Source organism: Amblyomma americanum, chromosome 5 (genome assembly GCF_052857255.1).
Source record: "Amblyomma americanum isolate KBUSLIRL-KWMA chromosome 5, ASM5285725v1, whole genome shotgun sequence".
Lineage (NCBI taxonomy): Eukaryota > Metazoa > Arthropoda > Arachnida > Ixodida > Ixodidae > Amblyomma > Amblyomma americanum.
In genome coordinates this window covers 125,202,158-125,274,246 of record NC_135501.1, presented here as the reverse complement: position 1 = coordinate 125,274,246, position 72,089 = coordinate 125,202,158, and positions in this window count along the sequence as shown.

Sequence of the window (72,089 nt, the reverse complement as noted above, 5' to 3'; positions counted from 1 at the left end):
GAGCCCTCTTAAGCAACCTGTGGGATCAAGACTGCCAGAACCGAGACCCTCGTTAAGCTATTAGCAGACAAGGGAAAGTAAATGAGGGGCCCGTTTGACAAACTTAGGAAGGGAGCCAACAGTCACCAAAACCAAGGTGCATAGGGGAAAGTTATTTTTTTTTAATGTGCTGAGCTTATCTGTGGGCTTATATTACTAAGATTAATGAATCGGTTAAATAAAATTACTTATAAAGCAGCAGAAAAAACAACCATGCCGCTGGTGGGATACGGACCCACAACCTACGAATATCGCGTCCGGTGCTCTTACTAACTGAGCTATGGCAACGGTTGCCCAATCTGCTGCTCTCGTGTGTATTTGTTTATTTGGTGTACGCGAACATTGAGAGTGTTCACCAGCGCCACCCTCGACTATAGCGGCGGACGTAGCACGTCCTGTAATACCGCGAGCGTGACGTGGAACGTCATCTAACGGTGAGGGCGGAAACTGTGCGTGAGCCCTCTTAAGCCGCTGTGGCATTATGACTGCCAGAACCGAGGCCCTCTTTAAGCTATTAGCAGACTAGGTAAAGCAAATAAGGGGCCCGATTGACAAACTTATGAAGGGAGCCAACAGTCACCAAAACCAAGGTGCAAAAGGGAACGTTATTTTTTTTTAATGTGCTGTGCTTATCTGTTGGATAATATTACTTAGATTAATAAATCGCTTAAAGAAAATTACTTATAAAGCAGCAGAAAAAAACATCCATGCCGCCGGTGGGATCCGCACCCACGACCTCCGAACATCGCGTCCGGTATTCAAGCTCCAGGTTCGCGTGCACTAAATAAACATAAATACCCACGAGAGCTGCAGATTGAAAAACCGTCGCCGTAGCTCAGTTGGTAAGAGCACGGCATAGAGGAAGCAATAGAACATCCCTTGGAAAGCTGGGATTATATTCAGTTAGAACTACTCATTAGTACAAAAATAAAAAGTAAAGAGAGTAAACCGCTGGAGAAAAAAGAAGCCACGGAGTTGCTCGAATAAGGAAATTAGGGAGGCCATTGAACAAGGACGGTCGGTATCTTGGGAACACAGAGAAGCAAAGAGGGCGCAGTTATCTGAAGAGGAAAAAGGCCAAAAATATAAATCTTATCGACAAAAGAAACAACACGTGCAGGTCCTTGTCCAGGGTAAAACGAAGCAGCCTCTGATTGCTGGCTGGCTGAAGATCGCGATGCAACTAAAGGATATCAAGAATATTCTGGAAGCATATAAGCTGACTGGATAAATTGAATCACAGAATGCAGGAATAGATTTAGGATGCCGAGGTAAAATGTTTAGTGGGAGATGATCTGTGAACTACATTTGCGTCAGTTATAGCTGAGCTATTTATAAAAGACGATAGGGCAATCGCCACAAATGAGGTAGGTACACAGGATAGCGCAATAGAAAACAGCTTACAACCGACCGATTTTACCTGGAAAAAGTCGGAAGGAAATATTCCAAAATGCACGTCCGCAGTGATAGTCGAAATTTCAATCAAGTTAATTTATGAACTTGGCCCAAGAGGCAAGAAAAGGCTGATAAAAGCATTGAATGCAGTCATAAAAAATAAACAATTTCCGCACAGCTGGGAAGAGAGATAAATTTGGTTTATAAAGCCGAATGCGAAAAGACGAAAATAAAATCCTTCCGACCGATTACGATAACATCAGTTATATACAGGCTGGCGATGCAGGCGGAAAAATTAAAAAATGTAGTCATTGATAGAAAGTAATAGAATACTCGGAGAACTTCAGAACGGGTTCAGAAGTAGTAGGCGCTTAGATGATAGCTTGTTCGTGCTTACCCAATGCGTAGAAATAGCTAAAGAGGAAAACAGATCTCTGTATTTAGCCTTCCTGGACATAAGCGGTGCATACGACAACGTGAACAGGAAACTCCTGTGGAACATAATAAAAGATGAAGGTATCGGTCATGAGGTAATTGATTTTCTGCAGGGAATATATCGAGGAAATAAAGTGGAAATAACATGGGAACTAATTATGAGTACGACAACTGTCGAGGTACACTAACGGTTAAAGCAAGGTTATCCTGTATCACAGCTGCTGTTCATGCTTTATATGATAAGTGTGGAAAGAAGGCTACAAGGAAGCAATCTAGGTTATAATCTGTCATGGAGATTAGGCGGAAAGGTTGTTGAGCAACGACTACCGGGTTTAGTTTATGCGCAGAATATTGTACGGTTAGTAGAGAGCCAGGATGATTTGAAAACTCTGGTTAATTGCTGCGGAGATGAAGAAGACAGTTTAGATTTCAGTTTTAGCACAGCTAAGTCCGGTGTGATGACTTTCGATGAAACAACTGATCAAGAGCTTACAATACAAGGCCATTAAATACCCAGAGTTGCTTAATGCAAATATCTGGGGGTATGGATAAAATGGGAGATGTACACAGAAAAACAAGAGCAGTCTCTCATACCAAAGCGGAAGAGATTCCAGGATAATGAAACATGGGGCATTGCGGGGATACAGCAGGCACGAAGTACTGAGAGGTATTTCGAAAAGAATAATGGTGCCGGGTTTTGCTTTTGAGAATTCTGTTATGTGCTTAAGGGCAGAATTCAGTCGAGATTAGAAGTGAACCAGAGATCTGTTTGAAGACAAGCACTAGGTGTCCACGTGAAAACCACAGACGAGGCTGTACAGGGGGATATGGACTGGTCATCGTTCAAAGCCCGGGATGCTCAGAATAAAATACTACACGAAGAACGCCTGAGGAAATTGGACGATAACAGGTGAGCAGCTTAGGTATTTAAATACCTATACAGAAAGAGCGTTGACTCACAATGTGGGAAATGAACTAGGAAGCTAAGGAGTTGGCATGCCGGACAAGAGGCCGAAGAAAGACAGAGCATTAAACGACAGGTTAAAAACGCGCAAGGTGAAAATTGGCTAAATTCAATGAAACATAAGCATAGTGTAGAACTATATCAATACTGAAAACAGCAGATTAGGAAGGAAGCATTTTATGATAATGCAAGAGGCAGTGCCCTATTCTTTGGTGCGAGTTCACGATGTCTTAGAACGCGCAGCTGTAAAAATAAATTTAAAGAAGATGAAGTATGTGCTGTGTGTGGTAAATATGTAGAAACAATGGAACACCTCATACTAAAAGGTGATGCTATTCATCCCGATGTCGATGCTGGCGCAGTAGCTTATCCTTAGGCCCTAGGGTTTAGAGATAACAATAGTCATGCAAATAAATTTCAGGTGGAAATTAGCAAAAAGCGATTGGATAATTGGCGGCTCAAAAGAGGAGAAGTGAAATAAGATTAAAAGGCACGGGTATGGGAGAACCTGGAATCAAGAGCAGGGGGCACTTCTTCAATACAGCCGAGGCATTCGCCGCGAAGAACAGACGATGAGCAAGAAAAAGGGCTGGCGACATATATGGCGCGGTGGCCGTCGGAAATCGTGAGAACGGCGACAGGAAGCAGTAGATGGTGATGGCGGATGGCGGCTGTTGTGGGTGTGAAAAGAACAGAACTTTTGAGGGAAGAGTCAGGTCGGAGCGGAACGAGAACAGAAGAGAAGGGAGGTGTCGGCACCTACAAGACGCTTAGCGGAGCGCACAGGCAGGTCACACACTGAAACATTACACACGGAAGAATGCTAAATTTCAGCACGGGCACAATCAATCACTGCGCAGTGGGTCGAGAGGAAGTCGCAGCCTCGGATGACATCGTGAGAGCAGGCGCTGAGCGCTACAAACTCGATGGTATAGGCCACGGCGTTGATGGAAACGCGGACCGTGCATGCTGCGGTGGAATAGATGCGCTGAGAGGTGGCAGTACCTAGTGAAAAGTAAGACAGCGGCGTTGTCACCTTACGAAGTTTGTGGCGAAGTGCGTCACTAATCACTGACATGGCATCACCTGTGTGGACGAGCGCGATGACGGGGACGCCTTCAACGGACACTTCAATCACGTTAGTATAAGGAAGCGGAGGACATAAGGAGTTAGCAAAACGTGCAGTTCTGACCTCCGGGACTGCGCCATTCAGATTTCCTCTGGTGGTGGTACAGGCGGCGGATCATCGGAGAGATGAAACCTGGGCGAGGTGAAGGCGAGCGCAGAGTAGAGTACTGGTGTATAAGCTAGATGAGCCAAAAGAGACAGTTTAGCTAAGGGCGGCTCGGAGTCATAGTGGGATGTGCGCAGGGTATCCCCAGAACGAAGGAATTGCTGACAGCAAAGGCGTGCGGCATGGCCCAGAAGACCGCAAGCACATCGGCCGATTGTCGTCGGTACACCAAGGGTTGGTAGGGTGTCGGCGGGGTTCATGATATGGGGCCGGTGGCGGTAGAGCATAAAAGGCTGGGCTACTACGGTAGGCGGCAGAGGTGGGAGAGCGCTGTCTACTGGCAACTGTCAGCATAGGTGAGCGGGGTGCTGCCACAGGGGGTGGGGGGGAGGACGGTTTATGGTACAACTGCAGCGACCTGCTCGTAAACAGCCCGGCGGATAGCCTGCGCGAGGGATGGCGCCAAATCATGAGTACGGCAGACGGGACTGGGAATGTGATGCAGCAGATAAAGCTGGCGAGCGAGTTTTTTGCGGACGAAGGTTTTGACGTGCTGCATGAAATAGGACTGCTCCCAAGACGAGTCACCAAGAACCAATCCAGCATGACCCTCTGCAATCACTCCGGACTGCTACATAGATGCGCATAGATGCGGTTTTGGCACATCTGGATGACGAGCGACCGATCTTGTGTTTCGTCAAGAGCTTCTAAAAAGCGTCATCGGCGATATTTTTAAGGATGTGATTTACATTATCAATTTCGATCATAGACGAGTTTTCACGCTTGCGTGAAAAAACCAATCTCCACAGTACAACTAGTCAAGGTGACTGCTGGGAGCTCAGCTCGGGCATGAAGACGCTAGGCGCGGTTTCAGGACGGCAGGGCGGTTGGAAACATCACCGAAGGTCTTAAAGGAGGACAAGGTGGGAATGTTTGGCTTCATGGTTGCGAAACCATAGGTTGGCAACGTGTCTGAGGTAGAAGAGGACGTTGCTCAATTTAACGGAATCTTTCCACGGATTGTAAGTGCTGACGCCCTCGTAGGAGGCCAGCCAATCGTCGACGTCCTGGTTGTCGGTGCCACTGCCTCTTCGCTGCGCTGATTCAAATCCTGCCGTCCAATTACAATATATATATTGCCACGTGCTGCGCATGGGCTCTGAGGAATAAAGAAGACGTGCGGCGGCTGGAAGTAGAAGAGGAAGTCAAGGATCCTGCCACCGGCGCACCAGGCTCCTCTCGACCTGCCTTGTAAATATTATTTGTAAATAGAACCTGTAACAGTGTGGTGGAGGTGCTGAGTCGATCACCACGGATCCCTCTCACAACCGCTGCAGCCGAAGAATCGCCGGATTGCCACCGTTGCCCGTGCAAATGCCCAAGGAAGCCGACGCACGACCGACCGGCGCCGCAACGCCCGCTTGGCACCACTACCGTGAGCCGCGGACGTTTTCCGGGAAGGCTGGCGAATACGTGGATGATTGGCTCACCAATTACAAGCGGGTGAGCAAATACAATGGCTGGGATGCCACTCTTCAGCTGGCCAATGTCGTCTTCTTTCTCAATGGCACCGCGCTAACTTGGTTCGAAAACCATGAGGCATCAATAACAAGTTGGAACCGCTTCATGGAAGAGCTCCGCAGCTGCTTCGGGGATACTGTTGCCAAACGAAAATGCGCTGAGCAGTCTTTGCTTCAGAGAGCGCAAGTGCCTGGAGAGGCCTGCACGACTTCCTCACGACTTTCCTCACGACTTCCGCACGACTTTCCTCAACTATGTCATCTCTCCCCAATCAACGCAAGGACGCCGCTCAAGGACAACCCAGGTCGTGCATGTCGCACGGCTGAAGCCATTCCACTCTCGGGACCCCAATTGATTGACTGGCCCAGAGGGCTTCGTCTGCGAACGGGCAAATGTCACGTGCTGCGCATGGGCTCTGAGGAATAAAGAAGACGTGCGGCGGCTGGAAGTAGAAGAGGAAGCCAAGGATCCTGCCGCCGGCGCACCAGGCTCCTCTCGACCTGCCTTGTAAATATTATTTGTAAATAGAACCTGTAACAATATATATATATATATATATATATATATATATATATATATATATATATATATATATATATATATATATATATATATATATATATACGCTACGTCAATTGTACGTACTGCATGGAGTACATTAATTTGTGATGACGTAATGTGATTGGCACGAAGGCCTATTTATAAGATAAAAGCGAGATTGGAGGTTAAACCATAGATAATAGTTGCTTTGGCCCCTGCAGCTGTTGTACGTTTTTTGTGGTTTCTCTTGTGAGCTATTGCATAAAAGGCTCTTCAATGCTAGTCATGCGATCCTTTTTGCGTTTTTCTGTGCGTTTGGTTCCAGTGGAAACTTTTGCCATTTACTTTTCTGCGACGATTTCTGGATTTCCCGGCGTAGTCGGCCGTCTGGATGGGTGTTACGTAAAATTTCAACGTTTCAGTAAGAAGGTAGCAGCAGCCTACTGCAACAGGCACCGTCGGTTATCGCTGACGCGGCAGGCGGTCTGCGGGAACAAAAGACGGTTTTATGACTCTTTCGTAGGTTGATCGAGCAAGATCCATGGCTCAAGGGTGTTCAGATAATCTTCGCTGCTCAGAAAGCTGCCGGCAGTATGTCAAGCGTGCAAGTATCATGTTTTGGGATAGGCAGCATACCCGTTACGTCAGTACTTGCTGACACCATTCCGGGATTATAGGGGACTTTCGAAGCAGCACAGTGATTTTAACATCAAATTTTTTCGCAAAGAGAATTCAAATTGAAAACGCTTTCGGAATTCTCAAAAAAAATTCCGACAATTATTTGTCTTGAGCTTCGCACTGTCAGCTGGCTGGAAAAAATTATTACGGCACCCTGCCTTTTCCATAACTTGTGGATTGACTAGGGAGGCATACTGCCAGGTAAGCCGGAAGGCTTGCACGCAGATGTGTAGCGAATGAGCGCATCAGAGGATGTTGACAGTGACTAGGATTTGCTGTAGGAACCGCAATTTCGGATTACTTAAGCGCGAGGGAGGTACTCGAAGAAATAATGAGAGGCAGAAAGTGATGCGCTGCATGCCGACAACAAAAAGATGTCCTGACTTGGCCCACACGCCAAGAAAAACCTGACAGATATGTATAAAAGTGCAGTTATTGCAGTTTTCCATTTTTTAGTGTAACAGCATTTTATACGCCAATTAAATGTTTTCATTCTTCATCCTGATCTCCAAGCACGTGTTTCAGTAATGCCATTTTTTCTTCATGGCGCTGCGCTCCTTCTTCAAAGGCTTTTTTCTCTTCCAGCTGTCGCCTATTTTTTCTTTCTCCTTTTCTGCTCCTTTTCTCGATTAAACCTTCAATTTGCTCAAGAAATGCTTTCATCTCTAGCATCGTGGTACGGCTTGCTCTCAGTGTAGCAACTTTTTTTTCTCTTCCTTCGGCTGTAGATGCGCCCGCTGCGGAGCAATCATCATCTTGGTCAGGGTTAAGGAGTGCCTCTCGGGAGCTACTACCTTAGGTGATGCTGTCTTGGGTGCTGCTGTCTTCAATGCTGCTGCATTGGGTGCGGCTTCCTTGGGTGCTGGCAGGGTCGCTTGGTTTAGGTTTTTTTTAGAAAAATTCTGTAGTCTCTATTTTCTTCTGCCTCTAAGCTACAATCAGCGAATATAATTTTCGCGAGCTCATCATCGAGAGGAACGGTGGAGGGAGAGTCTCCGTGTTTTTGGTTCTGCTGGCTGATCACACACTTTTTCTTTTTAGGATGGTTTTGTATCGGCTGCAGCACTGTTATCCAGTCCAAATTATGCCTGTCTCAGAAATCATATATCCGATGGCAGAAAGCATGCATTTTTGTTTTTGAATTTTTTCATAGGTGAGATTTGAGGGAAGTACTGTTCATAATAGTCCAACATGAAGCCGCCGCGGTGGCTGAGTGGTTATGGCGCTCGGCTGTTGGCCCGAAAGACGCGGGTTCGATCCCGGCCACGGCGGTCGAATTTCGATGGAGGCGAAATTCTATATGCTCGTGTACTGTGTGGTGTCAGTGCACGTTAAACAACCTCAGGCGGTCGAAATTTCCGGAGCAATTCACTACGGCGTCTCTCATAGCCTGAGTCACTTTGGGACGTTAAACCCCCATAAACAAAACCAAACCAGTCCCACATCAATCTTGTCTCGCCGCTTGTCCACTCGTAGTCTTGAGATGGAATGTAAGAAATACATGCAAAAAACTGCGATATGTGAGAGGCGTTGGAACAGGCAGAAGCGGAAACAGGGAGTATGCGCGACGGTTCTTGGAAGAGACTGCAACCAATTATACGGTCATCAAAAGGGCAAGAACAAATGAAACAAAAATTTGGCGGTGATTAGGCACTGGTTCAACTTAGAGTGACGCGATTGCTACAGTTGGCCGAGCGGAACTTATTCACGTGACCAACTACGTGACGAGCCACGTGATCAGCCACGGCACAGCACAGCTGGAATCTGCTCCGTACCACGTGTCCATGCATGAGACAGCGTGGCAGCGCAGCCACTCTGAAGGCGCGAAATGCTACCGTAATGTAGCTATGGCTACAAAAGGCGGACATCCACGCCAAGCAGAGGGTGCAAGAAGGGCGCGCCCTTGTCCTAAAAGCGCTCTCGCTTCACCCCAGTCAGGCGTTTGCGGTTTCTTTGACAATGTGCTCGGGACTCCCCATCTCCACCGTCCCAATCGCTTTGCAAGAGAGCTAGAAAACTCCCCCCAGAAAAACAGATACAAAAAACAGGATGTATCCCGACTTCTCGCCTGCGAGACGGCGCGTTAATGAGTTGTCTTGATTGCCATTTCTCTCTGTCATCCCACGCAGTGACTGAGTGCCTCCGCCGATGTGCTACTTATCCGAAAGTCGCGAACTCTATCCAAGCCTTTCATTCCGACGGAGGAGAAATGCAAAACCGCCTTTGTGCTGTACGGTGTCAGCGCATGTTGAAGAACCTCAAGTGGTCTAAATTAATTCGGAGCACTGAACTACGCGTCCGTCGCAGCCTATGTGTGGCTCAGGGCCGGAATAGCGCACCTCCCAGTTATTTTTACAGTTGAATATGTACAGTTTTATTAGGTATAAATTACGCTGATTAAAAAATTTAGTAAAGTTCGTGCGTAGACTTCCCCAGCTCGAACCCGACCGCGGCAGCTGCGTTTTTATGGAGGCAAGGCGCTAAGGCACCCATGTGCTGTGCGGTCTATGTGCACGTTAAATGTCTCCAGTGGTCGAAACTATTCCGGAGCCCACCACTACGGCACCTCTTTCTGGCTTTCTTCTTTCACTCCATCCTTTATCCACTTCTTTACGGCGCCGTTCAGGTCTCAAACGATATATGAGACAGATACTGTGCCATTTACTTTCCCCCAAAACCAATTATTATTGTTGGTATTATATTTTCATTTACAGCAGAGAAACGATTCCCCTTTGTAAGAACACTGCACGGAAAAAGCGCGGCTTAACCTCAAGAGACCCGCCACGGTGAATCAGTGGTTAGGGCGCTCGACTACTGATCCGGAGTTCCCAGGTTCGAACCCGACCGCGGCGGCTGCGTTTTTATGGAGGCGAAACGCTGAGGCGCCCGTGTGCTGTTCGGCGTCAGTGCACGTTAAAGATACCCAGGTGGTCGAAATTATTTCGGAGCCCTCCACTACGCCACCAATTTCTTCCTTTCTTCTCCCACTCCCTCCTTTAACCCTTCCTTTGCGGCGCGGTTCAGGTTTCCAACGATATACGAGACAGATACTGCGCTATTTCCTTTCTCCCTCCCCCCCCAAAAAAAACAATTATTAACCTCAAGAACATGGAAAAAAATGCAAGCTAAACAATAAGAAGGTAGTAAGGAAAAGTGGCTGGTGGTGGTAGTGGTTCTATTAAAAATAATAGTAAAAAGGAAGGAAAAGATTTTTGCTAGCCCCGACATCTGCCATCGATACTGAAGCACCTGAGCTGGGGCAGCGGAAATAAAGGATATCAGGCAGAATGGAGAAATGAAATGAAGGAGGTGAGGGGACAGGAAGAGAGGATAGGGGGAGAAGTAATATGTACAAACTATTTACACAATCAGAAATGTGTCCAGGTTTTGCGCGTGATTAGTTCATTTTAGAGGAAATAAATCACACACGCGCGCAGCGCTGTGTTGGTACAACTGGAGTGGGCCGTCCAGTTACTAATCGTTCAAGGTAGAACTCGCGGAGCGTTCGGTCACTGCGTGTAACTACCTGACGGAGAACAGACGGGACATCAAGCCTGTGTGTTCGAGGAATGCACAGAGGCTCACCAAAGTTCGCTCACGAATGCGCGCAATGCCCTGCGGCCAGAATAGCGTCTTGATGGAGACTGGTAGTATGCCCTGCGCCCTATAGGCGGCGAGAATATCGCGACGAGCATCGGCGAAAGCGGCACAGTGAGGGAGCAGGTGTTCTAGTGTATCCACTGCACCGCATCCGTCACACACATTACTCGTCGCGATTCCGTGACGCACCCGTCATTCCCCGGGCCACACGCAGCCAATGCGCACGCGGAGGATCATTGCACGTTGTGACCGTGTAAGTGTGCGACAGCCGATGACACTGTCGATGCGCTCACCTCCCGCGATGCTTGGGTTGGGGTGCTGCTTTCGGAGATGGTCGTGGATGGCCGCACGCACGTTCTCCAGCACAAGGGGCAGATCGCTGGCAGGTAGTTGGTGTGCAGCGGTCGCGAGGTCGTCAGCTTCTTCGTTGCCGGCAATGCCGCAGTGACCGGGCACCCACTATGCGCGCACGGCACAACCTCTCTGCGCGAGGCGTTCGATGGAGGAGCCCAGGAAGGCTGCGTGATGCTGGCTGTGAAGTCGCACGGCGAGGATGGTGGCCGCCGCAGCAAGGGAGCAGCTGTCGCGGGCCACTGAGCCGTCGGTGTACACGAGGAGATTGTCCTGGAGCTCCTCGTGTATAACAGCTCCGGCCAGCTGCTGCTCAGCACAGAGGGGTGTGCTCTGCGTTCCCGCAATGCCGACGATCTCTCGCTGCACCTCTGAGGCAGCAGGCCAGGGCGCGCAGGAGCCGTGGGGGGTGGGCCTTTGGGTAAATTGCTCATACTCGAGGAGCGCCGCGCGCATTCGTGAGCGCGGATGCGAGCGAATACGCTGCAGCAGCGAGCCGCCGTCCGGTGCGCGGTGAAGCCGGTCGATGTGATTCAATACGCTCCTGCCTCGGCCAACGTTGCGGCGCACTGCGAGTTTTTTGGCAGGCCTAGGCACACGCGCAGAGACTTGCGGTGCTGAATCTCGAGTTTCTTCCAGCACGGCTTGCGCACCGTGACGAGCGGCAGCGCATAGAGCACCGCCCCCAAAGCTGCGGCATTGTATAGCCGCAGCGCGGCTTGCTGAGAGATGCCCTGGCCTCGAGCGGTGAGCGTGTGCACGGCGGCGGTGATCCTCCTCATCTGCAGACAGGCCTTGGTCGCCGCGGGGCGGAAGGAAAGGCGCCAGTCGATGTCCAGGCCAAGGTGCCTCACCGATTTACGCCAAGGAATCGGAGTCCCGTCCAGTGACAGTGGCGCAAGTTGCGCGCGCGAGCGCGAAACGCAGGCCATGGCCACCGATTTGTCCACGCTCAGCGACAGATCAAGGCCGCGCAAGCTGGCATCGATTGCGGTCAGGGCTTCCTGAAGGCACTCCGCACGCGGAACGCCTCGCCCGATGGCCCCCGGCACCACAGAGCTATGTCGTCTGCATATATGATCATGTACACATGGTGTCGGCCGCTCGTGGGAAGGGAGGCCGGCCCCACCGACATGGCCACATTAAACAAAAATGCTGATAGGACAAAGCCCTGCGGCACGCCCATGTCCACCGGGCAAGGCTTGGAGAGCTTACCCCTACTCGTGCCATGAACGTATCGCAAAAGGCGCCCGCTCACACCAGCCCCCTCAAGCACCGCGAGAATTGGTGCGCGGTGAACGCTGTTAAAAGCGCCCGAGGCGTCCAGTAGTAGCAGCAGCGCAACCTGGCCTGCCGCCCTGGCATGCTCCAGCGCTGTAATAACGTCCGATATAGAATAAGCCGTGCACCGCATCCCACGGAAACCCGTCTGCCGCTCGTCAAACAAATCAGCCTCCGCAGCCCGCTCGTTAAGACGCTGCAACGCCATATGCAAAATGACCTTACCTGCCGCAGATGTTAATGCCACTGGATGGTATCCGCTCAGCTCCGTAGGTGGGCGCCCTGCCTTTCGGATGGGAGCAACGACCGTGGTTCGCCAATTCTCCGGTAGCTCCCCGCGTTCCCTCACCAGGTTGATCTGCTGCAGGAAGATCTGTCGTTGCTGCGCATCCAGGTTTCGCAGCATCTGGTATGTCCCCCCCTGCGGTTCGGGCGGCCGACTGTCGGGCGGAAAAGTGGCTCCAGGATATATATTTTTTGAATCTTTCCTTCAAGAACAGAATCGGCTTCGAAGGACGGGTTCGAAGGGTAAATAGGAAACGCTTTGTAGCCTTTTCTTTTCATGCAAGATAAGGGGCATACTCATCGCGATTACTATTATTTTTACTTCTGCCAGCCGCTTCGGTAACGAATTCAATGCACGTATATTCCGCATGCAAAGCAAGTCAGTGCTTGTAAACTTAACTGTATATATTGTTTTATTGATTAGAAAAAGCGCGCCAAAATTGTTTTGAATGGCAAGTCCTTCTCTTTTGTCGCCCTCACTACAGCTGCTTCTGTGAGCTGAAATTTACAAAGCGATTTTCATAAAGCAGTAGTGCGACTTCCTGATACAAAAGATGTAGCGGACTGAATGGCGACGTGTAAACTACACACGAAAACATGCCATGTGCATCGATATTATCAAAAAATCAAAGTAGTAAAGTTACAGCTCTCCTCAGAAAGACTGAAAATGGTGAACCGCGGCTGTTTTGCACAATAAAAGTGTTAAAAAACTGTTACCGTGCGTTTCCGCGCTCGGATGTGCAAATATGGCTGATAGCACTGCGTAAACTTCAGGCGTAACCTCCATCTCAAAAGGCAGTGGGATTAAGCTTTCCCTATTGCAGCTACGCTCCAAAAGTAGACGACGCGCGCGCGAAAAGTGTGGGCCAAAATGAATGACGGGTACTTGTTCCAGCAGTACGCGAGCGCCACCAGCATGCTCTGGCCAGATAAAATGTAATAATAATATTAATTGGTTTTTTGGCGAAAGGAAATGGCGCAGTATCTGTCTCATATATCTTAGGACACCTGAACCGCGCCGTAAGGGAAAGGATAAAGGAGGAAGTGAAAGAAGAATGGAAGAATAGGTGCCGTAGTGGAGGGCTCCGGAATAATTTCGACCACCTGGGGATCTTTAACGTGCACTGACATCGCACAGCACACGGGCGCCTTGGCGTTTTTCCTCCATAAAAACGCAGCCGCCGCGGTCGATTTCGAATCCGGAGGAGGAGGAGGAAAACATTTATTCAGAGCACAAAAACTGGGTGGGTTCAGTACGAGAACCCATTGGTCGTCATCATAATCCGGCCCCTCTCAACCAGCGATTTCTGGTCGAGTGGGCTTTGACTATGAAGGGTTGCCTCCCAGCGCTCATGAGTAGGATCGGGATTGCTGTCCAAGTCTGGGTTTTCTTGACATTTCCAAATCGCGTGAAAGAGTGTGCCAACTGCTCCACAGAAGGGGCAGAACGAATGGTAGGTTTCTGGGTACCATTTACTCATTAGGTAAGGATTGGGCAGAGTATTAGTTTGTAAGTCGCCTGATTATGTGCTCTTCATATTTAATTAGGGTTTTGTGAGGAAGAGGATATTTCCTTCTTGTGTTCTTATAGTACTCCGTAATTTCTGCGTAGCGTAGTAAGGGTGAGGGGTTGTCAACTATGTCAAAGGCCGCGTGCCAGATGCTCGGAGGAGGAGAGCTCGAGCAGCTGTGTTGCCCGCCTCATTGCCCGTCGTTGAGAGGTGCCCTGGCGTCCAGAAGATCTGATTGTTGGAAGGATTAGACCTTTCCAAAATTTCCCAACACGGAGCGCGGGAACTCCGGATCAGTAGTCGAGCGTCCTTACCACTGAGCCACCGCGGTGGGGTGGGTCTCTGTACGCCAAGGCGTTCCTCTCTCTGTTTGGGCGTCTCCGCTGCTCTATTCGCCTTCTGACGCTCATTGTCTGTTTGTTGAGCAGCCCACTGCCAGGCGACAACCTGAGGATCAGAAGTGTTATTGTTCTCTTGTCCATATCACTGCTTAGCATCGGCTGGGCTCTCTTTCTGTGCATCCATTTCATGCGTTTCGATACAGCCGCCGATTACATCGCTTTCTATACACAGTGCTGCGCATGCGACGACGCGCGGTTCGGGTGATAGAAAAGCGTGAGGCGAGGCGGTGGTGACGAATGGGGCGCCGTTGTGGGGTCTTTCTGGTTACGATAGTATTAGCGCATGCGCACAACTGCTCATGTGAGTGACGTCACATTCAGCTTCGATGGTGGTGCGGGCGCACTGCCGCTGCGTCGCGAAGACGAAGCGCGCGGTGCACCCACTGCTCCTCTGCGGTTGCCATGCTAACGGCGCATGCGCGCAACTGGCCTCTCGCATGTATCGCAAATGTACGTCTGGTAGTCTAATGTAGCTCCCGCTACAAAATAAAGTTCGGCTGAGGCTTAGCTAATGTGTTAGGCCTGGATATCTCGAAGCGAAAGCTTCGTGGCGATGCTTGTGGTTTAGGTTAAGGTTTTATACATAGGGTTACAGTTTAGATATACCTTTCTAGATTTCCCATAATGTGTTGTCTTGGGTACACAAAGCTTGTACAATCGTTATACAAGGCAATTAAAATCTCCAACTCCCACGCTACCACTTCTGGGTCTTTTCCGCCTTCCATGGCGAAGGTTAGACGACCGAGGTAGCGCGCGACGGCGACGACGGCTGCGGCAGCAGCGGCCACCTGCGCTCCGCGTGACGTCACTCGGTTTCGCGCTTGCACAGTTGTGGCAAATGTGTAGTGTGGCTCACGCGAAGCCCGGTGCTGACGAGCCTAGCGAAGCTTTTCGCTTCAAAACAGGTATTCTATGAGCCTGTTTGACACCCTGCGGCGCATTACCGAACCACAAGCAAACCGTCAACCGCTGGCCGCCCTCGCAATCTCCAGCGGGCTCAGCTTTGTAGAATTGGCAGAGCGGTTTGAAGATCGATTCGCGCCGCGCAGCCCCGCAAACGCCGCTAACATAGCTGCTCCTGAGAGCCCCAGACTCGACGCCCGTCGCCACGGAAGGTCCATGTGACGCGCCGTTCACGGCGGCGGAACTGAACAATGCGCTGCAGCGCTGCCGCCGCCACTCGGCGCCCGGACCGGACGGGGTGACATACCAGATGCTGCGAAACCTGGATGCGCAGCAACGACAGATCCTTCTGCAGCAGAACAACCTGGTGTGGGGACGCGGGGAGCTACCGGAGGATTGCCGAACCGCTGTCGTTTGTCCCATCCGAAAGGCTGGGCACCCACCTACGGAGCTGAGCGGATACCAGCCTGTGCCATTAACATCGGCGGCAGGTAAGCTAACGGCGCATATGGCGTTGCAGCGTCTGAACGAGCGGGCTGCGGAGGCTGATTTGTTTGACGAGCGGCAGACGGGTTTCCATGGGGATGCGGTGCACGGCTGATTTCATATCGGACGTTGTTACAGCGCTGGAGCATGCCAGGGCGGCAGGCCAGGTTGCGCTGATGCTACTACTGGACGTCTCGGGCGCTTTTGACAAAGTTCACCGCGCACCAATTCTCGCGGTGCTTGAGGGGGCTGGTGTGAGCGGGCGTCTTTTGCGATACGTTCATGGCTTCCTGAGCGGTCGCACCATGCGCGTACGAGTAGGGGGTAAGCTCTCCAAGCCTCACCCGGTGAAAATGGGTGTGCCGCAGGGCTCTGTCCTATCACCATTTCTGTTTAAAGTGGCCATGTCGGTGCTGCCGGCCTCCCACCCCATGAGCGGCCGACACCATGTGTACATGTCCATATATCCAGACGACATAGCTCTGTGGTGCCGAGGACCACCGGGCGAGGCGTTCCGCGTGTGGGGTTGCCTTCAGGGAGCCCTGACCGCAATCGATGGCAGCTTGCGCGGCCTTGGTCTGTCGCTGAGCGCGGACAAATCGGTGGCCATGGCCGGTGTTTCGCGCTCACGCGCGCACCTTCCGCCACTGCCACTGGACGGGACTCCGATTCCTTGGCGTAAATTTGTGCGGTACCGTGGCCTGGCCATCGACTGGCGCCTTTCCTTCCGCCCCGCGGCGACGAAGGCCTGTCTGCAGATGAAGAGGATCGCCGCCGCAGTGCACAAGCTCACCGCTCGAGGCCAGGGCATCTCCCAGCAAGCCGCGCTGCGTCTATAAAATGCCGCAGCTTTGAGGACGGTGCTCTATGCGCTGCCGCTCGTCACGGTGCGCAAGCCGTGCTGGAAGAAACTCGAGATTCAGCACCGCAAGTCCCTGCGCGTGTGCCTAGGCCTGCCCAAAAACTCGCACTGCGCCGCAACGTTGGCCGAGGCAGGAGCGTGGCCACTTGAGCTCCAAGCAGCGCGCAGGGCATTGAATCACATCGACCGACTTCACCGCGCACCGGACGGCGGCACGCTGCTGAAGCGTACGCGCTCGCACGCGCGCTCACGAATGGGCGCTTTGCTGCTCGAGTATGAGCAATTGAAGCAAGGCCCACCGCCTTACGGCTCCTGCGCGCCCTGGCCTGCTGCCTTGGAGGTACAGCGAGAGATCGTCGGCATTGCGGGAAAGCGGAGCATACCCCTCTGTACTGGGCAGCAGCTGGCCAGAGCCGTCATACACGATGAGCCCCAGGACCATCTCCTCGTGTACACCGTCGGCTCAGTGGCCCGCGACAGCTGCTGCCTTGCTGCGTCGGCCACCATCCCCGCCCTGCGACTGCACAGCCAGCAACACGCAGCCTTCCTGGGCTCCTCCACCACGGCGGAGTTGATGGGGATCCGGCTCGGGCTGGACCTGCTGCTCACCCTCGGCCCTCCGCCACCCAGGAGTGCTCTGCTTTGCGACTCCCGCGCCGCCTTCAGCCGCCTGCAATCTAACGGCCGCGGCACCCTACTAGTGCGGGAAATTCGCTCGCGCATCGAGCGCCTCGCGCAGAGAGGCTGTGCCGTGCTTGCACAGCGGGTGCCCGGTCACTGCGGCATCGCCGGCAACGAAGAAGCTGACGACCTCACGACCGCTGCACAACAAACTACCTGCCTAGTGATCTGCCTCTTGCGCTGGAGGACGTGCGTTCGGCCATCCACGACCATCTCCGAAAGCAGCACCCCGACCCACGCATCACGGAAGGTGAGCGCATCGACAGTGCCACCGCCTGTCGCGCACTTACACGGTTACAACGTGATATGATCCTGCGCGCGCGCATTGGCTGCGTATGGCCCGGGGAACGACGGGTGCGTCCTGGAATCGCGACAATTGATGTGTGTGACGGATGCAGTGCAGTGGAAACACTAGAACACCTGCTCCTTCACTGCGCCGCGTTCGTCGATGCTCGTCGCGATATGCTCGCGGTCTGTAGGGCGCAGGGCATACTACCAGACTCCATGAAGACGCTATTGTGGCCGCAGGGCAGTGCGCGCACTCGTGAGCGAACTTTGGTGAGCCTCTGTGCATTCCTCGAACACACGGGCTTGACGTCCCGTCTGTTCTCCGTCAGGTAGTTACACGCAGTGACCGAACGCTCCGCGAGTTCTACCTTGAACGAATAATAACTGGACGCCCCACTCCAGTTGTAACCAACACAGCGCTGTGCGCGTGTGTGATTTAATTCCTCTAAAATGAATAATCACACGCTGAACCTGGACGCATTTCTTTTTGTGTAAATAGTTTGTACATATTACTTCTCCCCCTATCCTCTCTTCCTGTCCCCTCACCTCTTTCATTTCATTTCTCCATTCTGCCTGCTATCCTTTATTTCCGCTGCCCCAGCTCAGGTGCCTCAGTATCGATGGCAGATGCCGGGGCTAGCAAAAATATTTTCTTTGCTTTTTACTGTTATTTTTAATAAAACCACTACCACAACCACCACCTATGAGGCATAAAAGATTTGGGGACAAAAAATCCTTAGCTCGTCGAATTTATACAAGTTACCTCCACCACGGTCCCTCTTTCTTACGCCTTTATATTATTCCCCTCTTAATCCCGGCCCTTACGGTTGTGGTTCGGGTGTCCATCGATATACGGGAGACAGTACCTGAGCCATTAATTTTCCTCAAAACAGATTTTCAATAGGTATACTACGCAGACGTAGCAGAATCATCGCCCAAGGAATTTAAACTGCTCCTGTAGCTCCTCAGGTAACACAGGTTGAAGGGCTCTGCATTCGGGCTCTCAATTTCACCCAGGCTGAGGAGGCAGCCATTGCGCTAGTCTCTGTAGATCGCAACTCCAGAGCAATCATTACAGATCGCGTCACACATGTATCGGTTACCTGGCAGCAGAGATATCACCCTTGGCCTTCCCCACCAGAAGCGAGCAGTCGCAGATAGTGACCCCAGCCTCAAACGCAGCATCTTAGCACCTGGTCACCACAGTTTCAGAGATAACGAGGCCGCTGGTGAGGCCTCCCGAACGTTTACCCGCAGCCCGCCTAACATCAGCCCTTCTGGTTCAGAGCTTGTTAGGTAAAAGCATCTGCCGTTTTCAGAAATCTATAATGACTACTGCCAACGTCCTCGTTTGCTTCTGGTTCGAGCAAAGTGGCTCAGCAAGGCTCACTGAGCAGAGTGCAGACGAGTACTCTAATGTGTCCAGCAATCGCCAAACACCTTTAACCTGAGTTCGAGAGGCTGTGCTCAAACGGAGAAGTTTACGATAACTTTCACATGGTTCGCCCATATCAGAAAAATCCTTCGCTCCCCTTTCCCCTTAACCCGCTAGAGGTATATGGATGGCCGCCCTATCCAATTACTCAGAGCTGGAGTTTCATTGGGCTCTATTCAACGCATGCGAGTGGCGGTTTCGTCCTGCGGCGTCCCGGTCCAGGAATGTCTCTGATGTGAAGGGCTAGTTTCAGCTCCCAAACTCTCAAAATTGAATGCCACCTACCCATTTGGCGCACTTCAGGAGTACAGGGAGAAGTGAGACTGCTACTGTTCTTTTTCTTTCCTCAGAATGAATTTTCCAAGACTTATTTGCCCCGCCGCGGTGGCTCAGTGGTTAGGGCGCTCGACCACTGATCTGGAGTTCCCGGGTTCGAACCCGACCGCGACGGCTGCGTTTTTATGGTGGAAAAACGCTAAGGCGCCCGTGTGCTGTGCGATGTCAGTGCACGTTAAAGATCCCCAGGTGGTCGAAATTATTCCGGAGCCCTCCACTACGGCACCTCTTCCTTTCTTCTTTCACTCCCTCCTTTATCCCTTCCCTTACGGCGCGGTTCAGGTGTCCAACGATATATGAGGCAGATACCGCGCCATTTACTTTCCCTAAAAACCTATTATTATTATTATTATTATTATTATTATTATTATTATTATTATTATTATTATTATTATTATTATTATTATTATTATTATAAGACTTATTTTTTGCAGCCTTTGGGGCGGAGCTCTATGCGCTGCCGCTGGTCACGGTGCGCAAGCCGTGCTGGAAGATACTCGAGCTCCAGCACCGCAAGTCCCTGGGCGTATGCCTAGCCCTGCCCAAAAACTCGCACTGCGCCGCAAAGTTGGCCGATGCAGGAGCGTGGCCACTTGAGCTCCAAGCAGCGCGCAGGGCACTGAATCACAACGACTAGCTTCACCGTGCACTGGACGCGGCTCGCTGCTGCAGCGTATGCGTTCCTACCCGCGCTCACGTATGGGTGAGGGGCTGCACGAGTATGAGCAATTGACACAAGGCCAACCCACCTACGGCTCTTGCGCGCCATGGCCTGCTGCCTCGAGGGTACAGCAAGAGATCGTCAGCGTTGCTGGAAATTGGAGCACACCCCTCTGTGCTGTGCAGCAGCTGGCCAGAGCCGTCATACGCGAGGAGCTCGAGGATCATCTCCTCGTGTATACCGACGGCTCAGTGGCCCGCGACAGCTGCTCCCTTGCAGCGGCGGCTACCATCCCCTCCCTGCGACTGACTGCACAGCCAGCAACACGCAACCTTCCTGGGCACCTCCGCCACGGCAGAGGTGATTGGGATCCGGCTCGGGCTGGACCTGCTGCTCACCCTCGACCCTCCGCCGCCCAGGAGTGCTCTGCTGTGCGAATTCCGCACCGCACTCAGCCGCCTGCAATCTAACGGCCGCGGTACCACACTAGTGCGAGAAATTCACTCGCGCATCGAGAGCCTCGCGCAGAGAGGCTGCGCGCACAGTGGGTGCCCGGTCACTCTGGCATCGCCGGCAGCGAAGAAGTTGACGACCTCGCGACCGCTACACACCAACTACCTGCCAGCGATCTGCCCCTTGCGCTGGAGGACGTGCGTGCGGCCATCCGCGACCATCTCCGAGAGCAGCACCCCGACCCACGCATCGCAGGAGGTGAGCGCATCGGCAGTATTACCGGCTGTCGCGCACTTACATGGTCACAATGCGCAATGATCCTCAGTGCGCGGATTGGCTGCGTGTGGCCTGGGGAAAGACGGCAGCATCACGGAATCGCGGCGTGTGATGTGTGTGACGGATGCGGTTCAGTGGAAACAATAGAATACCTGCTCGTTCACTGTGCCGTGTTCGCCGATACTCGTCGCGATATGCTTGCGACCTATAGGGCGAAGGCCATACTACCAGACTCCATCAAAACGCAATTGTGGCTCCAGTGTAGTGCGCGCATTCGTGAGCGAACTTTGATGAGCCTCTGTGCATTCCTTGAACACGCGCCATTGACTTCCCGTCTGTTTTTCGTCAGCTAGTTACACGCAGTGACCGAACCCTCCGAGAGTTCTACCTTGAACGCTTAATAACTGGACGCCCCACTGCAGTTGTAGCCAAGACAGTGCTGTGCGCGTGTGTTTTTATTCCTCCAACATGAACTCATTACGCGCACAACCTGGACACATTTATTATTGTGTAAATAGTTTCTGTATATTACTTCTCCCGCTATCCTCTCTTCCTGTTCCTTCACCTCTATCATTTCATTTCTTCATTCTGCCTCCTATCCTTTATTTCCGCTGCCCCAGCTGAGGCGCTTCATTATCGATGGAAGATGCCGGCGCTAGCAAAAATATTTTCCTTCCTTGTTACTATTATTTTAATAAAAACCACTACACAATCAACAAGGCTTATTTTCACTGGAACCGTGTGAAAAGCATTTATTTCGCCACATATATAGACAGGTGGTCGGAGAAAGTTCCGTAGTGGGTACCGCCCCTTACAATGCAAGGCGGAGTTCATTCCGGGACCCCGTTTGTCCTGTCCGCTGCGCCGGCCCGCCGAAGAAGAGCCTGTTGAGGCGATAGTTCCTGGAAGCCGAGCAGAGCCGCTTTCTAGTCCTCTCGGGTAGGGTTTGGGGAGATGGGGCAGAAAGATGTTTTGCCTGCATGCCCAAAACATGCGAAAGGTGTCGACAACCTTCCCACACAATGAGCAGCGGCCATCAAAAGAAGACTCAAAGTGCTTGAGAACCGCCGGACACAGCAGGGTGTTTTTAAACAACCTAAGGTAGTTAGTTGGCCAGCTTTACCCAGTCCCTTCATAGAAACAGGGTGGCGCCCGTGTTTGGCACTTTAGTGCTCAGTAATATCTTTAAAAGAAAGAGGGCTGTGACCTGGCTTAAGGTTCTCCCAAGGAACGCCTGGCGCCCGGTAATTGAGTGCGCGGGTTGCCACATGGGTTGCTTCGTAACCTGGCGTGCCTTGGTGGCCGAGGACGCATATGACTGAGCGATGAGCTGGATCGCAGTCGCGAGTACTGTGGTGAAAAATTTCATGAGCAATTGGAGTGACCCAACCGAACTCCAAGTTACGACTGGCGCTGCGAGAGTCGGTGAGGATGAATTTAGTCGGGATGGGAGGCTGCGAGGGCGATCGCTACCTCTTCCACATGAGTTGAGCTGGGCTCTCTGAACGAGAGGCCGCCCACTTGTTTTTCCTCTTGTATGACGGCAGCCGTGTACAATTCCCTTCTGGAGTGGCAGGGGACTGCAATGTCGACGTAGGAGACGTGTTTCTTTGAGCTATAGTGGCGGTTCAGGCCCTCCGCCCACGTCTGGCACCGGTCATTATGGTCCTCCTTGTTGATCTTAGTCGCAAGGAGCGAATGTAGAGGGGGCGTCTCCACAGTTCGGGTTCTCGAACCCGTTCCATCCCATGGTCATTATACTTGATATGTAACCGGTCCAGGAGGCGGCCAAAGGACATGGTCAAAGTCAAAGTCAAAGTCAAATTTATTTTTCTCCGAGAGGAAGAATAAGGGCAACGGAAAAAAGCTGCACATGCGCAGCTTGACGAAGCCCGGCCCCCTTGGGTACAGTTCAGCAGCAATTCAAGAAAAATAAACAAAGGACGCTCAATGACAAGCATTGTACAAGATATATACATATGGACGACAATGTCAGGGTTTTATACGTGAGATGCAAAAAGTAAGCGGCTGACATAATACAATGCACGTGGTACAGGGCGTAGTTGCAGCAATATGTAAGCAAAAATGTCGTTAGCTGCACGATATAAAGAAAAAAGGAAGGGATGTAAAATCATACAGGTGGGCAATAGTGCAGCGGAGGATAAGAAATGAAGCCAGAGACAATGGTGAGGGTATTAACAGAAAGCGGATGCATTACGATCTAATTTTTTGAAAAGTGAGCGTGCAGATTCTGTATTTGTATCAACACCAACGCGACTGAGTGCGTTCAAGAGGACGGCGATGTGGTACGATAAAGATGTGATTGCCATATGTTGTGCGGCAGAAACGTTCGACCCATGAATTATTGTGTCTGGTGTTATGACTATGAGTGCGCGTGTCAAGGTTGAATAGCTGAAGAAAATACTGATTATTGGTGCGAACAGCAGTCTTGTACTGGCAAAGAAGGCGGAACGAATACATGGTTTCGGCGAGACGCCTGTATTGGTTAACGACATGCGCCTCGCGAAGTTCCCGATAGGTGATCACCACACCCAACGCGAGCAGTCGCGCGGTGGAAGTGGAGACTGGGAGACCGAGGGCTCTCTTGAAAATTTTGTAGAGTACAACCACCAAGCAAAGATTTGTTATGTGTCCGTAAGGGGAGATAAGGAGTCGAGTATTGTACTCGACTAGTTACGAAGGCTTGGGCGAGCCGCACCACATCCTTACTTCGCAACTCTCCTCGCGTGTTGGAAACGCGGCGAACCATTCGGCCCACCTGGACGCCGACTTCGCGGAGCTCGACAATGGTTGTGTCTGCCTTACAATGCTGATTATTGAAGAAACCGAGTATTCCGAGCTCCTGCACTTCACGGATGGGGCCACTGGTCAGAGAAAGCTTAACGGAGATTTCGCATTTAGATGAAATTTGCAGAGGGGCGGCGCCCGGGAGGGGTTAGGTCACAATCAAACTGTCAGCAAACCTTCCCGATCGGGAGTACGAAACCCTACTTGAATATATCAATGCCATTTCGACCGGGGACTCTTCGTTCCCACCAGAGTGCAAGACATCGTTGGCAATCTATCCCGAAGGCGGGAAAACCGGTAAACACAGACAACATTCGGGTCATCTCCCTCACTTCAGGCGTAGGTAAAATTGATTGAAATGATGGTCCGTGATACGAGTACGGCGGCTGTTTCGTTGAAGGCGAAACGCAAAACTTGGCCGTGTTCTGCGTGGTGTCAGTGTGTCATGGATCTCCCCGGAGAAAACTCGGACCGAAAGAACGGACTAGGCGACGGGTGTACCCACACAAACGCACATTTAATACAGCCTATGTGACACACACATTATAACAAAAAATTAACAAAACTAACAGAAAACACAAATACACAAACACAAATAAATACACACGACCCGGGCACAGTGCTATCAGCGTCTACAACTAGCGTTCTACTATTAGCGGTTGGCGTTCGTGCTCACGGTTGGTTCGGTGCGGCTGCGGAGTTGTATGGATCCCGTAGCCGACGTCGAGGCGGCGCTCGGCGTGCTTGGGCTGGCGTTGCAGGCGGCGTTCGACGTGCTTGGGCTGGCGTCGCTGGCTGTGTCGTACAAGCTCCCGGTCTAAGCGCCCGTGGAGGTGATGCCAGTGTTGTTGGCGTTGGGGGCACCAACCGGATGGGTGGCAACAGCGCTGGAGACACCCCTGGCCGTAGCAGGTGCTAGCGTCCTCCGTTGACTCCCCGGAACGGGCTCAGGCACGATAGGTAGTTCACGATGCGATGTCGTAGAACGCGAGCTCACAGGAGCAGTAGCCGGCGTCACTCTCTTCCAGCCGATGTGTCCCTGACCCGCCGGAGCCTCCGCTTCTCTGTTGTTCCCCCTGTACCTCGCTCTCACTCGCCCTTTAATAGCCTTTGTGTTAGTCCACGTAAGCCTTGTCGTCGTCTTCTTCTCTTCTCCACCAATCATCTCTCTCCACCTCACTGAATGCTTCTCCACCAATCACCTCTCTCCACCTCAACGAATGCTTCCTCTTCCTCTTTTTTATTCTTAGGTTAATTCGCGTCGTCTTCTTCACACCTTTTTGCTTTAAAATTTAATTTAGGCTACTTAATATATATGAAAAGGGCCCCCTCTCTCAAGAGTTTTTCCATGAAAAACTGCTCACGTCCCCCTCATCTCCAAGCCATCCAGCCAACCGACTATGTTCTGTGGCGAATCTGAACCCAGCACACACCACACTGCAGAGGTCCAGCACACACCAAACGCACACCACAAACACAGCACACCAAATTGTGTTTTCAGAACAGTAACACACCAGTGCCGCTGTCCGTACAGAGTCCTTAATAAACATGTTCGTGTTGAAAACACACTCCCTTGTATAATCACATAACACCAACAGCAGCAACAACAACAGGATAAATCCCAGAGATACATTAACACAACAACAACAAGATACATCCCAGAGATAACTAGAGCTGTTCAGTTGGCTCTACTCATGAAGTCCGCTTCAACGTTATCTCTGCATTTAACATATTCCACTTGAAATGATTATTCTTGCAAGGTCAAGCCCCATCTCATAACTTTATTACTGTTCATTTTGGCCTTGGTTAAGTATTCAAGCGGCTGAGGATCTGTTTGAATCCTGAAATGTCTCCCATAAAGATAAATGTGGAATTTCTTTACCGCCCACACCACCGCCAAACATTCCTTTTCAACAGTGGAGTAGTTACGTTCACTAGCCGATAATCTCTTGCTTGCAAAAAATGCCGGATGTAGCACGCGATTCTCTTCTTGCAAGAGTAGGCTCCTAAAGCTAGGTCTGATGCATCAGTGCGAAGCACAAACTCTTTACCCAGATTCGGAGCAAGCAGAACGGGCGGTTTTGACATATACCCTTTAAACATCACGAATGCATTTTGATGTTCAGCAGTCCAATTCAGCTTATTGCTTGCCCCCTTCTTAGAGAGTTCGACAAGCGGGTCGGCTATGTGGGCGTATTGGGGAATAAAGTCCCTGTAGTATCCTGTTAACCCCAGGTACGACTCTACCTCCTTCTTGGTCGTCGGTGTCTGGGCCAGCTGTATTTTGTCCAAGATGTCGTCTTTCGTCGCGATGCGGCCCATCCCCAGCTTGTGTCCGAAAAAAGAAAGGGCTTCAAAGCCCACCTCACATTTTGCCGGTTTTATAGTCAACCTGGCTTGCTAATTTCTACCGAATATTTTTTCCAGCGTAATTACGTGCTCATCCCACGTATCTGTTGCCACCAGGATGTCATCAATAAAGTGTTCTACATTTTGGATAAAAATCCAAAACCTTCCTCATGAGCTTCGTGAATAATGCAGATGCTGTCTTCAAACCAAAAGGCATGAATTTAAACTGGAATAAACCTGCCGAGCACGAAAAGGCAGTCTTCTCTTTACACGAATCTTCTATTGGTATTTGCCAATACCCTTTAGCTAAGTCAAATTTAGAAAGAAACCTTTTGTGAGCCACCTTAGCGAACACCACGTCCGCTTTTGGCATGGGTTCTGAATCGGGTACTATGATGTCATTTAGCCGACGAAAATCTACACACAGCCGGTTAGTACCATAGGGTTTTTTGACAACCACGAGAGGCGCATTGTATGCTGACCACGACCTCTCAATCGCACCAAGCTATAACATATCCCGCACCTCCTTTTCTATTGATTCTTAAACTGCTAAAGGTAGTGGGCATTGCTTCACGCTGATTGGTCTGTCTGTAGAGAGATCTAGTCTGCAGCATATGACATTCGTTTTGGTCGGCACATCCAAAAATACATCCCCTTAGCTTTGGAGTAGGGCCTTTATCTGTGAGCTTCGGGCTTCATTCAAATTGGGGTTTATTAGCACCTTATCCCAACCTATAGTTTTCTTCCCACTGCATGTGGGCATCTCGACAACATCAACTGTCTCCTCGGCTACTTCCGAGCATACTACGTTGGGGGCGCACTGGATGAAAACTCTTTCTTCATACTTTTTCAATATGTTTGCATGGAAAACCTTCTTGGTGTTATTTATCAATAACTCATATTCCATGTCATTTTTCTTCTGCGTCACAAGGTAAGGGTCCTTCCAATGCATCAGTAACTTATTATGATCAGTGGGTAGCAGGAACAGAACCTTGTCCCCCGGATTCAAATTCCTGTGAGTGGCATTCTTTTTCATAGCAGCCCTTATAGCGTTCATGCGCCCTTTCTAGGCCTTGATGTGCAAGCCTGCATGTTTCTTCCATCTTGTCCCGCAACTCAAGAATGTATGTGTATGTTTTTTTGAGATCAGATGCAATCTCCTTATTAGCCCACAGCCCCTTGAGTATTGTAAGTTGACCTCTAACGGTTCTTCTATACAACATCTCAAAGGGCGAGAAACCGAAACTCGTTTGTGGTAATTTGCGGTAAACGGACAAAAGAGCTGGGAGATATCTATCCCAATCAATAGGTATCTCCTGGCGCCTTTTCTTGATCATATTTTTGAGGGTGCCGTTGAACCGCTCTACAAGCCCATTGCACATGGGATGGTAAGGTGTCGTCAGTAACTGTCTTACTGACAAAAGGCGGTCAACCTCCTTGATTAGCTCCGATGTGAAGTCCGAGCCCCGGTCACTCAAAAATTCCCTCGGGAACCCATAACGAAAAAGCATATCCAAGAGACCCTCCGCACTTGGATACTGTCAATAGTTCTCAGTGGAATAGCGTCTGGATAACGAGTGGCCACGTCAACCAGAGTAAGTGCATATCTATTGAATTTGGCGGATACTGGAGAGATTGGCCCCACAATATCAATAGCCACTCGCTGAAACGGTAGGTCGATGGCTGGCATCTTGCCCAGAGGTACAGGACCAACTCTTCCCTCCGGAACTGTACGCTGGCACACGTCTCATGAGCGAACAAAGCGCTTAACGTCGCTCTGATCACCCGGCCAAAAGAACTCCTCGGTGATCCTGGTGACCGTTTTTTGAACACCCTGGTGTCCGGCCATAATGGCGTCATGTCCTAAGCGCAGCACGGTCTCTCGCATATCTCTCGGTAACACCAGCTTTTGCACCCGCCTTCTTGAACTAAATATGCATTCCCTGTGCAAAAGACCATTTACCAACTGACACTCGAAAGACGTCACTCTTCTTTCTTTTCACCTTTTCCTCGACTCATTAGAAGCAGGTCTTCAGGCTTGGGTTTTATTTTTGCCTAATTGCAACTTCGCCCGGTGTTACGCTCAGTCACATCGTAACAGGAGTGGAGAGCGGACGCTACGTTGCTCGGGCTGTCGCTTGATCTCTTGACTCCACTGCCGACGAGAAACTGACTGCACCCGTCTGAGCTGTCGCGGGCCTTTCCTCCTTTGGATACTCTTCAACAACGAGCATCCTCCGCTCGGGATCGGTGTCTCCGACACTTCTTGCACCCGTAATGTTCCTCAAGATGAGATCCTAAATGGGTTGGTCTACGCATTTTGCCACTACCTGTCCAGTATAATATGGCGTGGACACTAAAGTCCTGGCTTCACGAAGGTACCTTACTGTGCTGTATACCAGAGTGACAACCGATGCTTCCCCTGTAAGATCTTCCTCCTTCACCAGGCTTCTACGAACCAAAACTGTGTTAGGTCCGCTGTCTCTAAGCACCAATATAGGACGGTCCACTATTTGCCCAACCACCACTGGCATTGCTGCTTTCGACTAGGGTGTTTCAATCATTGCCTCATTTTCCAGCCTGTGTGTGTGTGTGAAAAACTATTTCAGGGAGGAAGCTTGAGGTAGTCGGAGCAACCTCTCGCAATCTCTAGGTGGGCTCCTCATTACAGGAGCCCATTGGCGACCGCCGCGACTCGGGCTCGGTGGACCAGGGCCTTCTGGCTTGCTAGGTCCGAGCAGCCGAGCAGGGCTGCCTCCCAGTCCTCCCGGGTGGGGTTGGGTTTGGGGGCGAGGTTCGGGGTTGACTGGCATGCCCACACCATTTGAAAGATGTCCGAAGACTTCTCCGCACAGTGTGGGCATTCTCCTGTACAGGCAGGATCAAAGTGTTTTAAAACTGCCGGGCACAGGAGCGTTTTGGTGTAAAGGCGGCGGAGTGTGCGTTCCTCCACCTTTGTGAGGCCCTTTCAAGGCTTGTGATAAATTGCATGGCGGAATTGGAATTATTCAGTAATTTCTCGAAAAGTGAGGGCCGGATTGGGTTCGGGATCCGTATCCAAAGGGTCTGAAGGCGTTGCCCGGAGAGTGAGCGCGCGGGCGGCGGCGCCTGCCGTTTCATTGCCTTCGAGGCCCATATGAGCTGGAGCCCATACAATCGTTCGAGACGCGGGGGCCCCGAGGTAGTTACTGTTTTGAAGGATGCGATGCGCAAAGAGAGGAATGTACCCCTGTTTAATATTTCTCGATGACGGCCACTCGCGACTCCTGGTCTGCGGCGGCTAACGCGATGGCAACTTCTTCCGCATGTGTTATGTCTTGAGCTCGGAACGTTAGGCCATTCACCACGATTTTTTGGTGGACGACTGCGGCCGTGTACCACCCCCAAGAAGAGGGCCTGAGGCGTCCGCGTAGAAGATGCCATGTTTGTTCCCATAGTGACGGGCCAGTGCCTCCGCCCGCGCAAGGCGCCTGCCACTGTGGTCGTCACGTGTCATGTTGGCCGGAAGAGGGCGTACGTGCAGGGCGTATCTCCAGATTTCAGGAATGCGTACGCGCTCTTCCGTAAGTGTTGGGTGGTGGATGTGTAGTCGGGCTAATAGGCGGCGACCCGACGGCGTTTTTGAAAGCCTCGTGTATTGATTTGTCAAGTGCGCCTCCCGGTGCTCCGCGAATGTGTAACCATCCCCAGGCCCATGAGACGCTGGTTGGATGTGGTGATCGGGAGATCGAGGGCACGCTTGTACAGCTTTCTGAGAATCACTTCGAGGGCGTTCTAATCAAACTTCCGCAGGTGGAGGTAAGGAGTCGAGTAGAGGACTCGACTGGTCACGAATGCATGCGCCAGCCGCAAAGCGTCTCTTCACAGTAACCCCCCGCGTTTGTTGGAAACCCGGCGGACCATCCGGCCCACCTGGTCCCCCACCTTGCGCAGTTTTGCTAGTGTGGTATCAGCCCGTCGATGTTTGTGGATAAGGAGACCAAGTACTCTAATCTCATCGTGTTCGGGTATCGGGCCGCTGGCCATAGATAGTTCCATTTTGGTGGCGCACTGAAGCGACGGGCGAATGTGCACAAAGTCGGATTTGGACGGTGAGCACTGAAGGCCGCAGCGGCGGGCGTAAGCGTCCACGATCTCCGCCGCTTGCTGCAGGTTGGCCTCAATGTCTCCAACCGATCCGTGTTTGGCCCAGATGGTTACGTCGTCGGCGTACAGCGCGTGCTGGATGTCTTCGACCTTCGCCAGCTGAGCCGGGAGTTTCATCATGGCTAGATTGAAAAGTAATGGCGAGAGGACCGCACCCTGTGGGGTTCCTCTCGTTCCCAGTTTATATGGGCCGTGTTCTCCGTCTTGTATTCGGATGAAACTTCGTCGATCCGAGAGAAATTGCTTGATGTACTGAAACGTGTTATGTCCACAGTTCGTTTGGGAGAGATTTTGCAGGATGATTTCGTGTGTGACATTGTCGAAAGCCCCCTTCAAGTCAAGGGCGAGTACTGCCTTATCGTTGAAGGGATATTCGACAGGGTTGAGAATTTCTCGGTCGAGTTGAAGCAGAACATCTTGAGCGGACCTCTGCGGGCGGAAACCGAACATGGTGTCTGCGAATGTATGTTCACTTTCCAGAAATCCAGACAGCCTATCCCGCACCATGGTCTCCATCAGCTTTCCCGCGCAAGACGTGAGGAAGATGGGGCGGAGGTTGTCTGTGTTTATGGCTTTGCCGGCTTTCGGAATGAATGTTACCAGGGCGGACTTCCATTCAATTGGTAGAGGTGCCTCACCAAGCCAGATCGAGTTGATGAAAGCGAGGAGGGTTTCGTAGTGGGGATCGGGAAGATTAGCAAGCATTTTCACAGTTATCTTGTCCCTGCCCGGTGCCGGTCCTCGTTTCATTTTAGCTAGGGCCGCCTTGAGGTCATGCAACTGGAACGGTTGAGCCAGATTCGCGTTCTCTGAACCTGCATACGAGAACGCGGGTCCTCCGGGGTCCTGCTTAGTCCAAAGATACTGGTCGCGCAGTTTGCATGCTAATTTTGATGTGTTTCCATCGAAGCTATGAATAGTTCGTTGGAGATGTTTTTGTGTCTCGGCGCGGGTTTGAGACGGGTCAATTAGGGCGCGGAAAAGGCGCCACGTGCTCCGGCTCGACTTTTGTCTGGCCGCCGTGTTGCAGCCGTCTACCCAGTTCGAGTCGGCGAGTTGGGCCGCGTACTCAGCCGCTCGCTGGGTGAGCTCGGCGATACGAATTTTGAGCTTTCTGTTACGTTTTTGGCGGCGCCATCTGCGGACGAGGCTGTGCCGCGCCTCCCAGAGGTGCAGAAGGTGGTTGTCCACCTCCGGAGTGGCCTCCGAGAGCTGAATTTGTGTTTCCACCGAACGAAGGTGTGTAACCAATCCTTGTGCCCATGCGTGGTAGCCTTGTTCGTGGATAGACGCCGAATTGATGTAGTTTTGCCGGAACTTATTCCAGTCTGGAAGCCGAGCTTGTGCGTGGGGTCTTGCCAATGGTTTAGTCCTTACGGTGGTATTGATAAGGCAGTGGTCACTACCGAGGGTTTCCTCGGTGTTGATCCATTCTGCGTGTACAATGTTTTTGGTAAAGGTGAGATCCGGACATGTATCCCGGGTCACGGAATCACCCAGCCGCGTTGGATATGCAGGGTCAGTGTGAAGAGTCAGGCCCAGCGTGGACGCGAGTTCCGCTAGCTTGCGTCCCCGCTTCTCTTCACGCACGTATCCACATAGTGTACTGTGGGCGTTGAAATCGCCCACAATCACGAGGGGGTCCCTGCCCAGAGCCTTTAGAGCGCGCCTAAAGAGTGCTGCGAACGTTACATTTTTGAGTTTGGGGGAACAGTATATGTTGAGTACGTGGAGTGGTGCATCTTGTTTCTTGAGCGGAAGTAGTGTCACCATCACATAGGAATATTCTGTGTAAAGTTCCAAGTCAACTAGATTAGCCGTATAATTTTTATGCACGCAGACGCAGGAAGAGGGGTCCTGCTGAAAGGGGATGTAATTTGTGAGGATGACGCCACTCCCTGGCTCCTGGAGGGCAACCACCGCGGGAAGAGAATCGAAAGTTGAAAGGTAAAGTCGGAGATCCGCCCTCTTTGCACGAGAACGGAAGCCCCGACAGTTTCACTGGACAATTTGGACGGGGGTTGCCGAATTGGTTCTTGGGGAGCGCCTGATCTTAGGGCTGCTCGCCATGGTCATTTAGATTGAGGAGGGGTTGTACTGACACTGCTCCGGAGCCAGCACTCACAGGAAGGGGGGTATCCTCCATACCAGAGAGTGAGCAGTTGTCGTCGTCGGCTACCTCGGGGGTGCGTCTAGAAGTTTTGTGAGGGCAGCCGGGTAAGGATCGCCAGGCCTGCGCGAGGAGCGCAAGGAATTCGCAATTTGTTGGGCAATCATCGCGGGGATTGTGTCTTGCAATTTGGAGATGGCATTTACCATCATTGAAATTTGATTTTCTATAGCGGCGAATCGGGCCTCTGTGGCCCCGAGGCGGGCCTGGAATGCGGCCTCCAAACTTGTTACCGGCTTCGGTACCACGAGCTCACTCTCCATTACCTCAGCCGCGGGAGGCGAGGGGGGAGAAGAAGACTGGTTGATTTTAGATTCCAATTCGTTAATTTTCTTTAGCAGCATCTCATTTTGGGCCCTGAGTGCTGCTATTTGATCTTGCTCGGCGCTATGCGCCCTTGGAAAGGGAGAGGAAAGGGGGAGAGAGAAGCAGCCGCACCCGAACCGCTCACCTGGTGGCCATTTTTGACTGCGTTGACCCAGGCCCTGGCATCACCGCGCGTTTCTGTCGACTGTTTCGCCAGTCCGCCGTGTGGTGGCGACACCTTGGATGGTTGTTTTGCAGCACCTTCGGTAGGTGGGTTCTCGGTGTTGGAGATTTCCTGGCCATGCTGATTGCCGGCAGGCCCAAGATAGCGGCTTTTCTTCTTGGACGCCGTTTTTTTCTTTTTCTTCTTGGGTGTGCGGAATTTTGCTGCACAGTCACGAGAGTTGGTGGCATGGGAGCCACCGCACAGAGAACACCGGGGAACACAGTTGTGAGTAGCCCGCACCCCCTCCACTAGCGGAGCTTGGAATCCGCAGAGTCCACAGGTGTTCGATCGCAGGTTTGGACACGCATCAGCGCGATGCCCGACGACCCCACACTGGCCGCACGCCGGGTTAGTTTTGTAGCAGTTTCTCACAGAGACGACCATGTTGTCATAATGTACGTAACGGGGCTTCTCCTTACCCGCGAAAGGGATGCGTGCTTTGTTGGATGTCCCGAACTTCCGGATTTCCAGGATGGTGCCGGCGCGCCAGCTGACTCGGTCTTTAAGAGTTTCCGTGGTGTCCGAGTTACGGACCACGATCAGGCCATGGCACATGTTGCCGCCGTCTTGTCTTAGGTATCCCCGAAGGGGGATCGACCCATTGTCGGAATTTACTGCGAAGTCCCCGATAGGCTGGTCGGCCGCCTCGATGTCCGGGGTATGCACAATGATGAGGTTTTGCTCTCGTGAGGGTAGAACGGAGATGGCGCGGGCCCGTTTCAACCCGATGTACGCTGAAATGGCAGTGCCGTAGCCGGTTTCTGTGAACACCTCGTGAAGAGAAACGCTTTCCCTGGGCTTTATAACTATGACGTAGTCTTCAGGTGTCGGTTTGGGCATTGGATGCGGCTTCCACTTCGAGAACGCCTTGTCTTTGCTTCCCGTGGCGCGCGTCGCGGGAGCGTACACATTTCCGACCGACGAACCGGCGGCCGGGGCGGCGCCGAACGCCGCCATCTGGGCTTTGTCTTGGGAGCGGCGTGCAGCCGCTTGAAGCAAAGCTTGACTTCGAATTTTGGGAGTAACCGTCGAATTTGAATCTCCGGTGGTGGGCATCGAGGTCCACAACATCGCCTCAGGGTCGTAGCCGCGCACTTCTTGCGCGGAAGTCGCCATCTTGTCCTCGGAGGGCCAATTCCACCAGGCCAGGCGCTGCCGACGCCGTTAGGCTTAACTACGGCGCCGACGTGGTCGGTAGAAAAACGGCCGTAAATTTAAAGAAAATCGACCTACCTGGACGAATTTGGAGTCCAGGTGTTCCGCTTCGTTTTCCGGCTCGTTTGACGCCAGTTTTGCCGGGGTAGAATGATTTGGGACGTGGCTCCAGCCGAAAATCGGCGGAGTCGAAGAGACACACGGCTGCTCACGTCGCGCGCTCGCAGCGCCCCCCTCTTTTCCAGCGGCGTTAGCTCTCCTTTCAGCTGTGGAACTTCGGGTGGCGTGAAAAGTTCTACGCTAGAGTCGACAACGCATGCATCTGGGTCGTGCGTTATGTATCAGCAATCATTCAGAGTTTGACCCCTCCTCTTACAACCTTGACAAACAACCTTGTGGTTTTTGGGCAGCGCTACTAGTCCGACAGTCGGCTGCACGGTGTCCCTCTTGCCACAGAGAAAACACCTTACTGGCGCCTTAGATGCAGAGCCATATGATCTTGGTGTTGCCGCATCTTTCTCTATGATTTTTTGGGTTTCCTCCTTTGCCTTACTAAAATTTCTTAACCCTTGAGCCTCGAGGAATTGGTCTGCAGTGTCGGCGAACTCTTCCAACGAACATAACTTTCTTTCAGGAATAGCGCCAGCTCTGAGCTGCAACACGCTAAAAATTGCTCTGTGACCAGCTCGTCACGCATACCTTCAAAACTCTTTTCTGTGTTTGACATATCAAGCCACCCATCAAAATAGTTGGATAGGCTGCAGGAAAACTGCTTAGTGGTTTCCGAATCCTCAGGTTTCGCGGTGCGAAATCTCTCACGAAAACCCTGTGGCGTAAGCATGAATATTTGGTGGAGCGCCTTTTTGACTTTCTCGTAGTCCATGGAATCAGCAGCGGGCATCCTTCGAAACACATTACGCGCCTCTCCGAGTAAACACATGCTTAATGCTGTGGCCCATTCTCTGCGCTCCCAGCCTTTCCCCAAAGCTATCCGCTCGAATCTTTGCAGATATGCGTCCAGATCATATCTTTTGTCATCGAAAGGAGCCATCAGCTTCCATGGACAAATCCCGTGGCCGGTCTAGGAGATTCTGTACCCGCTAACGAACGGTGATTATTGTCCATGATCTCATCATATCCGCCAGCGACATGCGCCTTTTTCTACAAAATAAACTCTTCTCCCGTTCTATCCTTCTTTTCTCCTATTCTTCTGCGACCCTCCGCGGTGGCTGAGTGGTTAGGGCGCTCGACTACTGATCCGGAGTTCCCGGGTTCGGACCCGACAGTGGCGGCTGCGTTTTTTTGGAGGAAAAACGCTAAGGCACCCGTGTGCTGTGCGATGTCAGAGCACGCTAAAGATCCCCAAGTGGTCGAAATTATTTCGGAGCCCTCCACTACGGCACCTCTTCCTTTCTTCTTTCACTCCCTCCTTTATCCCTTCCCTTACGGCGTGGTTCAGGTGTCCAACGATATATAAGAGAGATACTGCGCCTTTCCTTTCCCCCCAAAACCAATTAATATTGTTATGTTCTGCCTTGCGAGCTCTTTCTGCCTCGCAAGCTTTTTTTTCTCGCTTTTCCGCCTCGCGTCCTTGTGCTTCACGAGCGTCTGCGCGTGCTTGCGAGTTTTCCTCTCTCTGCCTTTTTGCCTCTTCCTCATAGAGATGCATCGCCTTTTCCTTGCTTAACCCTAGCTTGAGCACCAGTTCTAACGTTTTTGCCAAGTCCATACTTTCTGCAGTCGAGAGATCGGAAAAATCCCAAAGCAAAAAAGCAAAAGGAAATGTATCCTGGCACAGCCTCGCCACTTATCTTTGTCACGGATCTCCCCGGAGAACACTCGGACCGAAAGAACGGACTAGGCGACGGGTGTACTCTCACAAACGCACATTTAATGCAGCCATGTGACACACACACTATAACACAAAACTTACAAAACTAACAAAACACAAATACTATGAATACACACGACCCGGGCACACTGCTATCAGTGTCTACTATTAGCGTGCTACTATTAGCGGTCGGCGTTCGTGCTCACGGTTGGTTCGGTGCGGCTGCGGCGTTGTATGGATCCCGGAGCCGATGTCGAGGCGGCGTTCGGCGTGCTTGGGCTGGCCTTGCTGGCGGCGTTCGACGTGCTTGGGCTGGCGTCACTGGCGGCCTCGCTGGCTGTGTCGTACAAGCTCCCGGTACAAGCGCCCGTGAAGGTAATGCCGGTTTTGTTGGCGTTGGCGGCACCACCCGGTTGGGAGGCAACAGCGCTGGAGACACCCCTGGCCGTAGCAGGTGGTAGCGTCCTCTGTTTAATCCCCGGAACGGGCTCAGGCACGGCAGGAGGTCCACGATGCGATGTCGTAGAACGCGAGCTCACCGGAGCAGTAGCCGGCGTCGCTCTCTTCCAGCCGATGTGTCCCTGACCCACCGTAGCCTCCACTTCTCTGCTGTTGCTCCTGTACCTCGCTCTCACTCGCCATTTTATAGCCTCGGTGTTAGTCCACGTAAGCCCTGTTGTCTTCTCTTCTCCACCAATAATCTCTCTCCACCTCACCCAATGCTTCTCCACCAATCGCCTCCACCTCATCAAATGCTTCTTCATCTTCTTTATTCTTCGGTTAATTCGCGTCGTGTTCTTCACACCTTTTCCTTTACAATTTAATTTAGGCTCCTTAATATATTTGACACAGTGCACTTAAATATCTTCATGTGGTCTAAATTATTCCGGAGCTTTCCACTGTAACTCCTCTTCCTATCTTCTTTCCCTCTCTCTTTATCTCTTTCCTAAATGGGCGGTTCGGGTGTTCACCGAGATAGGAGAAAGTTACTGCAACATTTCCTTTCCCCCTAAACCAATCAATATTTACATTGATAATTTGGACACCTACTGCGCGTTTGTTGTCCAATCTGTAGGTTTGAACATTTAAATATTTTGCTAACATTCTTAATGGGCTCTTGCAGTTGAAACATTAAATTAGCAGTGAATGGAAATGGAAATGTGCTGAATTTTTTTACGCAGCACATAGTCAAGCAGTTAAAATTTAACTACACTCGCTCAAAGTGCCGGCACACCTTCGAGCGTTTCGTGCAGTGGCGTAGACTACGGTTGGAATAAGCTGATGGCTCATTTTGCAGTGGGTTGACTCTGTTACCTGGGGATTTGTATATATTTGTCCGAGTAATTCAATTACCTGCCTGAGCGGACCGTTTCGAAAGCCAGCCGCAGAACTATTTATTTTAATTCTACATTGGCTGTTCTATGGTGAGCTCCTAAAGATCACCTTCGAGTTTTAGCTTCACATATCCTGTGTGAGCTGGTCAGACCTCTTCGAGAAGTGCGTTCGAATTCGCACACAGCATCTTTTTAGGATTTGTTGCTGTCTCTAAAAACAAGCCGAAAGAAGTTTACGCTCAAAGTATAAGTGCAATCGATAGAGTGCCACCAGCGGGCTTTGCGCATATGCTTAGCGGCTTATGCTTTGCGAGCCGGTCCCTTCAGACAATGTCGCTGTTTTCTCATCTTCAAGTAAACAGTTATTGCGAGTGACTCTTCCACTGCCCTTTATGCGAGCGGAACTGCAGATCGTCATATCTCTGTACTTTTCGCACCCGCTCACGGCGATCTTCGCGATCTTGTTCCGAGATGTGGTTTCATTGACCGGTCGTGTTCGCAACCGTACGAAGTGACAGAAGAATCGCACTCATGTGCGTTTACAAGCATCGGAATGCTGAAAGAGAACACCCATCTGCTTTGTATAACGTGGAATAGGAACACATCCTACTAACTGCAAGAGTTACATGGCTAGGGAACCAAAATTGGCGAACATGGTTCATGAACCTGTTCATACGTCTACAGACCACTCCTATTTTTCTTAACCAGAAATCTGTATTCAGAACAGATCTTCGGCAGTCATATTGCAAGCTATGTTCTCAGGAATGTGAAGTTTCCTAACATTATGCTATATTACGGAAGCATTTACTATGTTTTGCAGAATACTCACTGTGCAAGGTTTTCTACCTAATAAGACCACATTTTCTCCAATTATTGTTTGGTGTCCTTCCCTGCTGGAACCCATGTAACGCTACCATATTCTCCGGCCTCTCAGCACGGGAGTGCAAGATTTATTCCATCTTGCCACAGATTGTTACTCGCTTTGTTTTTTCATGATGTTTCCCGTCAGATCCCTCGAGTAATTTTGAAGGAAAATTTTTTTAACGCTTTCCCACACTGACTCTGTCCTCAAACTTCTGTGACCACCCACTTTATGGGGCTTTATGGATGGGGTGCATTTTGCTGTGATTTTCCTCGCAGTCTGTTATTCAACAAATTTGTCAGATTTAGTGTCGCGAAAATGTTTGTAGAAAACCTTAATTTCGATGTTATTCCCTGTTCTAATTTGCCGCTCATTGTACTTCCTATCGCCAGGACAATATGCCCTCACGCGAATGCTAAAATGTTAGTTTCGCCATGCACTAAAAGATTTTTCTAAAGGTGGCTTACGGAAACTTTTGCCATTGAGAACTTGGCATCAGAAAAACGGAATTTTCCTCTCATTTATGACCTGCCACACCTGTGATGTTATTGAAAAAATAGAAGATTGCAGATTGCTTCTTCTATTGGGCTCAGTGGCCCACTATAGCTACTCCCTTGCTGCGGCGGCTTCCATTCCCCCCCCCCCCCCGGCGACTGCACAGCCAGCAACACGCAATTTTCCTGCGCTCCTCCACCACGGCGGAGTTGATGGGGATCTGGCTCGGGCTGGACCTGCTGCTCACCCTCGGCCCTCCGCCGCCCAGAAGTGCTCTGCTGAGCGACTCCTGCGCCGCCCTCAGCCGCCTGCAATCTAACGGCCGCGGTACCTCACTAGAGCGGGAAATTCGCTCGCACATCGAGCGCCTCGCGCAGAGAGGAGGCGCCGTGCGTGCACAGAGGGTGCCCGGTCACTGCGGCATCACCGGCAACGAAGACGCTGGAGACCTCGTGACCACTGCACATCAACAAATAGCCAGCGATCTGCCATTTTCAGTGAAGGACGCGCAAGCTGTAATCCAGGACCATCCCCGAAGGCAGCACCCCGACTCACGCATCGCAGGAGGTGAGCGCATCGACAGCATCAACGGCTGTCGCGCTCTTATGTGGTCGTAACGTACAAAGGTAGCGCGCATTGGCTGCGTGTGGCCCGAAGAACGAGGGGAGCGCCAGGGAATCGTGACCAGTAATGTGTGTGACGGATGCGGTGCAGTGGAAACACTAGAATACCTGCTCCTTCACTGTGCCGCGTTCGCCGATGCTCGTCGCGATATGCTTGCGGCCTATAGGGCGCTGGACATACTACTGGACTCCCTCAAGACGCTATTGTGGCCGCACGGCAATGCGCGCACTCGTGAGCGAACCTTAGTGCGCCTCTGTGCATTCCTCGAACACACGGGCTTGACATCCCGTCTGTTCTCCGTCATGTAGTTACACGCAGTGACCGAACGCTCAGCGAGTTCTACCTTGAACGATTAATAACTGGATGCCCCACTGCAGTTGTAGTCAACACAGTGTTGTACGCGTGTGTTTTTACTCCTCCATCAGGAACTAATCACGCGGACAACCTGGACACATATCTTATTGTGTAAATAATTTCTGTATATTACTTCTCCCCCATTCTCTCTTGCTGTCCCCTCAACTCTTTCATTTATTTCTTCGTTCTGCCTGCTATCGTTACTTCCGCTGCCCCAGCTCAGGTGTTTCAGTATCGATGGCAGACGCCGGGGGATAGCAAAAATCTTTTCCTTCTTTTTTATTAATTTTTTAATAAAAAGAACACTTACTACTACTTGTATTGTAATGAATCAATTCTGTTTCATGACATCCCCAGGATTCTGGACCATGCGCCTCGAAAAACCGGTCGCGCCATCTCGCGACAGCCGGCGGCGCGGCGGCGCGTAACTCAACGGCGACGAAAAATAAAAATTGATATTTCGTCGCGCATAACAGTTAGAAATTAGCTCTCTCGCCTAGATGTTAAATGCATCCTCAAGTTTCATTTAGTCGAGTTTCATCGATGTAGCTTACATATTGCGTTTGCCATGAGCAATGATCTATGACAGCATGGAGCCTATGGCGAGGTCCTGAAAAATACCCCACTTGACTTCAATTTATCGCTCACTACAGCCCTATTTTAAAATATATCGACAAGCTCTAGCGGGTTCACGTAGGGTAATGTCCTACCGTTAAGGAAGTATAAGGTATTTTACATTTCAATGGCGTAAAAGTCTTCCTGCGCTATTTCACTATTGATCATGCATCATCAGCTTTTTCATGAAACGTGTGGCGCCCTCTCTCGGTGCGTTGGAAAGACACACGTCCCTGCTCGGGGCCGGGCTCGAGTAGCGGAGGCGGCTCGATTTCGGCCGTGCCCTGCTACAGTGTCCCTGCTTTGGTAGGTTGCTTTGGGAGGTTGAGCCTGCCGTACGAATGCGCAGTTTTATCAAAAGTGCCCCCATCGGAGGGAGGCTATGGCCATGGGCTGCTACATAAAATGCTACAAGAAAGCGTGTGCCTTCTATGAGGTATATAGAGGAAATTATAAGAAGACTCTTTTGCTTGACAGGTACATTTTTCATTAAGCGCGTACAGTGACCACACCGGCATAGGTGATAGTGGAATTGCGTACGCAATAACAGTGCAAAGCAATGAAGCTTCTAGGTACTTTCGTTCAAGCAGTGAAGTTTGTAATTCCCGGACGCTCATACTTAGAGCTCACTCACCGATACTTGTATATGGTTCTTGCACTGTGCATTCAAAATTGTAAAATCGTGTCTTAATGTCTACATTTCAACACTCATGTTATTAGCCTCAATAGCAGAAAGCTCTTCCAATCTTTTGTCGATGTGGTGCAAGTGCAGCAAGGATGCGTTGAAGTGAATGTTGCATGTGTTGCACATAAGAGGCGGCAAACCTGATACTGCGTTTTATGCCAGTAGGTTATTTGTCCAATGTAACAATTAGTAGTGTGGTAGTTCACATTTTTGTCTAGGTTGGTAAAGTGCTTCTCACGATTCGATCGTTCGCCGTCGAGAAGGGGTTTACCATTGCTGTAATCGATGCTAGTTTCGGCAATTCTGTCAAAGATGTACGTGAAGGATGAACCGCTAACGAAGACTTCATAGAGTGGCATGCTGGGAACTATTCTGAAGAGTGTGCCATCAGTTCGGCAAGCCAGTAACTACGCCGTTACCCAGAGCAGCAATCAAGAGTCACTCTAGTTAAATGTTCTTGATTATAATTTAAATCTGCTAAGAAATGAACAGAAGTTATTGTCGGATAACACGATGTTTAAAAGATTACTGGTTTTCTCCAGTACGGTGACTCGGCGCTCCACCCAACCCGTTTGTGCAATGCGCCGCAAGCGCGATTCATTAGCGACAGGACGCTACATGCTCGCAGCCCTGAATATGCAGTGAATTTACCGTGTTGCGAATATGTGCAACAATACCCATAAGCACTTTCGCACGAGTGGCGCGAACATATTTTTTTTTTGCATAAGTTCCAACCTACCCTCGTTTTTTTTCTTCTGCCGCTCTCCTATCTACTTTTCGCTATCCTCTCTCTTTGCTTTTATTTCCACCGGTTGCAGTTCCAGTGCTTGAGGGATTAGATAGCAATCGCTGGGCCGGCAACATTTTTAGCTTCCTTTTTGTATTCTAGTCAGTTGTTGTTGCCTCTGAAGCTGTTGGCAAACTAGAAACTACTACTTCTTGGATGTGTGACTCCCGGGGAGTTAGCGCGGCTTTTTAAGTGCACAAACCGCGGGAGTCAGAAGAGGGAGCCGTTTCCACGGAACGATCCAGCCATGCATCTCCATGTTCCTGGTGCTGGCTCCCTTCCCCTGTCGAGCGGACGGAGAGAATTTCAAGCCGTGGAGAGAAGGGGTTGGGGGGCGATGAAAGAACAACTTAAACCGCGAAGAAAAGTTCGGGGAACCTGAAATAGCTTCAAGCCATGAAGGAAAGAGCCACCGAGAGCCCGGCGATCCTTCCATTGTTATAAACCGGACCCCCCTTCCTACGCGTACACGAGCGCCCGCGCGCTGATGCCGACATCTAGCACGGACGCCTCACCTAGGCTTGCTGGCGTCTCCTGCAGTGCGCATGCGCAGACCGGTTTCGGCTTACGCTAAGAGCGCGGACGCTGAGCGCGTACGCCCAGGAAGGGCCATTCGAGTTGGCGCCTCTAGGCCTTTTTTGGGGTGGGATGACTGTCTTTGAAGTGGCACAGGAGGCCTCCGATAATGATGTCCGGCTTGTGTGTAGTTTGCATCCCTTCCTTTCTGAGAACACTGGCCAAGGTTTCGCAGACACCCTTTACGTACTAACTGCATACGCGTTTTTGCCACCAGCGTGTCCTTAGCATAAGCATATCGAGTTGTTTTTGTTGCATCCTTTTCAGTTTTAGATGATACATCGAGTGAAGAATCTTGGGTATCCATTGCCTAGAAATGTTTTCTTTTGCTGATGATGAGTTTTAATGGCGCACTGGCAACCTCGCACCAAGCGCAATGGGTTGAAGTGTTTTCTTCAACACAATGTTAGGTGGAAGACCATTTTCCGAGCACTTCAACTCAAAGAAACCAAGCGCCAGGCTTCGAGAAAACTTCTACCTATTGGAAATCAGTGGGTACACGGCGACACTGCGGAAAGAATCACGCACCGTCCTCGAGCCGCATGCTCAAAGCGATGTGTCATTGCTGTTGTCGCTGATTTTAAAACAAATATGCAAGAATTGGGAATCGTCTTAACCAAAACTTGCTTGAATTCCACCCTACCCTTAGGGCACAATTTTCAGCACTGTTCCTCCCAAAAAGGCTACGGGAACAAGACGCACAACACGCAGCATCAAACGGATGAAGAACGTGGAGAGGCGGTAACGGAAAGGGCCAAGGATGATTTGAGCAGGTGCATAGGTACGGAGAAATTCTTTTTCAAGAGCTACACGGGCAGCCGGTAGCAGGGTGGTAAGAGGGAGGAAGAAAAGGACAGTGGGGAGGGGTCTCCTGCTGTGCCTTTGCCTGCCTTTCTTGTTTTTTCTCCTTTTACTTTTCCTCGAATCGTGGAGCGCAGTCCATGGTTGCTTTTTGGATGCGCTATGTTTCTGTTCCCTATGGTGCGAAGCACGAGCTGCACGACATAGTCGGCGCCTCTGCGAAAACGGCCCGGAAAGATCATGGACGCACTCTTGCCTCCAGGCTGTCACAAAAAAAAAAAAACTTACAACCGCTAATGTGTCAGTCCTGGCAAAGGGTTTCTCCACACGCAGACAAAAATCTCCCAAAAAGGACATCAGAATTTCTGCAGAAGATTCTTTACTGCCTTCCGCCAAACTAAGGAATTCCGCCAGCCTTGTTAAAAGCACAGCGCATGGCACAGGTAGACAGTGCCACCAAAATCAATTTCGGACGAGTTAGCGTGGTTACGCCAGTTGCAACTAGGAGTGCTAGCACTTCGGTTTTCAGTGCTGTTTCAGTGTTCGGTTCCGTTGCGCATAGATGCAGCTGATGAAGACGACGATATCCAAAATACAGCGCAAGAGACTGGTATTTTATGACGCAGAATGTTCGGCTGCGGCGGTATCGATGGCATATGCCGGGGCTAGCAAAAATATTTTCCTTCCTTTTCGTCATTATTTCAATAAAACTACCACTACTACTACATGCCTCTGACGCCGCTCTGTTCTCCTCAGTACTCAATCCACATGGTCTTGGCCCGCCTTCGCGGCGTGTATTGGCGCCTGAGAAATGGCTGTTGGACAGACTAAGAGAGGAGGAAAAAAGCCAGTGACTTTTGTTCTTTCAGAGCGAGAACCTTATAGGGTGTGCGAGTATCGCATTTTTGCCTGCGAACTGAATAGTTTCGAATTATTATGAATATAGGCAAAGAAAAAATACATGTTGCTGGTAACGACTGAAATGCGCTAACAGACGGGACAGAAAAGAAGAACACATACACATGCGATGGTGTCTGTATTCTCTTCCGTACCGCTGATGCTGTCCAGTTGTTTGCGTCAACATTCACCAACCAGCCTGACCTGGCCCTCTTCAGTGAACAAAATATCGACAGTCAAAAAAAGTTTTTCGCACAACAGAACAAGGAAATATGTATCAGACCTAAACTTTATTTTGGTCGTTATTGTGGGGTGATTCACTCGTTTGGTTTTACGAGATTTAACGTCCCAAAGCGACTCAGGCTATGAGGGACGTCGTAGTGGAGAGCTCCGGATATTTTCGAGCATATGGTATTCTTTCACGTGCACTGGCATTGCACAGCAATAGGGCCTCTAGAATTTCTCCTATATCGAAGTGCGACCAACGTGGACGGGATCGAAGCCGCGTTTTTCGGGCCAGCTGCCGAGCACCATAACCACTGAGCCACCGAGGCGGCCCCAGGGTGATTTGAATAATGGCAGCAATAAACTTTAGTTTGTATGGCAATGCTGTGAAAACAACTCGTTGGATAAAATTACTCTGTTCCGTTTAAAATTTAACCCCTCACGTTCAAATAATGCCTACATGACAAAGATCATGAAATGCTGAGCTGCTATTATTTACTGAATCTTAAGAAAGCCCCGAAAGGTGGTGCAATATTTTCTTACTGGCGGAGTGACGTCAAATGCTGCTACCTGAACAGCACGACAAAACCCAAAAACATGCCTCTAACAAAGAAGAAAAACTTGCTGTTACAGCGCGTGCACAACCATTCCTTCGAGGCTCCCTCACGACCCCTAACTATAATTGACCACCCCGCGCCTCTGACAAAAGTGAAAAAACAAGCCTCGCAACCAATATGCCCTATTTCTTTCTCCCTCCCCTCCCAACTATCTATCACCCGTATCATCTCCGGTATTCACTCCCTCTGGCCTCTTATCTATCCATTGACTGCTGCGCCATGTGCTGTCTGTTGTTATAGCCACAGAGCGATGAAACTACTTCCAAAACGTCAGATTTAAAGATAAAATTTATTTGAAAAGGTACTTGTTGCATAGCTAGAGCTATTTCAATGGGAATTCTAGCATTGAAAGAGTGTCGCCCAGTCCAATCAGGCGTGACTGCGTGCAGACACGGCACATCACCCGTGTGGTGGCACGTCGCATGCGACCTTACACATAGCATGAGATGTGAGGTCGATCGAGGCGAGACATTTTGTACAGCGTCAAGTCCAAGTGGGATTACCAGGACAGACCACCACATTAGCGGTGTCTGCCGTGCATATTGCCAGCCACTCCACCGATCCCAAAGCGATTCCCTTAAAAAGTCTAAAGCAAGCGCCATTTGGCCAGGTTAAGTAAAAAGCGGTGACGCATGCCTCGCAAGCACGAAGTGCTATTTAATTAGCTTAGGTTTAGACGAAGTTAAATTACTGTTTCTGTCTGAGGCAGTGTGTGAAATCTTGTAGGTTGGTTAGCTGTAAAAATGTGAATACAGAACACAGGCATAAAAGCGGTTGCGCTCGATAGAGAAAACGATAAAATAAACCTGGCTCAGCATTGTACATAGCGTTGGATTAACGAAATTCATCGAAAAAGTACTCGGGAAATGAAGAAAGCCGCCAAACCTAATGTTGACATGAAGATCGTTTCAAAAGTCAGCAAAAGATAGCAAACGTTTGGAAATTATTTTATGCTAAGCGATAATTCGAAACGCCTGGCGATGTCCACGCTACGCTGAGAAGAAAAATCTACAGTGATTGTTTACATCCCAATCAGTGCGAAAGAACAGATTTGTGATGCATGTAGAAGACAACGATGAGCGGGCAGTGCCGCGGTACGGAGCAGATGGAAGTTGACGAAGACGACGCTCTGCAACGTACAGAGTGCGGGGCAGTTTATTACGAGGCGTGTTCGCGGGCGGCGATAGTCTCATTTGTGTACCATCACAGGGTACAACTTAGGACTTTTATGAGAGAAGCGACTTTCCACCGGACTGGTTTCCTCTTTGAGGCGGTGTCTATCTTTGCCGGCTTTTAGTTGTGTTGCCTTTTGTCAAGCTAGTGCTGTGCAGCCACCAGCTGAGTGATTAGTAAATAATATGTACATAGCCCCTTTATATGCGTACATAACCTCGGGCAGTAAGCACCATAATGGAAATAAAATGCGCCGATCGATATCCAAGTAGTCTCGCGCAGTGGCCTTTGTTCGCGTCTCCGCGGGTTCGACTCCCATTCGTGGATGTTTGTGATTGCCTTTTCTGCCTCTTTTTTTCTATGCTCGGGGCGGAGTGGACATACATAGGCAAGAGATGATTTTTCTAGGCTCTCAACCTCCGGATTAGTGCTTGCGCACTTATAGCTGCCGATGGAATAATTTTAGACAGCCCGAAGGACAGCTCAAAGAAAGCATTTGTAGAAATTCGCGTACCGGGCATGGCTACGACTTGAGGTGAGAACGTATCTATAGCATGAATGATTAGAGCTGCATTGATAGAGCATGCTGCTAGCGGTGGTGAAAAGGAAGAAGCGGATGGTTTGAGCGGCCATCGCCCCTCACGCTCTCCTAACAACGTACCTTAATTCCCTGATCCTTATGAACGATAGATATATATGCAGTATTCCAAGTTGTAACGAGGCTAGGTGTAACGAGGCTTGTTGTAAATCTAGTTTTGACGAGGCTGAAAACGAAGCAAGCGAAGTTAGTTTCTTTTCGAGCTGAACGATTCGCGGATGAGTTGTCGCACGTATGATGCTATCGAAATGAACTGCTGACGTAGCGGTGACATTTTTCTTATTTTAAAGTTCTATAATTTACCTATTACTGAGCGTAGTTCATTAGGACGTGGTTGCATCTGAGCCCTGACAACCTGAATGTGTTCAGCGGAAAAAGGGAAAAACAAATTATTAGAGCTTTCAGTATATTTGAGTTTCTTGCAGGAATGTTTCGACTCAGAGAGTCAAGGAAAACTGTGTTATCACGACGTGAATTTTATTTGATCAAGAGCCGACTAAAATTACCTGTTGCAGTTGAAATGATTTCATCTGTAAGAGTGAAGACTCGGAGCGGGTGGTAGGCCCTTGGGGAAGAATTACATCTCCAGTCAGCATCAGCAAGCAAGCCATTTAAATATATTGAAATAGTTCATAGTAACCGTTTTGATCACAGGTGGGTACTGGGAAGGAAACCAATAAAAGAAAGCGTTTTTCGCTTCTTTCAGATTTAGTAGGAATGTACACGTATACTAAACCGTAAGCACCGACCAGAAAGACATGTAACCAGTAACGTTTTTTGGTTCTTACGTTTTCCGCTTCGGTTCTATTTTATGCATTATTTGGGCTTGGTATTTGTTATTGCGCGTTTCTCTTAGTTTTATGGCACGGCTGTGCCTTGAAGCTTCTACTTTATCACCGCGCTTTTCTTTGGCGCGCCGGGCATCTTCCCGGGCGTTTGCTAGGAGCATGCTTTGTTTGAGCCATTTATTGTTCGTAACTATTTCTTTTTGTCTTCTTAATGCTGCATATTCACAGGCTAAGTGTATTTAGCTGTGACGGTTACGGGTCTTCTCATGTATGCATAACTTTAACCGAAAGTTTGTCTTTATGTTGATTTGTATCTGCTGAGCTGTTGATTTTCTGTTAATCGTCCATGACTCCCATGATTTTTATGGAAAAGCCTAATGTCTATACGGCACTCTTGTAATAAAAGGAAGTTGGTGCTGCATGTGTGTGGTGTAGTCTTCGCTGCAGCATGTCTCTCCACGATGGCGATGCTGTAGGACTGGAAGATATATTTCCAGCATGTGTAGAATTATTTGGTGATCCTAAACATCTTCACAAAAACAGCGCGTACGAAAGTGCGGATGGCAAGGGCACGCTGCATGCTATGATCCCCTCAATATAGTTGTTTGAAAATACACAGACATACTATCGGTTAGCAAAAGACAAAAACCAACGCAAATTTGGCTGCGGCACAATGAAAAACATTTAAGACTAAAAAAAAACCTCTCATTTACGGCAAACGTTATCACGACTGCGGCTTTCAAAACCACTGAAGGATTTCTGTGCTAGGACAGGCTTAGTTAGGCTTTTTTCTGGGCGCTGTACAAAGTGACACTGAAAGGCACGCACTAACGGTGCTACTGTTCCCTAGTCAAAGGTGATTCGGCCAAGTCCGGGAAATCAGCTTCGAAGGCGCAGCAAAGGTGTCTGCATTGGTGGAAGGGGTGGGTGGACAATTTTCAATTCTCAGAAAATAAGAATGGTTTAGCCGGGGCGAACACATGTGCATGTGCATGGAAGAAACACACGCCAGAAGTGGAAACGTTTTGCATTCCATACGTGAAAGGCGTGAGCGAGACGCTGGCACGCATTCTCGGTAAAGAAGGGTGCTAACAACGCACAGTCTATTGAGTGGCTTTACGACTACCACCATCGGACGCCTTCTCCCCCCCCCCCCAAACGGCCGTCACCCAAAAGAAAGGGCCCAAGAGGTTGTATACCAAATGTCCTGCTCGGTCTTCCCGGAATCGTACATAGAAAAACGAAGAACTTCGCCGAAATAATGAGGCAACACAAAGCGGACGTCCGACAAATGAACCGTGACCGCAGCGCTGCGGCCGAACACTGCGAGGCGTGCGACCACCGAATGGACGTTGACGGCACTAATGTACTGGAAAGCGAAGCTAACCCGCACAGGAGGCTTCTACTTGAGTCGTGGCACATCCAACAGACAGGGAAGAAGGTTAATCGCTCCCTGGGGACACTTCCCGCTTCTTACATCCATGGTTTGCAGCCACTGACCCGGATGTCTTCAACACGAGGGCTTAAAAAGCCGAGGTTCGAACCATCCGAGGGTTTGTCGACAGCCCGGCGCCGAGATGCGGCGATTTCCCTGTTAATCCCCGTCTGCAGGAAGCGTGCATGGCGAGGCAAGCGGGCGTAGACCGGCGAAGGCAAAGACCGAGCCAGAGGAAAGGAGCCAAGACGTTTTCCCGAAACCGCCCGCCCCCCTTCGCCCGTCTAAGGAAACCACCGCAGTGATAGCGTAGCATAGTGTATGGTCAGCGCGGACGCGGCAAGCAGACGCCGCGTCTAAAGCCCGGGATACATGGAGCGTTTTTTGGGCGATTTTCGCCCGACGGCGCGCATTTGACGCCCGGTCTCGAAAAAAACGCCCACCGCCGCCGATCTGGCCCCGCCAGATATTGACGCGCGGCGTCCGGAGAGACCGGAAGCGGCAGCCGGGGCAAGCCAATAGCAGCGCAGAAAGCCCGCTCTTCCGGTTTGGCTGCCTCCGCCGCCGCCGCCGCCAACATGGCCGCCATGGCCGACGAGTTCTGCTGTGTTTATTGCACGAAAATGTTGTTATTGTGAAAATAAACGCTTCACGAGACATGAAATGTCACTTTTTTTGAAGAACACGACCGAATCTTGGATCGAAATGCCCGCTTTTCCTCCCTGAAGCGAAGGTGCCGAAGAAAACCGCAGCCGATGGTAGCCACGGCTGAGCGGGCATCGAAAGGTACGCGACCGCATGCATTCGAGCGCAGAAAACCTTGTAGATATCTATGCACGCGTGCTGCAATCAGTACAGTGGTGTCTAAATGAACAATTTCGTTATTCTGAATAAGGAGTCAGCGTCGCTGCTCTCAAAGAGCTCCTCGCTCAATGGTATTTGCCACTTGTTGATCATATTGCTTTCGCGCTGAGAGATACGCGGCGGCGGGGTGCCGCTGTTTCGCTTCATGTATCTCCGGCCGGGCGTCGCGCCGCCGCGCCGTTTTCTGCCGCGCGAACATCGTCGGAAAAAACGTCGCATGTATCCCGGGCTTAAGGCGCGACGGCGTCGAAGTCAGAGGATGGGGCATACCAACGGGTCCCGAGAAGCGGGCCTGCTTAACGAAACGCTGGAGCGTGTTCAGAGGCAGCAACGACAGGCTGGCGCCTCTTTCCAGATTTTGCGGGGACGCCTGTCAACAGTCGTCCCGAAGACGAGTAGTCTACTACTCGCAGCGGTAGCGATCGGTTGAATATCGGTAATTGGCGTAAAGCTGGGAGCCGCATGGGAATATTTTGATGTATTTTCATATGTTTCTCTTTTTACTTTTTAAGAGAGAGAGTTTGAGTAATACTGTGGAAGAATGGGGCGTGGCACGTAAACCTGTTGGCCCAAGCATTTCGAGGGTTCATTCCCGGAATTACATTTTTTTATAGCAATTTAGATGTGCTGTGTATTTCAGGAAGAGGGTTTGAAGCATAGCATGTCTTTTTTTATGGGGACATGAATTACTGTCGTATGAAAATGGGCGCGCGCGTTTCCTCAAGGCCGGTGGAAGAAAACCACGCGCGCAAAAAGCCTGTGTTGTCTCGAGCGTGTGGTTCTCGATATCTGGACATGTTCATGCGGAGTAATGTGATGAAAAAAAAATCCGAGGGATCTGGTTGCATGTTACATTCTCGAATTTCCTGTTTACATTATCCCTACGTCATAAGACAGGCCGGTGACAGCCATGGAACTTAAAAGCTTCACATCCTGAGCCGGCCCTCGCCCTCCTAACCAAGCCAAACTTGCGACAAGCCAAGTGGGAGCTCCGCGTTTTTGCGCCACTGCATGCAATGGACTCTACCGTGGCGCGCGCGCACACACCCACACACTCAGCCCAACACACACACACATGCAGAAAAAGGCAGTGAACTAGGGCGCCAGAAAGTCACGTGCATGCAGGTACAATTCCTATACAAGCGCATCCCGAAAATGGTTACACGTTTAAATGGTATTATTCAATAATTTGTACGCTGAGCAACCTGTCACCATACTTGTGTATAAATGCAGGAAACACATGTTGTGTGCAAGCAGCCTAGGTAAAATGATCAGCGCCGTTCGTAAGTAGAAGGCAGCGTATTTTCATTTTTGCGAAAGCATAGCAGCTCATAAGGAGGAAAATCAGGCGTTGTCCTCCCCAGAGGTTTGGAAAAACCACGTGACCTAATCAGAAAAAGAAAAATTAAGTTTCGTAAATAAAATACTTTCCGAAGTGGGTTCCGCACCTACGAAGGGAACCCGCCGCATTGGCTCAGTGGATAGGGCGCGATGTCAGTGCACGCTAAACATCCCCAGGTGGTCTAAATTATTCCAGAACCCTCCACTACGGCACCTTTTTCTTCTTTTTTTTTTCACTCCCTCCATTTTCCCTTTACGGCGCGGTTCAGGTGTCAGCCGATATGAAAGACAGATACTGCGTCATTTCCTTTCTCAAAAAACCAATTTTCAATTTTTACTTTCAAGGTTAGTTTCTAAAATTGGTTTTGAGGAAAGGAAATGGCGCAGTAACTGTCTCACATATATCGGTGGACGCTCTAACCACGCCGTGAGAGGACTGACCTCTGGCCCACTTGAAGGTCAAAACCGTAAGCACCGCGAAATCGTTACGAGGTAGCATAGTGAAGCTTTCGCATCAAAAGTGAAGGAAAATAATGTTGCCGGCCGTGGCAATTGCTATCTAATATCTTAACCACCCGAGCTGCAGCCGGCGGAGGAGAAAGGGAAATGATATCGAGGAGAAATATAAAGGGGAGCGATAGCAAGGAAGCACAGGATCGAGTATTCGGGTGTGGCTCAATCCCCGGGCCGCTTTCGAAGGGGGATGCCATTCACATACCTGACTTAATATCTCATATGGGCCCTTGAGGCTTGGGTGTTACGCATATTTTTGAAAGTATGGCGGAGTGCTTGGCGTAACGCACTCTGGCACAGGTCAGCCCGGTATTGCACTGCCTCCGGGATTGGCCCGTGGCCTACGGGCTATTGCGCGCGCTTTTCTTCTGTCTCTTTACTCCCATCTTTCACCTCCTACTATCAGCACGCAGGCAGCTGGGCGTGGCTCCGCATTGAGCCAGTAAGCAAGCCCGTGCTTTTCCTTTCGTCCTTCTGTCGACAACTCAACTCAACTCGAAAAAAGGAAGCACAGGGGCTCGAGCTGGGTTTGGGTATCGTCGCCTTCATCAACTTCCATTCGGGCGGCGTGAACTGATCAGCTTGGCTGGCCATTGCATTAGAGCAGCACGCCATCGCCGCAGCCGAACACCACGCTGCAAGCTTTCTCCTTCACAGCTCGTCAGTAGACTAAATTGTTGTCCGTAATTTTTTTCCCCGTTGCGAAAAAAACTTGACAATTATGGTGAGTCAGGTTATAACTGCAACCTCTTTCGAAAAAATAAAAACACTGACGTGTAAACAAATGCGCAACACAAGGTTCTTACTGATGCTTATATGGCCGCTAGTTCTGTTCTGTCACCAGTCATCAGATTTTCTGTACAGCAAAACACCATTTACCATGAAGACACAGACCGTCCCACGGGGAGAAGTTGGGTGCAGCGCTAAAAAAATTCTATTCCACGCATTATGCTCTGGACTCACTGAGTGACAGCTGGGCCTTGGCACAATTCTGGAACGTTTAGCCATATCTTGTGTGATGTGCATATATACCGCCAGTAGTTTTTGACAAATGGCCCCTCAAAGTCGGACAAAGACGGGGCGTGTACACCGCTTCAACCCCAACCCGACTTCTTTCTTTTCTTGCACCGCAGTAAAGGAACAGACTGGGGGAGCCGCACAGTCAGCCCGTTTCGAACACGCTGGGTGGGAAAAAAAAACAGAAACGCGAAGGGTGCCCCCCTCCGGAGGAGCTTGGCTTGAGGGGAGGACACACAAAGCGGACAATGGGCGAAGCTTACTAGCGTCTCTCTCTCAAACCGGGAGGAAGAAGGTAAGAGAAGGAGGAGGAGCTCAACTTCATGCGGCCCGTGGTGGCGGCGTTGTGAACTAGGAGCGGATGAACCAGAATCCTGGCCATGTGTCTTGGAACGGCCCTTCAAAAGCGAATTTATTTCACTTCCCATAGCAGTCGACACCTGAACGCAGTGCAATATGCGGTTTAACCTATTGATATGCTTTTTTTCTGATATGACAACACAGTTTATGGAAGACTAAAACGATGGACCAGCAGTGCGAATGCGTTGCATCGACAAATCTCCTTTCTGCAAAATAATTATTGATCTGATAAAAGAGTAGGAACAGAAGTAGTTTAAAGCGGTGTAGCACTTCCGCTTGGTGATGTGCTAGGCCTTAACTCCTGTCTAGTGCTCTGGTGTTGGCATTTTGAGATGTCTTCAGTGTAAGGTTTTCATATTTCATGTACATAGAACTTAATGTAAGTGTAATAAAACATACAGACCACTGCGGCGACCCGCATTCGGAGAGCGAAAAAGCATTGACGCCTCTTCAACACTCGTCGCTCTCTTCGGTTCACTACTGAGACGTCTAAGTGCCTTTTTACATTGTTTTCTGAATTTCAACCTTTTTTCTATTACGTATCAGTTTCGTGTGGACTTTGACATCAATTAACACATTTTAACCTTGTTAACTGTTTATTAGTCCTTTTACGCTTTACACTCTTTCGATATCTCAGGCTGTTTTGACGTCCAGCCGCTACACACACGTCTATGGTTTTTACTCGCCTGTAATCACTCCAAATCAATCAAAACTTTCTGTCTGAAAATTATATTTCATTAATTACATCTTAATCTATTTCAAACCTTCATCCGGTCTGATTGCGTATTTTCAAACAGTTTTGACATCCACGACTGCTTCGACGTCCAACCACTACAACGACATCGGGGCCTATTTCGAAGTCTAATCGGAATTTTTCGCCTCTAATAAGTAACTAATTACTCTCTATCAAGCAAATTTAACGCTCTTCGACATTTTTATCATCCTCCATAACATACAATGATTCTTGACTCCTAACTCTTCCTCGAATGGAGCAAGGTCTGCCGAGACGTTTTCAGTCCACTTTCTGCGATCACGAAACCGGGAGCATAGCCAAATAATGTTTTCCGCACCAATGACAATTTTGAAAAAAGAACGGTTTTGTATCCTGTGTTACGCGTTCACTGAGCTTACAGCGCTGGTCCTTCGTTCAATACTACACACTAACTAAAAAATTAGCTCTGGCTTAAACACAGCTGAGCCTGTTTAGAGAGCGGAAGATTTGGGGTATCGGGCAACTAGACGCTTCTTGGCATCTGTAATGTTGAATGCGTTTTATATCCTGGATATTCAGCGCACCCAGTCTGCTACCCTGGCAGGTGACACTTAAATTAATGGTTGATCACGACAGGTGGATCAGAACTTCAAAGCTCCGGCCTATTCAAACCGCTCTCTACCAGCGAATCGAAAGGTCAAAGGTCAAATGGTGCGAGACCACGTTGGACCACTCGTGGGAAGGCCTATAGCCCCGCTTCACCTCTGGCTCACTTGAAGGTCAACCGATAACGCACGGCGTTATCGGTGTTCCTGTGGTTGCGGACGAGAACCTCATCTCCACCATGAAAACGATTTCTGGATGCCTGAACACTGAAGTGGTCGAGTCTGACATTGAAGTTATTCATCGTGTACCTACAAAGAAAAAAGATGAACAGAACATAATTGTCAAATTTTTTTCCCGTTCAGTGCGGGATAAAATTCTGAAAGTTGCAAAGAAGCAAAGGCTTAATGTTTCTCAGTTGGGTTTTGAAGGCAATACGCCCGTTTTTGTGAATGAGCACTTATGTCCTGCTAATAAAGTATTGCTGGGAATGGCGGTGAAAGCAAAGAAAGAGAAAAAATGGAAGTTCACGTGGGTGTCAGACGGAAAAATTTTGATGCGCAAAGTTGAAAACTCACATGTTCTTCACGTGACAAGTGCAGAAGACTTGCGACAAGTTCTCTAACACAATGGCTGTTTGTGTAAAGCAAATCGAGCAAACCTGGATAGAAAGGGAAAACATATCTATTTTGCATTGTAATATCCGCAGCATACATAAAAACTTAGACCTTCTTCTTTCCTATTTATCACAATTCTCCTTTCATTATGACATTATTGCAATTACAGAAACATGGTTAAACGAAAATGAAACCGCTGAAATACCCGGATATGCCATGATATCTTTACCAAGGTGCCGCCAATCACGCGGTGGGGGTGTATCGCTTTTCATAAAGAATAGTGTTGATTACCAGGTTGTAAAAGATAGCTCATGTAGTAAGCAGTCTGTCGAATCTCTTTTTGTACACCTCGGCTGTGGTCTTAACATTGGTGTGGTATACCGGCCTCCCAACGCAAGCGTAAAGGACTTTCTCTCGGATATGGAAACTATCTTCAACCCACTAATGACAACCAATACTCCACTTGTTATATGCGGTGATTTCAACATCGATCTTTTAAAAGATGGATGTTCCGAGGGCGACTACCTGCTTCTCATGCAGTCATTTAACCTTAAAAACGTTATTTCCTCACCTACTCGTATAACAAAGACATCTGCATCCCTTATTGATCATATGTTCTGCAACAATGAAATGACTGTACGCGCTGGCGTTTGTGATATAGCTATTGCTGATCACTGTCCGACTTTCATGTGTTTTCCACGCACTTACTTATATCCTCATTGCAAAACGTATTCTAGAGACAAAAGAACTCGAGTAAATTACGCCTGCGTTCGAAACTTCTTGCAGAGCATTGATTTTGTGAAATTGTACGACAGTGATGTGAATATAGAGTGTGAAAATTTTATCCGCTGCGTATCAAATGCCGTAATGAAGTCCAAGCGCGAATGCACACGTCGTAACTACGAAGAAGCTGTGTGCCCGTGGATAACTGATCATATACTTGCGGTTCTAAAGAAAAAAGACTCCTTCTATCACAAATGGAAGCAAAACAAAACAAACAATTATTATCACGGTCAATTCAAGCTTTATAGGAATAAGTCTGTTACGATGATGAGGAGAGCGAAAAAAATGTATTACAGTAATTTAGTCACGAAACCTGGCCTTGACTCGAAACAAGTTTGGAAAATTGTTAAGGACGTCACAGGACTTGGACCGAAGAAACGCGTTACCCCTAACGGCCCCTCCGTACAGGTAGTCAATGACTTTAATAGCTACTTCTCCAATGTTGGTGAATCTCTTGCAAATCAGTTCTCTTTTCAGTCCGCCTCTACTACCCTACCCAGAGTTGTCCACACCGATTTTAATCTAAATGCAGTCACTGTCGAGGAAATTACATCTGTAATAAGCGCACTGCCAGTTAATAAAGCGGCTGGGCACGACAGTATTCAGACTGCAGTTTTAAAGCATAATATCGACATTCTGTCCAACCCACTATGTCATATATTTAACCATGCTATAGAGACTAGTTGCTACCCAAACATTCTAAAAATCGCGAAAGTTGTGCCTATTTATAAATCTGGAGACGAAAACAACCCAAGTAGTTATCGTCCAATATCTGTACTAAGCATTCTAAATACTCTTTTTGAGAAACTAATTGCCATTCAACTAAAAATATTCCTTAGTCAGTATAACATCATCTGTCACCAGCAGCACGGTTTCGTCCCAAACAGGTCGACCTCTACAGCCGTTCTAACGCTTTCCCAGTTGATAAATTCAGCTCTTAATAAAAACGAAATCGCAATTGGTATATTTTTAGACCTGAAGAAGGCGTTCGACACTGTATCACATCCAATATTACTGAGGAAACTAGCCGCCTATGGGATTGTTGATGACACACTGCAATTTTTCACCAGTTACTTATCAGGTCGACAACAGAAAGTGGTAATTAACAACCTTGAATCTACATATAGCTATATAAAATGCGGAGTACCCCAAGGATCTGTCCTGGGGCCTCTACTGTTTTCGATCTATATAAATGATCTTCCAGGTTCAGTCTCGCTTTCGCAGGTTCTCATGTATGCAGACGACACGGCCCTCATATTCACAGGTAAATCGGTTTCTGCGATGCAAGACGACATGAGGCAGGATTTAATGACTGTTTCCAACTGGTTCAGTAACAATAGATTAACATTGAACGTTGCGAAAACTAAATATGTCGTCTTCCATACAAGAAGAAGAAACGTTGACTTTAACCATATTAGGATTTCCTTGAACAATTGTATAATCGAATCAGTTCCTTCATTTAAATATCTTGGTGTTATCTTTGACAATAACCTTAACTGGAAGAATCAAGTGAACAGCGTTTGTAATAAAGCTGCGTTTGGTTGCTACGTCCTTATTAAGGCTAGACAATACTTTCCTCGCAACATATTACGAAGCTTGTACTTCTCATTCGTTCATTGTCATATGAGTTATTGCTGCGAATCATGGGGCCACACATACTCAACTTATCTCACACCTCTGCAACGGTTACAGAAGCGAGCACTAAGGATTATAACATATTTTCCATTGCATCATCCAAGTAACAATCTGTTTGAAGAAGTTCGAGTACTAAAATTTTCCGCCTTACGCGACTATAAAATCTCCCTTCTAGTAAACTGCATGTTAACAACTAACTCTCCACTCCCGATGAGCTTATTCACTTTGCCTGTTCGCAACACAAGACATGCTGCTAATGGTAATTTTAATCTTCCGATCCATCACAACACATACGGTGAGAGATTAATCGAGTTCATTGGGACGAAAGTCTGGAATACATTGCCATTGGAAATAAAGCTTGCCAGAAATTTTAAACTATCTTCTAAATTATATTTCTTGCATAATCAAGTAATCATGTGATTTCCTTTTTGTGTTTCTGTGTTTCTTAAAATGCCGGTGTATACCTTCCTTGTACGTTTGCCAAAATGCCTTGTTTTTGCATGCGATCGGACACTGGATGCTTTTGCTGTGTTAATTCGCTGTTTTCATTTTTTTTTTCATTTTTTTTTCTCACTTTACATATTTATGTGGTTGCCTAAATGCCTAAATGACTTGATTTGTATTGGACCGGACACTAGCCATGTAGGCTATCGGTCCAAATATTTTGTACAATTTTTTTTTGTGAATTATGAAATAAAGCTTCCTTTGATTGATTGATTGATTATTTGTTATTTGGTGTAGACGCCAATATCTCATGGTCTACTGCTGACAACTGTCACAGATCTTCCCGGAGAACACTCGGATAGAAAGAATTTACTAGCCGACAGGTGTACCTACACAGACGCCATTTAATACACCCTACGTGGCGCAAACGCCAGCACACAAAACTAACACAAAGCACATATTATCAATACACATTACCCCGGAACACTGCCACTAGCGTCTACTACTAGCGTTCTACTGTTAGCAGTCGGCGTTCGTGCTCAATGTTTGTTCGCTGCAGATGCGATGTTGCATGGGTCCAGCAGCCGGCGTCGATATGGCGTTCGACGAGCTCAGGTTGGCGTCACTGGCGTCGCTGGCTGCGTCGTACAAGCTCCAGGCCCAAGCGCCCGTGGAGGTGATGCCGGTGTTGTTGGCGTTCGGGGCACCACCCCTGGCGGTAGCTGGCGGTAGCGTCAGTTAACTCCCCGGAATGGGCTCAGGAACGGCAGGAAGTGACCGATGCAAAGCCGTAGAACGCGAGCTCACCGGAGCAGTAGCCGGCGTCGTTCTCTTCCTGCAGAAGCGTCCCTGACCCGCCGGAGCCTCCGCTTCTCTGTTCTTTCCGAGCTTCGCCTTCCCTCGCCATTTTATATCTTCTATATTACAGTGGGGATTACACCCGTGATACAATCGTGGGGCGGGAGAGGTCCTTATTTTTCCTTCATTCTTATTGCCTCGAGTATTATTCTGTCTCTTGAGACAGTAGTACCCCCACCACCGGATACGGGCCGGTGCAGTTTCGGCTACTATGCTTTGTTCCAGTGCAACGCCAGCGGCGGGGATGGATTGCCCGGGGTGCATCCTCTGGGGATGCAAAACCCCATCAGACTGGCATCGACTCCAACGCTGGTTTCTGGCTATGGAGAGGCAAGGTTTGCGAGGGTGTACAGCAGCTGGGCTCCTCAAAATCGATGTCCTCGGGCAGGCAGCCTCATAGCTGACCGCGGGGCTATTGGCGTCATTGAGGGACACCGAGGTAGGGCTGCGTAGTACGACCAGTGCGAAAACCGTCGATGTTGTGGATTACCGGCAGAGTAGGCTAGGTTATCTCACCCTAAGCAACATTCTTGGTTTGTGGCACGGTGAGCCCAGCCTTGAGCGCTCACCCCTCAGTAGATGTGGAGTAAGCTAGGGGAGAAAATAAGTGCATGGTTGGTTGATTGGAAGCCAGGTGAGTCCTTCGGGAATGTTAAGTCACAGTGCCGAGGGCCGGAGGTCCGATAGGCTGACAGCCTAAGCCTCTACTCGCTGTATCACACCACACATGCTTTCGGTGTCTGAAAAACAGCGAAAAGTACTCTTAATCAAGTGGCAGGCAGGTTAGAAAGAAGCCCTGAAAGCCGTGGAGAAGCCTGAGGTAGCCGGCCCGGTGTTAAGTTTTCCAGTCTCCAGCGGTCAGAGCCCGTTGCGTTTGTTGGTTGTCGGGCATAACGTGAGCGGGGCCGCACCATTAGGCAATCTTGACACTCTCCCTGTCCTGGTCAGGTAGGCCAGTAATGGAGTCGAGATAAGGAAGGATCAGAGCAACAACTCGCTCTCCCCATTCACATCCCAATTCCCATAACCCGTTAATCCAAGCCCTTCCGCTACGTCCTAGGTGAGATCAGGCGTATCTCCCCGGGCCCTCTCACCCGCCTGTGGGTCGCTATGTAGCTTTTTACACCCCCCATTTTTTTTTTCAATTTCCCACCTACGTGTGGCGAATGTATTCCATCGCCTTCTGAAATTTTCCTTTTATTTTCAGGTTGGATTGAGCCTGTTGTATGTCAATGGTACAGGCAGGAGATTATTATTTTTAATTCTTTTTAGGTTGCCCAAATCTTAACAAATATCTCTTGAGAAGGGTCTAATCCTTGAAGATATCGAAGTGCGGGTTCTGGGGCTCTTTATACAACACAGACGGTCAGAAACAATATTGGCTAAACTTCGTCTGGTGGGGGACCATGTGGGCCCCACCGCCCGCCTGGCTTCTAACAAGCGCGGCGTGTTACGATGAAAGGACGCCTTGCGGCTGGCGCATGCATTTGTAACCAGTCGAATTCTATATTTGACTCCACACCTGCACCTGCGGAAGCAAGATGCGGATGCACTTGAAGTCATCTTGTGCAGAATCATATGGTGGGCTCTGCACCTCCTTGCGAACACCTTCAACCGGAGACTCCTGGGGCTGGGCATGGTGATCACAATTCGGGAGCTCCGGGAAGCCCATTTAAACAACCAATTTACACGTTTCTCGAAGGCATCGTAGGGTCACTGCCTCCTTGCACGACTGCATATTCAACACACCACTCTCATGGAAGAGCGCGTACGTATTCCATCTCAGTAGAGAGGCGCGCTTCACGTGCGTACTCTTCCCGCGAACATGAATCTTGAGGACCATAATGACCTGCGCCTGGCGCGGGGGGATGCCCTGCCTGTCACTATAGATCGAAACCCGGCGTACTCTACGTGTATGCCTACGGCCCCACCATAGAGAATGGTACACGGCCGCAGTCTACCACGAATTAAAAACGGCCAACGGCCTTACTTTCCGTGCTCGTGACATAACACACGCCAAGGCGGTCACCATTGCGTTGGCTGCATCTAATCGATCTTCCAAGACAGTTATTTCCGACTCACGAGGGCAATGTAGGATCGTCGAGCAGGGCTGGGTACAGTACCTGGCCTACCGTTTTCTCCAAATAAGCGTCTACACAGGGGACCCCGCGCACCCGAGTATTGTTTGGTCTCCTGCACACATGGGCGTTGAGAGAGAGGCAGCTGACGCCGCCGCCCGCGCGCTCTCTCACCGTGCATTTCCCTCCGACCCGGCGATCAGGAGATCGAATTCACTCCGGCTTACTCCTTCAAAGACACTGTTTCAGTCTGTCAATCTGGCCAGGCCTGGAGCCCCGCACGTGTAAACGAGAGGAGCAGCGTCTACTCCGCCAGCGTCCTAATATTTTGCATTGCCCGGCAGCGCTCAAACACTTCGACCCTTCTTTCTCGGGCAGCAGTCCGCAGTGTGCGGAGAAATCTTCGGACATCTACGACATGGTGTGGGCCTACTTCTCCAACCCTGCTATCCCCCTCAAGCCTACCCCACCAGAAAGGACTGGAGGGCGACCCTGCTCGGCTGCTCTGAACTACAGGCCGAAAAAGCCGTAGTTCAGCGCGCCCGGTGAGCGGCCGACGCCACTGGCGTCCCGCCCTAGGGATCTCCATCTAGCGTTTGTGAGGGCCGGCGCCTAAAAGCCGGCCCAATGAAAGCTGCTGCGCCTTATTTTCTAGGCAATAAAAGTCTTTCACAACCACTACCACCTCTTGTGATCTTCATATAAAATCTATAGACCAGGTGAGCACTATTGCGAACGTGCTTCGCAGGCTTGCAGGTAGGCTTTCGGGCTTTTCTGTCACGTACGCTCACAGTTCACAATGCATTCATTTATAAAAAAATTGCGTACTCCTAACTAAATCTTCAAGGTCTATCGCGAACCTCGGAGGGACGTCTGCAAAGACTGTTAGCTACGAGTCTGGGCGTGTACTTCGAAGTTTCCGAAGCTACCTTAAGCGTTTTGGTAATTCCTGAGACAAGGCAGCCTCTGTTTGAAGTGTGACAAGTAACATAGACCTTCAGGTGCATTTTCTGCCTTATAACTCAGCATGAAAGGGACCTATTAGCCTCCGCGCTTCATAAAGGGGATGTAAGTCATATAGATCGTTTTTCAACACCGCCGCCAGCTCCTTCCATGATATGAATTTTGGAAAGGAGACATAGAAAATCCCCAATGGCTTTTAGTTACCCCTACTGTACTGAACTCTGTTGAAGGCATAATTAGCAACCCTGGCATTTGGAAGCCTCAATTTAGGATAATTAGGAAGCCTTACTAATACATGCGGTATCCCGGTTACATTTGTGTGTATATTGACGTTTCCAGTCTTCAATATTCTTCAGCGTCCGAGCTTGTGATTCCCACCTGAATGAGCGATTGGCATATAAACTGGCTAATGCGACAAAGTCAACGACAGCCGAGTTCTACGCTATTTATTTTGCTCTCAATCACAACTCCTCGGCGTGGGACCCCTGTAAGTGGATAATATTTAGCGATTCCGATTGCGCACTGAATTCTCTCCACAGCGCTAGTTCTATTCCAAGGAAAGCAAGACTGGTATACGAAGTTGCAAAAAAAAATTTTCTAGGGCTACCAAAAACCAGAATATTCTGCTTTTCCGGTGGATACCCGGACATTGCATTATTCCTGGAAACACTGAGGCGAACGCACTGGCTAGGCAAGCACACCCTAATCTCCTCACTTCTGGTTTTCCGCAAACGTGAGGCGTAATGCGCCGCTTCTAGAACATGCGTAATGAAATGAACAGAAAGAGGTGCTTTGAACCAAAGCATACGGGTTCTCATCTGCATTCATCGATCCGCTGCTGGGTTTGAATATATAATTATCTTATCATCAGAAGCTTAGAAACGCTCCTTCACCGCTTGCGTTGATGAACGGCTTACAGGAAACTTTTTTCAGAGAACTGGCCGCGCATACAGACCACGGTGTGCGTGTTGCCAAGAAAATGAGAATGTGGCTCACATCGTAATGGATTGCCGAGTGCACGACTATCCCAGGTCGCGGTTGAAGACACGTGAGCGCTCTTGCCGAAAGACGAGAGTGTCTACAAAAGTTCTTAGGCCCATGTCCGGCATGTGAACTGCAAAGGCGAGCACATGTGGCATTGAAAGCAACCCTTAAGGACACCGGCATCGTTGCCAAATACTAGCATAGTAGCAGAGGATTCAACGTTAGAGCGCTTAACTCTCTCTGCGTGAGTGCGTAAATATTTTTGTTATTTGTTTACGATTTATTTTCTGACCCGCCGCGGTGGCTCAGTAGCTGGCGCTCGACTATTGCACCGGAGTGCCCAGGTTTGAACCCGACCGCGGCGGCCGCGTTTTTATGGAGGAAGAAAGCTAAGGCATCCGTGTGCTGTGCGATGTCAGTGCATGTTAAAGATCCCCAGGTGGTCCAAATTATTCCGGAGCCCTCCACTACGGCTCCTCATTCTTCCTTTCTTCTTTCACTCTCTCCTTTATTCCTTCCCTTACGGCGCGGTTCAGCTGTCTGCCGATATATGAGAGAGATACTGCGCCATTTCCTTTCCACACAAAAATCAATTATTATTATTATGTATCTGCTGCAAACACACCCATTTTTTGTAAGCGAGTGCTTCAATACTGTTGTTGTTTACCTGTACTGTGTTAAATGCAACCCTACGTTTTGTTCACCAGTCCGTGTTTATTCATATCACTTGTCCTTATTGTATTGTGTACTGTTGTCTTATCATCCCAGGCGTTTTTTTTTTGCTCAGTAATGTTACTTCTCTTGACGCTTGAACTTTATTTTGTATTTTGTGTACTGTTGGTGTTTGCTTTATGTAAGGTTGAATTGTACATCGTCGGATCAAGTGGCTGCTATGAATTAGTGAAAAGCAGTAGCCGGAGATTCTATGTAGCATCAACCTCTCCTTCATTGTTTAGGTACACAAAAAACGCGCACAACTGGCTCCCTGAGACAGTGGACGCCTCAGGAGCTCTTTGAGGTGCGTGGCCGTAGAGAGAGAGAGATGTAGGGTACGTGCATTAGCGCTGACGAAGTTGTATGAGACACGCGGCGCTACAAATATAGGCCGCAGCGTTCGTAGCGTGACCAACCTCTTGCCATAAACCATTATTTAACTACCACCTTCCAGGGCTGCAAGGTGGGTGCACTGCCTATCAAGTGTGCGCAACGCACTTAACGTTGCAGAAGCCAAGCCCCGTTTAGCTGCTCGATACACAAGAACTTTTGCTCTCTACAAAGACCTAGTAGTAGCTGAACCGCATCTATATTTTTTGCTGCAACCACTCCGTAGCGTCCACTGCGTTGCAGGCTATGCATGAAACGGGGCACAGTAATGTTTGCGCATTATGAACACTTAATAAATTGTTAAGGAGCACGGAAGCACTACGTGCATGAAAAATTACAGCATCGATAGCCGCAAAAGACGTGTCCTTGTGAATTATGCACAGAAAAAAAAACAACTAAGCAAAGCCTAAATCTATAAGTGAGTGTAATTGCCGCGTTAATACCTCCAACCTGAGGTCGGCCGTTTTTACAATTCAATGCTACACCTAGGCCGTCGCACGTAAACAGTGCGCAGAAAGCTAGCGGTCAAACGCACCATGCGCTCTAAAAAGAAAAATATTTGAATATGGTCTTACGTTCTGACTGAAATAGTCAATGCGACTTTGTGGGAGAGCGCAATGAAAAAGTCGCGAAGGTTATTAATTGTAATTTTGTTTTGAATTAAGCGTCACTCCGTAAATTTCACGTACGTCAGAATTAGCAAAGAGGTCAAACGAACTGACAGCTAATGGGACGATTAGCCCCGTCTGTCTGTCATTCTGTTACCGCCAGGAAGAAAGAAAGGAAAGTGCACAGGCCTGCTCACTGGCTCAAGCCGAGCCACAATCGCTAACACGTGCAGATAGAAAGAGAATTGAAAGAGGGGATAGAAAGACAGGATAGTAAAGACGCGCTAAAGACAAGGCCGATCCTGGAGGTAGTGCAATACCGGGCCAACCGGTGGCGGTAGTGAAGGATTCTTCAAACTCTCCGCCACATTTCAAAAATTAAGGCCAACTTGGACCCGTAACAGATACTCTATGGGTCCGGACAATCGCTATAGCCCCGGCAGGTGATGTGGTCGGTGGCACTGCACGCAAGGCTGGAAGGAGCACTGGCATTTCAGTAAATGTAATTATTATATTCAAAGTTTTGTCAGAGGCTCAATGCTGGCTGCGTAATGTATATCAGCACATCACGTTCTCTATTCATTTTTTAATTGACCTTTTGCACAGTATTCAACACTATCAGAGATGTAGCAAAAAATTGCAATATTAATGCACTCAAGTTGGGAAGTAAAAGCACATGAGCTGTTTCACTTTTACGTCGTTAAAAACACCACGAAATTTTGTGATAACTAAAGGAAAGAGAGAATAAATGATTGACTTTTCGATGAAAAGCTGAAGTAGACTATATGAAATGGAGTGAGGAAGGAGGCAGTGATAGAAATGAGAAAGAGGAACCGTAGTGGGGGTGCAGGTGATGAAAACTTTTATTCAGTGGCGGGTTTGCAAGCCAGAAATGGCCCTTTACATAGGTGGGGTCAGTAGTCCGGGACCCCGGTGGATAGAGCTGCTTTTCGCGTCCGTTGCACGATAGCTTTTTGAGACTCCAGCGACGAGCAGTTGAGCAGGGCTGCGTCCCATGCCAATCAGGAAGCGGAGAGCTTGGGAGAAAAGTATTTTTCTGACAAGCCCAATCTATGTGGAAGTTATCGGGCACTTCCCCACAGTGAGCGTGGTGATAAGGGTAAAAACATTTATGGGTTAATGCACTTTCAGGTGGTTATGCATGAGCTGACCCAGAGAATGCCAGCGCTTATAAGTGATAGATGGCGATCCCTAGTTAAGGACCCTAGTGGCGTCGGCCACCGCCCGGACTTGCCCGACCAAGGCCCGTTGGGCCTGCAGCCGAGCAGAGTCGCTTCCGAGTGTTGCCGCGTTGAGTTAGGGGTAGGGGGTATAGCAGTGTTGGAGGGACAGGGGTGAGGAGATACACACATTGAGGCAGCACGCATCAATTATGAGGCAAAAATGTTGTGCAATTGCAGGACACTATAAAGTGTTGGCCTGCAGGCGCCTGTGAGTTGGCTCATCGCCTTTGCTCAGGCCCTTAGCATGGAAAGGGAGAAGGCGATACAATTCAAAATACAATTCCAGAATTTTCCTTAACCGCACAGGCGGTTGCCTAATCTCTTTGCCGGAGGAGCCTGGATGATGTGCCTGGTATGTATGCGCTCGGGCGGCCACGTCCACAGCCTGGTTACCTCTAAGGCCCTGATGGCCCGGAGTCCAAACTATGAGTTTGGGTGCAGAGTCCGATTCCCTTACTTCCAGCTTTGTAATATGAAACTCTAAAGATTAGAACACACCAGACAGGTGGTGTTCACAGGGCCGACGAAAATCTATGATGATTACCTTCGAATTCTGGCCCGAAGTGGCAAGCCCAATGACTTACCTCCCCGGCCTGCGCTGAATTTGGAGCTCGATATAAAAGGCCCTGTACGTGTTGGTCCTGGTGAACTACGGTGGTCGTATAGAAGACTGGATAATTTAGCACCACCTGTGTTCTTTAGGGCGAAAGCACTTCTAGCTGCACTCACTTGGTTTCAGCGCTGACTGTGTGCAGCCTCTGAGTAGCATGTGTAACTGACTCACTCGGTCAGTGCGCACCTCCATCGCGCTGTAAATATGCGGTGGCGCGCACCGACTATTCTAGGCAGCTATGTGCGCTTTTTCTCAAAACGAACAGAAGTTGTATAATACATTGGTTTTACGGAACAGAAAGGCGCATAATAGCGGCGTGCATCAGTGAACACTTTAATTGCGATTTCGATGTACGTAGCGTTGGTGTTAACATATAAAACCGTGCTTTTGCACAATATTCAGTACGTCTCAATGCGAAACCGCCACCCATTTCAAAGTGAAAGCTAGGTTGTTAAATAGAATTTCCCAGTGAGTTGCTGGTTCACCTTCAAGTAAGCTAAAGGCCAAAGCTATGACCCTTACCCTAGGTGGTCAACCGTGGTGTCGCATCAATTTACCTTTGATCTTTGGCCTTCACCTTTGACCTTGGCATTTGCGTTTACCGGTAGAGGTTAGGAGGAAGGCACTTGCATAAGCGACCCGTCGGTAGCGCTGATGAAGGGAGAGAGAAACTTTTTAAGGAAGCGAAAATACTCCGTTCTCTATGCATGGCTTTCAACAGAAGAAGATTAGATAACTAATCTCCATGAAGCTACTTTGTTTTTGTGTCTTTTCATCTTAACAGTTCATATAAAACGAATTTCCCACGCAATAGAATCAGTTAATAGTTTGCGCCCTGTCTGTATGTGTCGTTCTTGTCTGTGTAAACCTTGAGTAGCGCATTAACAATGTCGAAGATACCGGTAGAGGGCGGCAGAATAGTCGCGCGACAATAGCGGGATGTCATGAGATGGAAACTGCCGTTGTGACGTCAGCCTGAGGGATTATAACCCGGAGCCGAGAGCTTGATTTGGCCGCTATGGAGGAATGCGGCGAGAAGCGCACTTATAGCGTTATTGGATGACCAACCTCTCTCGATCAACCATTAAGTTAACTGCCACCTGCCCCGGTGGCAAGGTGGACGCGCTGCTTATCCAGTGTGCACGCACACAAAGTTAAAGACGCCATGCCGCGTCTGTTCAATCGATACGCGAGAGGTTTCGGTCTCTGACAAGGCTCAGCAGTAGTTAAACCGCAGCCAATTTTTCTATTGCTCACAGAGAGCAGCGATGCTTTAGTAAGATCAGTGAATGATCGAACCTGCTCCAAAACAATGATTTTGTGAATACTTCATCGACCGTATATATCCGAGAGACCATTTATTTTTTACTCTGTTTGAAAACATACCTGGCATATCCTGAAGTCGGCTTATACACGCTGCTGCAAATGTCGTAAGGAAACCTTAAGTTGGAATTCCGAGCAAGCGCCGCACAAGAAAGTGCGGGCTGAAGTGACGGAACCGCGAAGAGGGAAAGCAGTAATACACCGGCCGTTTTGGTGAAGGTGAAGCGGAGTGAAAAAAAGACTTATTTAAATGTTGTTGTATGTTGTAAAGATTGGAAACACTATGAACCATGGATATGCATGTCCGAAGATTCTGGATAAGCGCTTATTTCATCGGCAACTTGTTCACGAACGGATATTCTTCCATATCTCAAGATTCTACACAAGCAACCAAACAATGCTCCTCAGAGGAAACCTTAACAGAAAGTTAATTGCGCTACGCTCATGTTAGAGTAGACTTTTTTCATTAATATGCTAACAAAATTTAAAATAGCCCACACAGGCTTCGAAATCGTTGCGAGAAAACATTAAATTCTTTTCTGTGACAGTATTAATCACTCAGTAGCGCACAGGACGAGCTTCAACAGAAAAATGTTGCTGTGCGTCGGAAGATTAGCTCATTCTCATATCATCTTCATCACATAATTTTACAACAATGAACAGTTGCTGCACACTGAAAGGTGATGCCTAACTTAGCTGGACGTGAGAAAGCTGGTTCGCACGTTTTGTATGATTGAATGTTTGAACTGTTAAAGTAAGCCGCCGGCCTGAATGAAGTACGAAGCAGCCTGATGAAAGAGCGAAAAACACAAATAATGTGACGAACACCGGCTTTCATGCAACTCGCATTTGTTATGCTTGTTCCTTGCCTCGTGCTGTTCCGATCGTGATGCAGTACCAATTAGCCCATCTTCTAACCTTAGGAGAGTGTCTTGACATGCAGCCTTGAAGCCGGCGAAAACGCTACGTCACGGAGTCGGACGCTGTAAAGAATCTTGTTTGGTCTTGGTCTGTGACCGCTAAGGTACAGAAATATATATTGCCGCGATTGGGCGGCGAACCTGCGGACAGTTTCACTGGCCATTGCACGAGAGCACTATGCTATCGCCGCAGCTGATCACGCCTCGTATTACGATGCAACACACTCTTACATTGTGTTTTCCAGATTGCCGGCTTTATAACTTTCGTCTGCGGCGCGAGCAGACTAGGTCACCGTAACCTCGATTAGAGCTTATCGCGAGCCTAATAAGGTCAAGTCGGCGAGCGGAGGATCTTGTTCGAATTGCGGAGCAGCGGCGGCCCTACCCCCAGAGGTGGCCGTCTTCAGTTTTCCCGGCGTGGACTACGGGACTGCCGGATGGACGGCTGGCGACCTGGGGAAGAGAACCGACGGGGCGACGGCGACCTGGACGGGCGCTGTGGCCTAGGCGCAGGAGGGACGCTGGCCGACAGGTACTGCTCGATGTCACGGGGTCGTTCACCAAAGCGTGGCAAGGGTGAATCTTGTGAAAACCTTCGCAGGCCCTTCCGACGATACGAGCAGTGGCGCAATATGTGGCCGGCTTCACCGCAGTGGAAGCACAGGGGCCGGTTGTTCGATGTGCGCCATGCGTGTGCTTTGCTGAGGGGTAGTCGTGCGTCAGAGAGCGCAGGCGAAGTCGAAAAGCGTTGATGCGGCGCAGAAGAAGCAGGGCAGTAAAACGCCGGTGGTGCTGGCGCAGAGCTGCGCAAAGCTTCACTGTACGTCATGACATACGGCTCAGGGAGCGTCTGGGGACTGGCTATTGGCTGCACCGCTGGACGGAATTCTTCGCAAATGACATCCGAGATAGCCTCGACACCCGGATGTTGCTCGACAGGGCGAAGCTTCTGTGGCTCCTCGAGCACAATTCCCCTGACAAGCTCAGAGTGGTCCTCACTCTCCGTTCGAAGCTGCTGCATGGCGTCCATAGAATTATATTCGCCGAACGGCTGTAATGCGCGAACCTCTGCTGCAAGGCGCGCTCGATGCTCGTCGCCTCCTGAGCAAAGTCAGCCACATTGCGGAGGGTCGTGTACAAGTCCTATGAAAAGCTTTTCTTTCACTCCTCGTATAAGATGACGCACCTTCTTCGTTTCCGAGATGGCAGGATCTGCGCGGTTGAAGAGCCGCGTCATGTCTTCTACGAACATAGCGACGCTCTCATTTGGCCGCTGCGGTCGGGACTGCAGGGTGACTTCAGCTCGCTCCTTTCGTTCGTTGCTGGAGAAGGTGTCGAGAAGCTGTCGCCGGAAGTCTTGCCAGGTGAGGATAGCGGATTCGTCGTTTTCAAACCACGTCTTGGCGAAGTCCTCCAGGGCAAAACAGACATTGCGTAGCTTGTGGTCCTCGTTCCATAGAATTAGCGCAGCGACTCGGTCGTAGCTGGCCAACCAGTCTTCCACGTCTTCGAACTTGTCGCGATGAAACGACGGCGATTGCGAGGTGCATAAAGAAGCAGTGGTGGGGAACTGACGGTATTCTGGGTGGTCTTACTTGTCGAAGTGGACGTTAGTGCGTGGGATGATGATGTTAGGGGTCAAAACTCAAGATTTAAGCCTCGTAAGCGGCGGCTTGCCTTGCGGACAGGTGCCGTGTCCACTGGGTGTAGTTGGGCGTCGTCGGAGGCACCCGGGAGCTCTTCGTGCGTTGGGAAAAAAACCCAGCACCTCCACCAAAATGTCACCGAAAGCCGGCAGAAGGGGCAGAAGGGCGCACTAGGACAAGCCAGGCAGACACACTCAGTGAACGAACGCACGAACCGAGGAAGACAAAGAAGACGAGCGGGTGCTGTCCGCCCGCATGGCGGCGCCAGTGAATGGCTAACACCGTGGCAATATATATATATATATATATATATATATATATATATATAATCACCAAATATTGAAGAAACGTAACAGGGTTTAATTCACAACGTTTCGGCTGGAGGACCAGCCTTTTTCGAGTGTCCTCAAGCCGACACGTCGTGAATGATATCCTGTTATGTTTCTTCAATTTTTGGTGATTTTATATTATATTGACCAAATCAGCTGCCAGAAATCACTTTTGATATATATATATATATATATATATATATATATATATATATATATATATATATATATATATATATATATATTTATGAAGGGAGCCAACAGTCACCGATACAAAGTTACAAAGTTGCATAGGGGAATGTTTTAATTTTTTTTGTAATGTGGTGTGCTGAACAGTGCGATAATAATACTTCGATTAATCTATCGCTTTAAAAAATTACTCATAAAGAAGCAGAAAAAAAAACATGTCGCCGTTGGGATCCGAACCCACGAACTCCGAACGTAGTCTCGGGTGCTCTACCAACTGAGCTACCAACTGTGGGTATTTATTTTTATTGGGTGTAAGCGAACATTGAGAGTGTTCACCAGCGCCACCCTCGCTCATATCAGCGGACGTAGCACATCGTGTTTCACCGCGAGTGCGACGTGGAACGTCGTCTAGTGGCGATGGCGGAAACTATAGCGACTATAGTCAGTACTACTATAGTCACTGCTATTGTCACTACTGCTGACTGTGCCATGAAGTATTTTTCTTTGAATATATATATATATATATATATATATATATATATATATATATATATATATATATATATATATATATATATAAAGATAAACGTATTTGGTTGCTAGAGGCAAAAATTCAATGTTGAACACGCTTCATTTAGCCATATATTTATTTGGAGTCGACGTTTCGGACAGAGTCTGTCCGGATATATATATATATATATATATATATATATATATATATATATATATATATTGGTCAAATGTTCCGGAGAAACCCTTAAAGTTTAGTAGATTTTTAATATGGGAGTAATTACTCATTGGCACCCACCCAAGCGCAGCCATACGGCTACAAGCTACACCAGGCTAATGAGCGGCGCCTTTCGGTTAAGTGTTGTTTGGCACTACTGCTCATGCGCCACTAGGACTGAGCCGCAGGTGTTCCACCACAGCGCCGCACCGCGCCTTCCCTCAAAATACTAATAATTGTTTTTTTGGGGGGAAAGGAAAAGGCGCAGTATCTGTCTCATATATCGTTGGACACCTGAACCGCGCCGTAAGGGAAGGAATAAGGAAGGGAGTGAAAGAAGAAAGGAAGAAGGAGGTGCCGTAGTGGAGGGCTCCGGAATAATTTCTACCACCTGGGGATCTTTAACGTGCACTGACATCGCACAGCACACGGGCGTCTTAGCGTTTTTCCTCCATAAAAACGCAGCCACCGCGATCGGGATCGAACCCGGGAACTCCGGATCAGTAGTCGAGCGCACTAACCACTAAGCCACCGCGGCGGCGCCCTCAAAATACAATTTTCAATTTCCCAATTTTACATTTTCTTTATTTCCTCTCTCTTTTACCCCTTCCCTTACCGCACAGTTCGTGTGTCCACCGAGATAAGTGAGACAGTTGCTACGTCATTTCCTTTCCTGAAACACGAATTCCTGTTTGAATCTGCACCAAACAGAAAACGCTAAGTCGCCCGTGTGCTGTGCGATGTCAGTGCTCGTTAAAGATCTCCAGGTGGTCGAAATTATTCCGGAGTCCTCCACTACGGCACCACTTTCATCCTTTCTTCTTTCACCCTCCCCTTTATTCCTTCCCTTACGGCGCGGTTCAGGCGCCCAACGTTATTCGAGACAGATACTGTGCCATTTCTTTTCCAAGAAAACAATTATTATTGTCATTATTATTACCCACCGAAAACACAGTTAATGCGCCTTTCTTGTGATAGTAACCAACGTTATATGCCGTTTTTAGGCGTGCACATTGAAGTGAAACAGAAATCTGAAAATAGTTTTTGGGGAAAAGAATTGGGCAGTATCTGTTTCACATATCGGCGGAAACATGAACAGGTGTCCACATAGAAGTGAAACAGAAATCTGAAAATTGCTTTT